The following is a 72089-nucleotide window of genomic DNA, read 5'->3' as shown; positions in this document are numbered from 1 at the left end:
CCTTCTTATGCAGTGTAATTGAATGATCCAAGAGTCTCATTCTATAAAACAAAGCTTTTAGATCACATCCGTATGGTGAAACTAAAGAAAAAAAAAACCATGAAAATCTCGGTTTATACTCCAATTCACATATTTTCAGTTAACATATATATATATATATATATATATATATATATATATATATATATATATATATATATATATATATATATATATATATATTACGTATCTTTAACTATTTTAGTCCTTTTTATAAAACATACTTACATGTGTTTTTTGTTTAATCTACCCATATAAGTAGTAGGTTTCATAGTTTGTTTTTATTGATCTAATGACCAAATGTTACATATGACAGTATCGATATGTTTACCATATTTTATTTACTACTCATTCAATCATTTTAAATATAACATATTATCACATTACCAAGATGATGAAAAATGGGCAGCTCATAATTCATGAACATAAAGATCATTTAAAAATAGCCCAAAACATCAAGTCGGAACCAAATTTCTTCACACGAAACTGGTCAATAGAGCTTGCTAAACATGACCTAAAAGTTTCTTTTTTTTTAACATGACCCAAAAGTTAGCTCATATAAATGTATGTAAATCAAGATCTTATCACTATAATCTATGATAGCTTGCTATATATATATATATATATATATATATATATATATATATATATATATATATATATATATATATATATATAGAGAGAGAGAGAGAGAGAGAGAGAGAGAGAGAGAGAGGAATGCTCCTGTTGGCGAGAAAACGACCTAATGGAAAAGTATGTGTGTGTGCTTTTTTCTTTTTTTATGCCTTTTTTATTTATTTAATAATACCACTATGGACAATATTTTTATTTAAATAATTAAGATATTTCTAAATTAACATGTGTGTAAAATAATGAATTAAATAAGTCACAATCTTAGCAAGTTCCTTGTATGAACTCCTTTGTCTCCCGGTGGGACCTCCATCATCCTATATCCCTTTACCTGAGATCTAACCGTCCTGATATTGCCACGTGTCTTTCATCTCTAACACGGCGAGTCCAGCATTGACTTGACTGACCTCTCCCCCCTTTTTTTCTTCACACGTTCCGGGTAAGATACCCCCTCTAGTCATCTCGCACGTGCACAACTTCTCGGTCTGATATAGAAAAGATCTCTACCGTCGATCATTCTTTCCGTGGACCCACTAGATGAATCTCGACCGTTGTGTGCACGATTGCAATTTTGCAAAGTCCTTTCATTGTAATTCCGCCACCTGTTTGCATAAATTCCCATTTGGAATTCAGGCTTCCTCGGGACGTCCGACGGCTCACCGGAATCTGATGCCGGCGACGATGGGTCTTAATCCTCCGGCTGACGCCTTGCTGGCGCTCTTGGTCCTCTCTCTTGCCTGCCGAACGATCGCCTCCGAGCCTCTGTCTTCGCCGGAATCCGGCGCACTGCGGTCGCTGAGGGACCAGTTTGGACTCCATCGCTTCTGGGGACCGCCACAGAGCCCGTGCGAGTGGTCCGGAGTCACGTGCGAGTCCGTCGCCGGTCGGATTCCGGAGACACTCGTCACCCGAATCGTGCTGGAATCGACGCGCCTGCGCGGCGTCATCCCGCCGGAGATCGGGAACCTGACGGAGCTGAGGGAGCTCTCCCTCCCCGGCAACGGAATCTCCGGCGGAATTCCGGCTGAAATCGGGCGGTGCGAGCGTCTCGAGGCCCTCGACCTCCGGGGGAACGACCTCTCCGGCGAGGTCCCGCCGGAGCTGTCGTCTCTCCGGCGACTACGGACCCTCGACCTCTCGTCCAACCGGTTCTCCGGCGGGGTCGCGTTCCTTGAGAGCCTGTCCAACCTCGAGCTCCTCTCCATCGCCGCCAATCGCTTCTCCGGCAAGATCCCGCCGCAATTGAGGTCCTTCCCCAGACTCTGGCGGGTCGATTTCTCCGGCAACGACCTCGACGGTGAGGTACCACCTTCTCAATCCCAATCCTTCGGCGAAAAATCACACTTTTCCGGCGATCCCAGATTCCGAAGGGATTTACTTCCGAAGAGGTTAGTATTCGCCGAGAACTCCACGAATTCGACTGCCCATTTCAACGGATCGAGCCATAACTCGAACACTTCGAGCAGTACTAACGCCACCGCTTTATCTCCCTCCCCTTCTCCTGCTTCACAACCCCACAAGACCGCTAAGCACGAGCACAACCGCAAATTCTGGATTTTGGGGATCATCATCGGGCTGATCGCGGGAGTTGTCGGCGGAATTTTCATCTCCGTCGTCGCTCGCGTCATCCAGAAGTGTATCCGGGGGTGGAAGAAGCCGTCGGGGACCATAATCTACAGTCCCCTCATCAAGAAACCAGAGCATTTTGCCTTTCTTGAAACAGAGGAAGGGGTTTCCTCTTTGGAGATCATCGGAAGGGGTGGGTGCGGGGAGGTGTACAGAGCCGAATTGCCAGGCATCCCTGGAAAACTGTTCGCGATCAAGAAGATACACCATCCGGCGACGGATCCAGCGAATCTCACGGAGGAAGACACAAAGAACCTGGACAAGAAGATGAGGCAGGTCAAGTCGGAACTGGACACGGTGGCGCACATCCGGCACCGGAATCTGCTCCCCTTGCTGGCCTCCGTTGCCCGCACAGACTGCCATTACCTCATCTACGAGTACATGAAGAACGGGAGCTTGCAGAACGCGCTGACAGAGGCGACGGAGGGCAGAAGGGAGCTGGGGTGGTTGGACAGGCACCGGATCGCCATGGGAATCGCCTCCGGGCTGCAGTACCTCCACTTCCACAGCAACCCCAAGATCATCCACCGGGACTTGAAGCCCGCCAACATCCTCCTGGACGACAACCTGGAGCCGAGGATCGCTGATTTCGGCCTCGCCAAGTCGATGCAGGACGTGAGCACCCACGCGACCACGTCCAACATCGCCGGGACGGTAGGGTACATCGCTCCCGAGTACCACCAGACGTTCAAGTTCACGGACAAGTGTGACATTTACAGCTTCGGAGTCGTCCTGGCTGTGTTGGTCACCGGCAAGCATCCGTCCGACGAGTTCTTTCAGAACACCAACGAGATGAGCATGGTGAAGTGGCTGAGGAACCTGATGTCCTCCTCCGAGAAGAAGCAGAACCAAGCCTTCGATCCCAAGCTTGCCGAAGACAGTGCGTTCCAGGAACAGATGCTGCTGGTCCTCAAGATTGCTTGCTTCTGCACGTTTGATAACCCCAAGGAAAGACCCAACAGTAAGGATGTGTGCAAGATGCTGGCTCAGATTAGGCACTGAATTGAGTCGCCTACCGATTGTGGACTGTAGTGTCCCTTGATTCTCGTTTACTGATGACGATAGAACATGTAATAATAAAGAACCAAGGGAATATTTACTAGCAAGGTGTTTTGGAAGCCCTTTCACCCATGTACTAGAAACCATAAGTTTTCATGTTTTTTTATTTTCATTTTTCTTCGTTAATCAAACCCCATGGACATCGATATGATCTCTATAAATTTCTTTCTTAGTGACATGCACATATTTTTTTTTTTTTTTAGTATCTTCAAATATAAATAGCTCACAATTAGGGGTGTCAATGGGTTTGGTTTATCCGAACCCGACCCAAACAAAATCCTATAGGGTCAGGATATGGTGATAAATAAGATGACCCGATTAAGACTTTGGTCCAGACCCAAAGGTCCAATTAATACATGGACCCAGGTATAGTTTGTGAAATTTTATGACCCAACCCGAGTTTTGATTAAGACCCACAAATTTTCAATGTAAAAATGATAAAAAAAAAATATGTTTTTACCATGTATCGGATTACGATTGTGAATATCATTCGAAATGTGTGAACTTCTTTTAAATATATACTCCCGACATACGTCTACAAATATAGTATAACATTTGCAAATCATGTTTGCGAATTTCACCCAAAATGTGTGAACCTCTTTTAAATAAACACTCCTGATAAACGTTCATAAATACAATGTGACCTTCACAAATTATTTGTGTGAATGTTCTAAGAATGTGCGAACCTCTTTTAAATAAATACTCCATATGTATGTTCACAAATACAACATGACCTTCATAAATAATTTGTGTGAATGTCTCAAAAGTAGCGAACCTTTTTTAACTATATTTCACGAAATGCGTTCATAAATACAGTACAATCATCGTAAAAAAAAAAATTGTGAATGTTACCCAAACTGTAAAAACCTCCGTAACTAAAATATAACTAGGATGTGAATGTCCCAACCTTTGCATGTGGATGTCATCATACATTTGTGAACGTCCTCTAACGTTCACATGATGATTAGCAAACATCCTCTTTAAGGCCCAACCAGTAGTCAGGCTCGCTCTACAAAATATGGTTCAGTTCTTACTCATATCGAGGTGGGTATCCGATTGCCCATTGAGTGCCTGACCCGATGTACCTAGCTAAGAAGGACATTGGTGCATGCCTCAGCATATTTTCATGTGAAAAATTCTAAAGAAGTTAGTTTTCATAGGTAAATGATACTACATTTTGTAGCAATTTACTTTTATTGAAGTAAAAAAAGAATTCTATAGATTAACTCTCAACACTGGAAGAATGACTTATATCCAACCACCAGATTAATGCTTTGATTAAGTCAAAGAAGTATGTGAAAGTTGGTCCATACACTGTGTAAATGTGCCATCTCTCATCATAGTTCTCATGCCTGTCCGATTATCTACATGTGACAGCTTATGTTGGAAAATTATTATTTGGCTGCTTGATTGGACTGTAAAATATCCAACCACCTAAGGGCTGGTAATAGAACCCAATGAACCGAACAGAGAGTGTTCAAGCTTGGCTTGTTTTTTTGTGTCGAGCATAGCCGAGCTTGATTTCAATTGTTGGGGTCGTTGATTACAAACTCTTCCTCGACATGGTCATTGTTGTCATAATTGTCGAGGTCGTTGGGATTTCTGTCAAGACCAAGTGAGAATTTGGTGAGGAATCTTATTCGAGTAATGCTTGTTTTCTCGCTTTTCTCCAATGTTTTATGGGGTTTCAGTTTAATTGAGGAAGGTGAGAGTGATTGGAAAGAGTTGAATCGATATGGGGAATTGGGTTGTTTCTTCTTGTTGTCAATTCAGTGACTAAATCAACTTTGTGTTCTAGTAACAATTTTTGTAATTTAGCAGAAGAATTGGGTATTGCGATTTACCCAGCATTTTTCTTTATCAGTTTGCGTATTTCACAGTTGTTTAGGGGTTTTGTATTTTTAGGAGATTTTTTTCAAGTATGATTTATTATTTTTCAAGTTTTTGATAAAATTTGAGCTCTGGATATTACTACTATATTGTAGTATGTGTATTTTTTTCTATTAGCCACTTTTATTGGCACACTTTTCTAGTGCACCAGTAAAACTTATTTTACTGGCGTTAATGTAGCTTCAGTAAAGGTATTTTTACTGGCGCTAAAATACCACAAGTAAAGGTCTTTTTTCTAGCGCTAAAATAGTACAAAAAAAGTTTTTTCTGGTATGTATTATTGATGACAATTTTACTGGCGAAATAAATGACACTAAGTTAGTGCTAGTGAAAGTCTTTGTTGACACAAACTTTTATTGGCGCTAATTTAGTGCCACCAGTAAAGGTTTAATTCTTGTAGTAGTAAGTTTCAGACCATTTATCTCTATCTACATGTATTTTTTACTTAATCTAAATGCGTAGATATGATCTCTATACTTTATTTGGTAGAAAACATGTATTGGTTTAAATATTTTTTATGTTTATATATGTCTTTAGCATATGAAAAAATAAAGGTTCATATTACACCAAAAACTTGTTAACTGTGTATTTTGGAAGAGGAGGCCAACAAGTGGAGAAAATTACAAAATTAGTGAATACACAGACCAGACATAAAGGAGCTAAGAACATTCTACAGTGAAAATCAGGTGACTCCTCCACTAGATCTACTTGGAAGATCCATAGAAAGAAGGGCACTCTGTTCAATTTGCATAAATATATATGGCATGATGATCACATACCGCATGCAGCACTCCCCCTTAGATTTGCAAGCAACTACAAGCTTTTGACTCTTGACCGCCTTAAAAGATCAGAGATATCTATGGCCAACCCACTAAATTTCACGACCACAAAGCAGTCTAGTTCTTCCATCGTTGGGTGAGTTGTCTTTATGTAGAATTTAGTTCTTGAATCTCTTGGTTATTGTTAAATTATTTTTTTTTGTTCTGTCTTCATTGATTGAGCACCATGGTTGTTTGTGATTTTCACGTTTTATCGAATATCCTTTGTTTTTCAATGCTTTCTTGTGGAACCTGAGTCTTTTTATCAGTTTGGTGGAACAAGTTTTAGTGTGATTCTATAGGTGCTTCTTTGATTAAGAGGTACTGGGATAGATACTTTGTTTTGATGAATTTGTAGGAGTTGGGTGTATAATTTTTCAGTTAGACACAATCTCACAATAATTGTGAGTTTCACATGCATAATGATAGAGGGGTGACTTTTGACATGGGCATATATGTATTAACCGGTCCATAACAATGATGCTTCATAATTTCGTTGTCAATTAATGTATTCTTCAGAACATGTAAGCTTTGAGTTTGTATGTATCATCATATAAAAATTAACGTTCTATACTTGGGGGCATTGCTCATGCTCCAACTGAATTTAGTGAGTTTAAATGGTATTAATTTCCTTTTACTGGTCAAATATTTATAAATCTTAGATGAGATATATATTGTTCAAGTGCATGATTTGACTTCTTGCTTATAAAAAAGTGCATTGTCTATTGAGTATGAACATTCTATTTTAGGCAAATATCAAGTGCATGACTTGAGTCTGCATATTGGTGTATGAATTTTCTATCTTAGGAAAATTTCAGGTTGAAGGTGATTTTGTGATGTTATCTCTGTTGATCAACATGAGTTTTTCTTATATAATAGGGCTATTTGTACGAGTCCCATGTGTTTGATATAAAAAAGGGGAAAATATAGACTGGGATGCTTATGGATAGTGACTGTTATGAAAATGTACATGCAAATTATTACACTATCAGATGAAGAACATGTCAAAAAACATTGTCCAAATGTGGGGGAGAAAAATTGGGTGCTTCAAAAATATATTTCACGTGTCATTAGAGCATACACCTAGCAATGGAATGAATTTTGATAGAGAGTTCAATGCATATATCCAAAACTTAGTTTATACTTTAATATCTAATTTGCAAAATTACATCAATGAGCTACTAAAGCGATGAATTTTGTGGTGTACATCATTACACTTTATATATATTATTGAAATTTGTTATGCAAATTAATTAAACTTTGTATGTTATTGAATTTTGTTACGTACATTAATTGAACTTTGTTATGTCATGTATAAATTAATAAATGTGTGTGTAAATGAATTGTGTATATAAAAAGAAATGAAGTTGTTTGATTCTTGTTTTTTTTAGAATGATGAATTATGTATATAATAGGGGATGAAGTTGTTTGATTCTTGTTTTTTTTTTTTTTTGATATATGTTGTTTATGTAACAAGTGATTACTTTTTTTCAGTCACTTCAATTGTGTATAATGTGTATATAATAGAGAATGAACATGTGTTTGCAATTGGTGACTTTCGGACAAAAAAAAATCACAAGGTACGTGTAAATTTCCGTTCATTCTTTGTAAATCAAAAAAAGAATTTCGCAAGGTGTGTAATAATTTTCTTGTGAAATTCCTTTCTGATTTAGAAAGAATGAACGGAAATTCACATGTACCTTGTGAAAATCTTTTTTTATTTAAAAAGAATGAACACAAATTTGTACGTACCTTATGAAATTTTTTCTTGATGTAAAAGTCACTTAAAGCATACTATTAACAATGCACATAACCTTTCTTGAGTACGGATGAAATACAAGAAACTCAACCATGATTGGGTCATAATGTCGTTCATTGCATGGATGAATGGCATCAGATTAACCTCTAAAAGTAATCCATTAGAAGTACCCTTGACCTGAACGTGCACATGGCTGGCAAGGCAATAAATTCAAAATAAAGTTACCTTAACCAACTACAAAAACACCAAAAAGAGAGTTATTGGCCCATTGCATCATTATATACACAATTTATTTTCATAAACAAATCAACTACCTCTTACAAATAGGTAAATATATAGTAAATAATCTGCATAGTCATCTGAATTCATAGTAAAAAAATTGCATAGTCATCAACATAAATTTAAAATTTTATGTGCAATTTTTATATCCAGAGTTAATACATAATACACTGTCCACATTCATAATCTAAAATCTATATAGTCATCCACGATGTTTTTATTATATACATAACCATTAGCAACCAATACTCATGATTGCCCATAGCTTCCCATCCAGCACCTCATTGTCTGGTACTGTCTCTATATCCTCAAGTGCAAGGGCATCCTTCGACTTGGACTCTTCATCAATTTTTATTGCTACATGCTCAACCCTATTTTTCTTTCACTCCTCATGAACAATCTTTCTTTCATGTTTATAGACAATATTTATCAATCTATGCCTAGTTGCAGTTACATTAGACTGAAAAAGGTCACTCAATAAATGTGCGATAAATATCACAGGAAAATAAAAAGTATATTATCAGCAACATGGTGTACCTGTGTGAATTTTAATGGTTCATGTAATCCTAAGTACTTGTGGGCTAGTGTAAAAAATTTAGCAGCTAATTTGTTAGAAATGTATACAACTGCTTGTATGAGTGTAGATTTTTATGTTGCAGATCGTTGAGGCTGTATGTTTGGTAGACAAGATCTAACAACCAGTTTTTTTATGTTAGAGCAAGATCCATCTCTATTGGAATGACAAACCTATTGTACGTGTCAAGACAAGTCTCATGAAATACCATGTATCCATCAATTCCTTGGATCCTGATCAGCTCATTCTGCCTTTTTATTTTCTTCTTTATGATGACAAGTCTTTTTGTATATTTTTTCTCTTATTTGGTGTCATCTCGTAATAAAAAAACATAATTCCTATGATAACAACAGGAAACTAAATAATATACATGAAAAAAAATTGAGAAAACTCACATGCAATGTTCTACACACTAAAACCCCGCCAAAAAACTGATTATACTGGAAAATATACATGCAAAAATAAGCCAGTCGAGAGACATAACTGACACATACAACCAATTAAAAAAAGAGGTTTTACCAAAATTCATAAGAAAACCTAGTCGTCAGTTATTTTACTGAAAAAAAAAAACTCGATTGAGGGACGTCGATGAAGTCATGTCCAATGGTTTTTACCGAAATTTGCGGTTTTGACATCGTCGATGAACCACTGCCGATGAACTGCAGAATATGAGGGGTTTTCACAAAGTCATTGGTCATTGGAATATTCACCTAAATGTTGTCAGAAGGTCGCCAATATGATTGGAGACTACAAGAAATGTACGGTTGCAAAAATAAAGAATTTGGATCCAAAATGGGTTATATGGGATGAAATTTAGTAAGAAAAAGGAATTTCGCAATACATGCAATGCGAATAAGAAATTTCACAATATCTAACTTTCACAAGGTTTTTGTAATTTCCCAATACTTCATGTGATACTCTTTCAGAATTTTGCAAGGTAAGGACTTCTGTAATACTTAAAGGATTTTCGCAACGTGCGTTAGGAGTTTCACAAGTGTTTTGAAAATTTGCATTCTTTTCTGGAATATCGTAACCTCGTATGCGATTTTGTTAACGACTTTTGTGGGACCATCAATTTTTAACGTCGTGATGTGCAAAAATCAGAAATTCGCATCCGTGAGTGGTAAAAGCGTCCATAAAAATTTGGAAACGTGCGAAATTGTTCATTTGGCGAATTTGATAAATTGCAGGGCATTTTTTGAAACATGTTATTTTTGTCGTAAAGTATGATCATTTTCCATTTTATTCTTAGAATTAATCTTTCTGCGAATATTCTATTTGTCAAAAAATATAAAACATTATAAAATTAAAAAATTCTGACAAGATTTTAGCTGCCAATATTTGTCATTTTAAATGTTTTGTCATGATGAGTGAAGCATTTAGGAAGCATACAAGGAATGAAGTAAGAAGCGATAAATTAAACAAGTATAATGTGACAAAATAAAAAATACATATAACATGTATTTTTTACTAAAGTATATCGTCTAAATATTTTTTTCCCCCAAAAAAACCAATATTATAGGTTTAATGATAAAAAAATATTTTAAAAAAAAATAGCAATTCTTCTAACATGAAAATTATCCATAGGAGTTTTCAAATTTCAATAAAATTATGACTTTATATTGAAAGACGCCAATTGCCCATCAAAAAATCCGATGGTTCTGAAGTAAGTTTATTGGGAAGCAAGCTTTCACATTTTCATGGAAACTTGTGCATGTGTAGAGACATCTGTTGTCACATCTATTAGGGTTGGGAAACGAGAAGAACTAGCGGAACAAGGGTTGTTCATGCTTGGCTCGTTTACAGCAAGCCACTGCTCACCTCAGCTTGTATGGCTTGTGCGAGCCAAGTAGAGCTCGTACAAATCCAAGCCAAGTCAGGAGCTGGCTCATAAAATAAAAATCATTTTTTTATAAAGTCTATAGTGAAAATTCAAACCCTAACCTCTTGGTAGCCTGCATACCCAACTAAACCAATTCAGCGTCTATTTATTTTTTAACGTATCACACAAAAATCCTATACAAGCTCATCTAGACAAACTGAGCAGAGATGAACACTCATTGTATCATGCGTGCACAACTCGGTTACAAAATACAAGCAATTTGTGGCCCATTTTGCCGAGCCAACTTGACGATCATGAACGAGCTTCAGACGAGCCGAATCAAGCCAACCACGAGCTGTTCGGTTCATTTATCAGCCTATATATATAGTAATGGGTCGGTGCTAAACCAATTTGGTACTAAACCGCATGCTAAATAAGTTTTTCAGCCTTTTTATTTTATTTTTAAATTCTGACAATATAGATGTGATCTATATACTTGATTTTATAGGGATTAGCTCTTGCAACGTTTGATTCCAACACATGGGTAGGTTTTTTTAAAGTTCGAAAAATTAACTGTCCAAAATCTTTATAAATTTTTTAGGCTCTAAACATTATATTTTTCATCGAAAACACACCCGATGTGGATTCTTAGTACATCAACCATGCCCAACACATTTATGGGCCAGAACCACATGAAAAGCGTTAGAGAACCCCAAAAACACACATTTCGCACACAGTTTAGTACCAAATTGGTTTAGCACGAACTCATTTTCGTGTGTGTGTGTGTAATGGGTCTGTGTTAAACCCATTTGGTGCTAAATAGGTTTTTCGGGCTTTTTCATTTTATTTTTAAATTCTAACTGTCCAGATGTGATATATGTACTTGATTTTACAGAGATCAACTTTTGAAGTGTTTGATTCCAACACATGGGAGGGTTTTTGTAAAGTTTGAAAAATTAACGATCCAAAATCTTTGTAAATTTTTTAGGATCATCAAAAACACATGATCCAGGTGTGGATTCTTAGTAAATTGACCATGCCCAACACATTTATAGGGCCGAAACCGCGAAAAAAGCACGGGAGAAGCTCAAAACCTAATTTAGCAACAAATGGTTTTACCTTAATTCAAATTTATTAAATTCGACCATCCTAATCATGCCATGTTCCATTGACGATCATTTTCAGCTTTAACACGGCAGCGAGTCAAGCACGTCGTAGCATTGTCTGAGTCAATCTCTCACCCACTCTTTTTCAACGCGTTTCTGACATCCCAGCAAGTCTTGATCTGGTATTGAACTGATATGCATGTTAACTTAATGCATTTCACTCTTTATTGAATTGTGCATACATAAATTTGAAAGATTAGTTTACCTTAACTGTGTAAATACATAATAATTGCATTATTGTATAGATTTTATAGTAGAGACTAATCGAAAGTATGCATAGAGTGACATGAATATTATTGCATATGAACCCTGAATATGGTTGCATGTTTGCATTTGCACGATTAATAAGAGAGTTAATTAAAAAATCAAAATAAAATTAATTCCCTTATGGCTTATTGAGAGAGTATGTATGTTACTGATGGTTCTGTGGGTATATTATTTTATCACGAAAGGTTGCTTTGATCCCCATCTATAGAGCTAGTAATTGGGAAAACTACCACGGTTTATCTGTGGTGTGGTAGGTAAGACTCATAAGAAAAATCAGATATATCGAGTTACAGGAGGTTGAAAACTCTATAAAAATTATATTTTCTTCTCCGGAGTAGTTACAGTTAGGGTGTCACGCAAGTTAATAAGAAACAATTGCTTGAAAATATAAACCTGAGTCGTACCTCCATACTGGGAGTATTTGTATTGCACCCACAGACAGATATTGACAAGTAAAAAAAGAATGTGAATTGCATGTAGATAGAATATTGAATGTATCATATAAACAAGAAAACAATAATTGAAGATAAGAACTTACTCATACATGAAGGAATCACCTCATTAAATGGTAAGTTCATGCATCTTGTATATGTTCATGCATTCCTAAAATGTGTTCATACATGTGCATGATTTCTTGCATTGTTGCAAATCTTAGTATGAATGAATGTGCATTAGATTAGCTTGCTATTTTATTGCTGTCATGATTTTATGTTTATTGTCTATTAAGATATGTGTTACATGATTGATATAAGAGGTTGCTCTTTAATGTATTCTGATATCATGCATTTATTGCAAGTATGTTATTTTCTATCAGGCTTTCACGAGTCTGGCCCATTTTATGGGATTTTAGGTAGATTATGATATGCAATTGTGGATCTAATATGGAATGCTTAGGTGGCATCAGGAGCCAGTCTTTTTTTTGTAGATAGTTTCGAAAAAATAATTATTGTTATCAAAATACTTTGATATGTATTTTAAATTATTGAAACTGAATTAAATCTTAATATTAACATTTTAATTTAATTATGATAATTGATTGTATTGTAACCCACCTAGAATGTTTATCCTAAAGAAAAATATTATTTTCACTATTTAAAAAAAAATCTAAAATTTTAGGGTTAAAATTTTGGGGCATTACAATCAGTCTGACCCCAACCTGTTGCACCTATATAGGTGCACTAGCTACTGTGCACCGCTAAACACAACAAGATGGGTGTCGATCAGACACTGGCCTATTGCGATTAGTAGGTCGCATCGCCCAGCTGTACACCCTAAGGGAAGTCGGCAGACCCCAGCCGATTGTGCCCTGTTCAGGGTGCAGTGCAAAATAGCATTGCCCAACAGGGTGTGACACACCCTAATCAAGGTTGACACGCCCTAGTCATGGCCGATCAAACTGACCATACGAGTCTGGTCTGACCGACAGTACCCCAAGGACACTTGGGAAGACGGATTGGGGTCAGACAGACCCATGCACGTTCACAATCACCTCCATACACATCTCAAGCACACATTTTTTTTCATCATGAAAGAAATTAACTAAGCATTATCAATCCATGCGTAACTATATATTTTTTAGCAACTAAAAAAAACCTTACCGAAGCATGCATGGTGCATACTAATGATCAAAACAATGTATGCACTACATGGATCAAAAATCATACACACACACACACACACACACACACACACATATATATATACTTTTTTTATTCCAACTGTGGAATGACATCTTTAAGCATGAAGATCTAAACATAAACTCATTGTTTAAACATGAAATACTAATCCGTGACACATGGTACATAAATCTAGCATCTATTGTATTATATATATATATATATATATATATATATATATATATATATATATATATATATATATATGTATATATATATATATATATTCGAAACTCATTTAAATCAACATCGAATCATGAAATATGAGCATACACCTTATATGCTAACTCATATATATATATTTTATAATTTTGGGTTTCTTTCTTTTATATAACTCATCTACACACATATTAGTGTGGTTTGATCGCATATGATATGCCATCAAACTCACCATTTAAGGTTGATCGATACGCATCATGATCATACATGATGGTTGATTACTCACGCATGATGGCCAATGACCCTACCTCGCAAGTTGGTTGGATTGAAAAAGATCGAAAACAGTTTTGGTTGAAGCTTCGGATGTGTGCACCCTCCTACGAACAAACATAACTCTGTCAATGGAGTCCCTACACCTCAACCATGTGGAGGTATGGGAGAGAGAAGATAAGTGAGAGAGAGAGAGACAATATCGATAGAGGGAGAGAGAGATTGAGATAGGGAGAGATATTGAAAGAGAGAGGGATTGGAGTGTGAGGCACCCTACTATGTAGGGCCTCACACGAAATGGGAAGGAGAGATGGACACACTCTTTTTCCTTTCTGGTGCTCCTCCTAAGGCAAGTGTTTTAAAACCTTGATTCTTTCTATTTCTTTTTCTTATCTTACCTTTTTTGGGGTCTTACTTCCATAGAGAGAAAAGCGGGGGGGGGGGGTCCTCCCCTCGTCATTTATATGGGAATCCCAAAAAGGAGAAACCCAATTCCTTTAGGTAAGAGGGGCCCACCAGGGGCGACCCTCACATGCCTTATTCTTTCGATTTAGTTTCCTTTGTGTCTTAGGTTTGTGTTTAGGTAAGTTATTAACCCCATTTTTAGTTTTAAGAAATATATTTAATAAATTTTTTATTTAAAATTTGGATAAATTTTATCATGGTAGGTGGGCCCACAAGGGGGGGCAAGCCACCCTGTCTACTATAATTAATTTAATTATTATAAAATTCAAAAATTCTAATTAAAATCCTAATCTAGATTTTTTTTTTATTCCGGATTCAGATTGGATCTAATTCTATTGGATTAGATATCAATCCATATTCAATTCCAAAATTATTTTGGATCTATTCGAGATCCAGATCCAAATACCATATCTAAATTAATTTAATTGAATACAAATCTAAATTAAATTAAATTCTAATTTTATCTTTGAATTCTAATTTCTCATGGAATTCAACTTCAACTTTAAATTCATTGAAACCTTTAAACTCATTCAAATTTATATTTTGAATTCCCATTTGCTTCGAACTGTATTTAATATAAACTAAAATCCAAAAATTATAACAAAAATCTCTTTTATAGATTTAAATATTTTTAAAAAATTTACAGGTCTTACATCATTCCTCCCTTAAAGGAATTTTGTCTCCAAATTTTAGTATAAGATTATTCGAATAAATGGGGATACTTCTGCCGCATAACAGCTTTTGGTTTACATGTGCACTCTTCGATGTCATGGTGTTGCCATCGTACCTTGATTAGAGGAATGGTCTTGGTTCTCAACACCTGCCCCTTCCTATCCAGAATCGCTATTGGCCTCTTCTTCATAGTCAGATCCTCTCGTATATCCACAGAATGACACTATATTATATGGGAGGAGTTGTGTACGTACTTTCGCAACATAGACATGTGAATGACGTGTATCTGCGAATACTAGGTAGGTAGTGCTACTCTGTATGTCATATCACCAATACGTTCGAGTACCAAGAACGATCTGACATATTTGGGACTCAACTTTCCTTTATTTCCAAACCGAAAGACATTTTTGGTAGGAGATATTTTGACGAAGATGAAATCTCCTACTACAAAAGTGAGTTCCTTATGTCGTTGGTCCGCGTAACTCTTATGTCGACTTTGGGTTGTATGCAGTCTGTCTCTAATTATTTGCACATGTTGCGCATAGTGTTGCAGTACCATTGGTGAATCGGGGTTCAGCATGGTCATCCATATAGAGTTTCATAGGGTGTCATTTCAATATTCGAATGGTAACTGTTGTTCTATGCGGATTCAGTCAGTGCTGCATGTGTATTCCAATCACCCTTCCAGACAAGAAGGAAAGCTCACAGCATATCCTCGAGCATCTGTATTGTCCTCTCCAACTGTCCATCTGTCTGAAAATGAAAAACAGTATTGAACTTCAACTTCGTACCTATAGATTTCTGCAGTTATCCCTAAAATTGCGATGTGAAGTGAAGAACTCAGCTCGATATGATCGAGAATGGTACCCCATGCCATAGTGACAAACATTTTTATGAGCAAAATCTTGTTTTTCAAAAAATTGTGAGAAATAAAAAAAAATCTAATATTTTTTGGCAAAATCTCGGCAATTAAAAAATAAAAAAAAAATTACAAGAAAATATTAATAAAATTTATTTAAAAATAAAAATACATAGTTTTTTCATGATAAATAGCCATTTGAAACGTAAATATCATGTTTAAATCATGGTATTTATGTTTTTTCATAAATCTCGCGATATTTTGAAAATATAGCAAGAAATTGTTGTTTTAAACTTGTAGGCAATTTCTCACGTGATTTTCATAAATCTCGCGATATTTGTCACTATACCCCCCATGCAGTCATACAATCTCCCTAATATATATAGTTCTATGAGACTTTCTAGAGGTTGATTGACCTGAATAGGTAGAAAATATGCCGATTTGGTGAGTCTATCGACGATCACCCAAATTGTGTTATGTTAACTTTTAAATTAAACAAATATAGTATGAACAAAAATACATATAACTTGTATTTTTACTAAAATATATCTTTTAAATCTTTTCCAAAAAACTACTCAACATTATAGGTTTTATGATAAAAAAAAACAAATCTTCTAACGTGAAAATTATCTCTAGGTCTTTTCAAATTTCAATAAAATTATGACTTTATATTGAAAGAAGGGAATTGTCCATCAAAGAAGCATGAAAAGAAGTCGGTGCTTAATTCCAAAGCAAGTTTATTGGGAAGAAAGCTTTCAAAGTTTCATGGAAACTTATAAGAAGCATTTCTTGTCACATCTATTAGGACTGGTAAACGACCCGAACAAGGGTTGTTCAGGAGGCTTGGCTCATTTACCTCGAGCCACTGCTCACCTCAGCTTGTATGGCCTGTGAGAGCCAAGCAGAGCTCGTACAAGCCAAGTAAAATAAAAATTCATTTTTTTATAAGGTCTATAGTGAAAATTGAAACCCTAACTAAACCAATTCAACTTCCATTTTGTTTTTTTAACATATAAGCTCATCTAAACAAATAGAGCAGAGACGAACAACATCCATTGTATCATGCATGCTCAGCTCGATTACACAATACAATCAGTTTATATGGCCCATTTTGCCGAGCCAACTTGGCGATCATGAACGAGCTTTAGGCGAGCCGAATCAAGGTGAGCCATGAGCTGTTGGGTTTATTTACCCGTCTATATATACCTTAATTCAAATTTATTAAATCCGACCATCCTGATCTTGTCACGTTCCATTGAGGATCATTTAACACGGCAGCGAGTCAATCACGTCGTAGCATTGATTCTGAGTCAACCCTCTGACCCACTTACAGCGCGTTTCTGACTCAGTCCAACCAGTATCTTCACTCGCACGCACAACTTTCCGGTCTGATATAGGAAAGATCTGAGCCGTCCACGATTCTTTTTGTGGGATCCACCAAATCAATCTCCGACCATTTGTCCACACATGTCAAACCTCTTCGCAGGTGTAACTACCTCTTCCATGTAATTCCACCACCTGTTTGCGTAAATTTCACACAGAACTCTCGCTCTCTCGATGGCGAAGTTTCTCGCCAAAGACCTTATGAAAAAGTGGAACCCACCATTTAAAACGAACGGGTCAGCACCCTCTCTCTCTCTCTCTCTCTCTGCATTATTAGGCTATAAATTCTCCTTGGATGAGCCTCCCCAACCACGTTGAAAATGGCATCCTCCTCACAAGCCGTGGGCTGCCTTCTCCTCATCCTCGGCATCTCAAGCACTCTCGTTTCAATCTCAAATGCTGGAAGCGTTGCTGTATACTGGGGCCAGGATGGGCGAGAAGGAAGCCTTGCCGATACGTGCGCAAGCGGCAAATACGCCTTTGTCATACTCGCATTCCTCACCACCTTCGGCAACGGGCAGACCCCGGTGCTCAACCTGGCCGGTCACTGCGAGCCTTCGTCGGGCAGCTGCACCAGCTTGAGCAACGACATCAGCTCTTGCCAACAGAAGAAAATAAAGGTGTTCCTCTCCTTAGGCGGAGGAGTTGGTGATTACGGACTCTCCTCATCAGATGACGCGCAACAAGTCGCAAACTATCTATGGAACAACTTCCTCGGTGGAAGCTCTGACTCGCGCCCGCTGGGAAGCGCAGCGCTCGACGGCATCGACTTCGACATGGAACATGGTCCTAGCAAATATGAAGACCTAGCCAGGGCCCTGACCGGGTTCGGCACAAAGGTGTACCTGAGTGCAGCTCCTCAGTGCCCCTACCCTGATCACTCCCTCGAAACTGCACTCGGGATGGGCTTGTTTGACTATGTGTGGGTGCAGTTCTATAACAATGCCCAATGTGAGTACTCCAATGGGGATGCTACCAAACTGGGGGATGCTTGGAACACATGGGCCTCACATGTTGGGGCAGCATCAGTGTTTTTGGGGCTCCCTGCGTCCCAAGATGCAGCATCAAGTGGGTTCATCCCCACTGATGCCCTCATCAATACGGTGCTTCCTATAGTGAAGGGCTCTTCATCGTATGGAGGGATAATGCTGTGGAACAAGGGTTTTGATGATCAATCTGGTTACAGCACCACCGTTGGAGGCTCCGTGTAAAAGCCCATTTTTTTTTTTTTTGGCATTTGAAATTATGCTTTTAAGCTGTCTGTTAACTCTGTTTGTGGGCAATGGCACCTAGCTATTTTCCTATGGTAATTAAATAAAAACGGTTTAAAAGCATAATTTTCTTTTTTGTCCACATCTCTCTCTCTCTCTCTCTCTCTCTCTCTCTCATATTAGATCTGTGGAGATCTTCAAAAATTTCTATTTGGGTAGTGGCATTGCTGAAATTTTGACGAAAATGATTTGATGGAAGCCAAGGGGCCTGTTTGTTTCGGGTGATTTTCATGGGAAAGTGCCACGCTGGTTTTAGTGGGACTCAGCGTTTCCCACCTCCTTCCTCATTAGCACTTAATTAAAAATCACTTTACACGTGAAAGAATTTTAATGAGAAAGCTATGTTGGAGTAAATCATGTCCTTTCCCCATGAAATGGTGTTCCCTTCCGGATTCTTTAGAAAATCAATCCCTTCCCCCATAAATTGGCGTTTCCTTCCATTGAAAGAAACAAACAGGCCCTAAGGCCCCCTGTGATTGCAAGTTAAACCTTTGAACGAAGAAAAAAATTCTTTTAAAACAGGTGGGGCCCATCATTTCTGCATGTTTGCTCCACATCATAAAAATTGTATCCTGAATTTTTTTTTCTTCCAATTATTTCTCCAACATAAAAAAAATGGCCTAAAAGAAAGGGATATAAAAGAGTTTAATGTTAATTAATATAGGTTTTTCTTTTTTTAAAGTCAAGCTGACGTTGGGCAGACCCCACCGATTATTATTCAGCATACCACTAGGTTTTGAACCTGCAACGACCCACCACAAGGAGACGAACACTGACAGCTCCTGCCAACCATGTTGATCCCCCTTTTATTAATGTTAGTACAGTTCTTAGAACAAGGTAAAAGGACAGACCATGGTTACCAACCTAGGTTGCCGGAGTGGCAAGGGGCTCGGGGAGAAGGTGCTGACCCATTCGTCTCAGGTTCGACCGCAGTCCCCATGTCTTTAACTGGTGGGCTCTATAGAGGCTTGAGTGTCGGTGACCCCAGCCAAGGTTTATCTCACAAGGGGCGGGCCCATTAAATGACTTGACTCTTAGCAAGGGTTTTCGATCATATATAAATTAATAAATAAATAAAAAGTGGGTGCGAGAATATTCACAGAATATGAAATGAGTAATTTCAAGTAGGGTGAAATGATAGCAACACTAGGAATTGGAATGAATAATCACACAATAAACTATTTGTGATCATATCCTTTCTGTGAAAGGAAACCAGTATATGGGTTGAGGTAGTATACGCGCCTAACGCATGGCAAATTTGTGTTTAGCCACCTCAGTTTGCATATATTTAAGATAGAGGTCTAACCTTTTAAAAATTACCAGAATGGATTTTGTTTTTTGTTCACCTAACTCTAGCTAACTCTTAAAAAGTGACAAATTTAGCCCTTTTTCTTAATAGAAGTCATTTCTGTAGCTATGCTGAAAAAGGTAAATGAGCAATTTTAGAGAGAAAAAGCAACTCGGGCAGTCATTGGAGCAATTCCTTAAAAGGTTAGGCTGTTATCTTAAAATATTTAAAACCTGATGTGGTTAAATAGTAAATTTGCCATATGTTAGGCATGTACATGTAAATTACCATATGGATTGAGAGAGAATTAGTAGATGTGAATTCTCTTATTAATGTTAATATTAAAGAGAGTAATATAATCCCAACAATCTAATGCAGAAATTTGTAATCATTGATTCACTGTTGCTACTTGCTGCCTTGATTTCATTCTACTCCTTTCTTTTCTTACTTCCTAAATTGACTTTGATGTCAGGGCAGCTGTAATCTTTCACTATTAATTGACAATCATACGATCTATAACCGTTTTGTAACGAAGTTGTCTATTGGTTACGGTTAGATCATCATGTTGTTGCAATCAAGGAAAAAACTGCCATTGATGTCCCATCGCTTTCACCTGATAATTCTGGCAAAGCATGGGGGAGGTGGACTACCCAGGGTTTGCTTTGGATAGCGGATCGGGCGCAACCATATTTCACTCTTTGAGAATAACACCTTTGATTTATAATTCAATTTTGAAACCTTTTTTTTTATTCAAGGCCTTATCGATGGCATTGCTCCAACCGGACTAAGTTTTAAGAAGTCATGCTCAAACGCTAACGTTTAATAACCCTGTATAATCAAGTTCGAGAATGAGACATCAAAAGACAATAACTCTTATCAAGAAAACAAAAAAAATGTGAAAAACATGAAATCAAGAATGCTAGAGATATCACATCAAATCATCAACTAATTAAATAAAATTTCATAAATTTAAAAATCATTATTCACTTTTAATTAAATTAAAATATTTATAATAGACTGAGTTTGAAACCAACAAGTCAATCTCATAGTCTAGTGTCAAAACCCCCATAATATCCCAAAACAAAACTTTGTCACAGTCTAGTCATCAAAGTACGAAAAGGAACTAATTTGTCATGCCTCATTACCTAAAATGTTAAAATTACAGGAGGTGAGAACAACATCCTCATGTATGAAAAAATCACACAAACAGTGTACAAACTAAGATATCATCAATAATTTCAGTGATTTAATATATCAAATATAACATGCATTAATCAGAACTAAATACAATTGTAACAATTAACACATGTACATTTAAAGAATGGCATTTACATAGCATTCAACAATTATCATATTTATATTACCTTTTATGCAAGAACAATTAATCAATGCATGAACTTACCAAAATCATTAAATATCTCTTTAATGCATAAGTAACTTTTATCTTTCTCAATATCTTTTCTTTCTTGAATGATGTATGCAATGCTCTATCTACAAGAACACAAAATTGTTACTCTATCACAATTACCTGTAGGTATTACACAGTCTTAACCGAAGAAGAAGACAATGACCCATGGTGTATATTTTAACAATCTGTGACTAATTGACCTGGTCTTGCATGATTTCTCGGGTCCTGGAGTAAGGTGATCCAATGTTTAGAAAGACCCACACCCTTCAACCTGATATATCAGTATTTATTCAGCTGAAATATACATATATCACTCCGCGACTGCAGTGGTAGCCTAGTCACCTCTCTCTATGGTTGAGGAAAGCAACCTTCCATACTATCAACAAACCCTAGAAGCCAAAAGTACTTTTTGCAATCTCTTTGTAAGATATGAGAGAATTTAATGCACATTTCACTTTTTATTCAATTAATTCTCTTGCCAATCATGCATTATTATATTTAACCACTCACTAGGTTATTGACGACCAATTCGAACACAGGCAAAGCCACCATTCGGGCTTAAGCATGCATAAGTTTAATTAGACCTCATTCATTTGTTAATTCAGTCCAATTGAATTCTCATAAATGCAATCCACATGCATTTTCATGCTCAAATAAGTCAAACAACAATTTCTAAATCATGCAATAAACATAGCATCAACACGTAAGTCATATTGTGTATACATTACAACATTTATTCAACTATACATTCAGTGCATATAAGCATATCATCATGTTTCACATATATCATGTTATACTGAATGTAGGCATATTATAATATCATGCAAGCATATTATCACATCATGCAAGCATATTAACATATCATGCAGTATAATTTAGCATTGTAACTGAAATTACAATATAACAAATCAAAATATGATCACATGCCCATATAGCCTTATTACGTCCACACATTGTACACTAACAGATTATGTGTCCATCTAGTTTAGCTCAAGAATCAAGTCATGTCCAATTAGTACACTTTTGGACCTATGACATGCACTCAAACACTAGTTCCAAATTCAGAACTGCATAGACAGAATTTCTCAGTTAGTAGAAATTCTATCGTAACCTGTATATAATGAGTTTAAATCTAAATATTTTATTGTAAATACACATACGTGTTAACTATCTACAAGCGAAAACCTAAACCCAAACTCATTCTAGATCAGAGAATAAAAATTCTGTAAGTGAAAGTTATTTTTTGTTAACAGAATAATTTTATCTTGTTCGATCTTTCTAAAGTAATATCAACAAACAAATTTACAGAATGAAATAAATTCTGAAAATTTTACTTTAATTAACTTAGTGTGACTAACATAAGCTTAAAAAAATCATATTTAAACTCCTTTCTGGCAGAAAATTAAAAATCATGCACTACAGTCTGTTTTGTTCTTGGACAGACTATGTTTCAGAGATTTCAGGTTATGAACTAATTTTTCATGATTTTTAATTTTCAATTCATAATAACTCAGTGCACAAGAGTTTTGTTTGTGTAATATATAAACTTACATAAAAATACTGGTCATAAATCTTAAACAGTTTGGAAGCAATAAAATTTACAAAAATGTGCAGCCTACATAATTTATGTCAGAACTTAAATTTTGTACTAACTTGGAAGGTCGTATCTCCCAACATGAAACTCAAATGAGCTCAATTTTTTTTATTGCTTCCATATATCTTGAACAACTCTCTAAATTTTGAGAATTTTTGGGTTCACCATTTTGGAGAACCATAATTTTCTTTAAGACTAGTGGAAATAAAAATAACAAGACAATATGCATTTTCAAGAAGCACATAAAAAACTTTATAATTTTCATAAAGAAAACAACAAGAACATGCATCCAACTGTTTTGGATTCATCATAAACACATTATATGCATGCATATAAACATCTAAACATGTTGTAAACATAGAGATGACATATGTATCATAAATCAAAATAAAACATAAGATCTAACAGTTTTACATAAAAAAACACACTTTTTTCCCAAAAACGATTTTCAAAATAGATTTCAGATTTATGAAAACCACTAACGACATTTATAATCCATAAAAAGCATATTCAATCAAGGCATATATGTTTTTATCATGCTAAATACACCAAAGAATATCATATTCGAGTTTGGAATAATCCAAAATCTAAAATCGTATATTTACATGGTACCATTTTGCATAGTTTCGTAAAAAATGATATAAAACCCTAACATAGATTCAATCCATGATTTTAAATCATGATTTATATTCACATGAATCAATCCTAGATTTGAACTTATTTGTATAGATTTTTTATATTTTTTTCGCAAAAATCCAAGTTTTACGGCTTCTCACGTTCAAAATAATTTCTCAAAAATCGCACATGAACAAACAAAGACTACAAATCTAAAAAAACAACTGATTTAAATTCAAACTCAAATATAAAACTAAGGTTAAATCTCAAAATATAATAGAATATAGCTAGGGTACTCACCTATTATGGATTAATCACTGGATTTTGGCCTCTATGAACGCACCACCACTAGTTTTCTCTTCCCAATGTGAGGGGTAAATGAAAGGAAGAAGAAAGAAGGGAGAGAGAGAGAGAGAAAAAAAAAAGTGAGGTAGTAGGGGAATACAGGAGAGAGAGAAATAGAAACTCCAACAGAGGAAGGCATGTGATGTAAAGAAGGTAGAGGGCCCCCTTAAATAATTTCCTCCCTTGGTTTTCCTATTGAATAAGGAAACCTCTACTTAAAGTTGTCTTTTATTTTGTTAGAGATATATGTTATGAACCCTCTCTAATTCCTATCTTAATAGGACTCCAAAACAATTTAGGAATTCATTATCCCATTAGCTAATAAATAAAATAAAAAAATAATTAGCTAATTTGACCTTTAGCTTATTAGAATTATTTTTTTTCCATTCCTTACTTTAAAAGAGAGGGGAGGTAGGGACGTCCCACCCCCTTTTAGATTTCCTTGGCATAAATAGAGTCCATCCCACATTGGAAACCTTAATCCAATAGGGCCCACATAGAGGGGCATCCCACCCTTAAGATCCAACTTACTTAATTGTATCAAACTTCCTACAAATTGAGATCCAATTAAATTCACATTCAATCCAAATCCAAATTAAATTGTAATTTAAATTTAAATTCACATTTAATTAAAATTTAATTTAAAATTAAATCCACAATGAAATTCAAATTAAAGTGATGTTTAAATTCAATTCTAATTAAACATAAATTCAAGACATAAAATTTTATCTTTATTTATTTAATAATTACTAAAAATTTGCAGGTATTACATTGAGTGTGCCCAATGGCAGAGCCAAGAATCTAAGCTAGGGTGAGCACAAATAAACACTGAACGACCAAAGGTGGGAGGTCAAAAGTAGAGCAATAGAGATGCAGAGGATTTTGGAGAGAGAGAGAGAAGAGAGAGAGAGGCAAAACATGTCTTTACTTTATATTGGGTTGGGCATAGGTGGTGCCCACCCTAACCTAGTTGGCCATATGACGTCTAGTACGGTGGGCACTTGCCCACCATGGCCCCAATGTCGCTCCACGCACCTGATATGTCCATCTTTTATTGGGCCCTGCAACTGACAGGTTGTGTCCCAAAGATGAGCGAGTCAAGTGAAAGGTGTAAAGTCAGAAAGATCATGATTAACACACACAAATCATACACAAAGAGTAAAGAAGGATTAACATAGTTCGGATAGTGTAGCCTACGTCCACAAAAAATATTTTCTCTCTACTTTCTTATTTTTTTCTCTTGCATGGAGTCTCACCTTACGTACATATATTAAGCTTTACATGTAAAGGAACTCACATATGGTAGGTAACAATAGTTACCAACATTTACAATATTGGTGAATATAAGGCCATCTTTGCTCATATGGAAACATGAGATCTCTTGCTCCATAAAACACCCTTGATGATGTACTACTTATTATCTCCTTATCTAATTTCTTTTCTCTTTTATTAACCATGATTGATGTGTTGCCATCTTGCTGAAACTTTCTCAATTGAAAATCCACATGTGGCTTACCTTTCCCAATATTGCCATGCTGATCAGAGTTACTGTATAACCTCTCATTGTACCCTTGTTAACAACCATTATCTTCAACATCATCAACCTTCCTATCATGGCCAAGATTAGGTTCAACCTTCCTTGCATGGGTGATAGATTCAACACCTTCCTTAGCAGCGCCTTCTTCATTCTGCAAGCCAATCATCTTCTCTTGGAGAGTAAGCTTGTCTCTTAGCATATAGCACATGGGCCCTCTAATGGCTTTAGTGAAGATATAAACTTTATATATGTTTTCTTTTTTGTAATTTTTTCCTAACAAAATGATAATCAATCTCGATATACTTTGTTTTGTCATGAAAGACAAGATTAGCAGCAAGGTAGGTTGACCCAAGATTATCACAACATAGTGTTGGGCTATGATTTGGGGTTATGCCCAATTCCATAAGAAGAATTTTCAACCACATTAATTCAAATATTGCTACAACTAAGGCTTTGTATTATGCTTTGTGTTGGATCTGGCCACAGTATGTTAGCGCCATAATATGATGTTAGGCCCTAATCGAGTAAGGTACCAACTGGTGGATTTTCTATCATCAATAGAGATGATAGTGGACTGGAGGGAAATGGGCCCCGCCCCATTTGGATCGGAGATAGAGGACATGAAATGGGGATGAAGGTTAAAATCAAAACTTGTGTAGGGATGGACTTACACTTCCCTCGTACTGCCCTGTCCCCCTCTTCCATCCCCGCCTTGCCCCGCCCCGTCTCTGTCCCTAATCCTTCTTTAGAGATGGCAGTGGACCAAGGGGAAATGGGGCATTGCCCCGCCTCGCACCATTTGAACCATGGATGGAGGACACAAAACAAGGATGGAGGTTAAAATCAAAACCCTGTGCGGGGATGGAGGCGGGCATGGAGGGTAGGATTTTGAGACGGGGCAGGGGTGGAGACCTTGTCCCCCGCCCTGGTCCATTGCCATCCCTAATCGTCAAGGTGGGCTCAATTTGTATCAGAAAAGGCAGACAAATCTAGAAAATTGAATTTAACAAATTTTAGACCATAATTGATTGTGCCTTTTATGTATCGAAGAATTCGCTTGACATTGTGCCAATGATCCTAAGTTGGTTCCTGCATGAACTGATAGACTTTATTTACAGAGAATGCAACATCAGGTCTAGTGAGAGTAACATATTGAAGAGAACCTACCACACTTCGATAGTGAGTAGCATCGAGCATGGAATGACCATCAAATTTAAAAAGAATGACATTGGGAGCAGTAGGTATAAACATAGGTTTGGACTATCATATGGGTCTTAAGCAAAGAGATCATAGATGTATTTCCCTTGAGACAATTTGATTCCATTTGCAACTTTATTTACTTTAATGCCTAAGAAGAAAGGCAACTCACCAAGATCTTTTATAGAGAATTCACAACCAAAATTAGCAAAGAGATTTTGGACTTCTCTTTGAGAGTTCCAAATGACTATGATATCGTCTATATACACAAGTACATATATCACCAATTTTTTGGCATGTGACGCAATGAAACCAAGTCGAATCAAATAATTTTGGAGTCATTCAAACTAGGCTGGCAAAGCTCGTTATAGCCCATAGAGGGTTGGACAGTTTGCATATATGATAAGGAAACTCTTTGTTCTCAAATCCAGGAGGCTAAGTCATATACACTTTTTTCTTAAGAAATCCATGCAAAAAAGCATTATTGACATCTAAATGAAAAATTTTCCTCCCTTGAAGTAGACAAAATAACACAAATTGTGGTGGGCTTAATCATAGGATTGAAGGTTTCAAAATAGTTGACCCCCTCTTGTTGATTGTACCCTTTGCCTACTAGTCTGGTCTTGTATCAAGCAATCCTACCATCAACATGACGTTTTATACAAAATATCCGCATGCTCCGAATGATATTGAGATCATTGTTGGGAGGGACTAACACCCAAGTCTGGTTTTTGTATTGGGCCTCAATCTCTTCTCTCATGGCTTGGACCTACTTAGGGTCTAAGAAGGCTTGCTTGAGGTTACAGGGTTCTTTTTTTTTTCTTAGGTGAGTTCACTAAGGAGAGCAGAAGGAATGATGTGAATGCTGGCAAAAAAAGACTTAGGTTTTATAGTTCAGTCTCAAGACCTAGTGATCATGGTATGGGTCTGAATGGGAAACTGAATGGAGAGATCTACAACAAGGTTTGTACTATCAGTTTTGTTTAGGGGATTTTGGTAAGATGGTTCGAGATCTGAAGAGGATTCATCAAATTTGGCATCAATAAATGGTTCAGCAGCCTCACATATGCAACATTAGGTTCATGAAGACCAGTTTCAGCATAAGGATCAAATTGATTTTGCGATGCTTGAAACTGATTTTCAGACACAAACTTAATGTTGAAAGTCACCAGAGGAAATGGATGCAGTATGCAGTAAAAAAGAAACACTAGGCTTTGGTGGGCAACAGGAAGCCATTTTGAGAGTCCTGATTGAGTAGCCAAGCATTCATCTCTTTATAAGTCGTGGGCTCACTAGTTCTCGCATACAAAAAATTCAACTCATCAAAGATGACACGATGAGATATAAAAACCTTTTTTAAAAATGGATCATAACAAATAAATCCCTTGTGGCAATTTTCATACCCAATAAACACTCATGACCTAGTCTTGAAAAAAAAAATTAACTATTAAGGTTAAAAAAGAGTGTTATAGAAATCTAAGTAAGAGTCGTGATAATGAGAATTTGAAGAAGTATTTGATAGCAAAGAAGGAAGCAAAAAAAGTAGTTCGGAACGCGAGGGATAAGGTATATAAGGAGGTTAGATGTATCAAAGATGAAACGCAAAGGGTTTTAGTCAAAGATGAGGAGATTAAGGAGAGATGGAAAGATTATTTTGATAAGCTATTTAATGATAGTCATGCTCAAGATCTTGGAGACTTGTCCATTCCTTTTCATGAAATGAATCGTGACTTAATGCGCAAGATTCAAAAGAAAGAAATTGCAGAGGCTTTGAAGAAAATGAAATCAAGAAGGACAGTTGGCCCAGATGGTATACCTATCGAGGCTTGGAAATGCTTGGGAGAGAAAGGTTTAGAATGGTTGACAAATCTTTTTAACAAGATTTGAATAAGGGTGATATACAAGATTGCACAAACTATCGTGGTATAAAACTCATGAGTCATACTATGAAACTTTGGGAGAGGGTGATTGAGTCTAGGTTGAGGAAGATTGTCATGATATCGGAGAACCAATTTGGTTTTATGCCTGGAAGATCAACTATGGAAGCTATACATCTTCTTAGACAACTTATTGAGAGAAATAGAGAGAGGAACAAAGATTTGCATATGGTTTTTATTGATTTGGAGAAGGCATACGATAGAGTACCTAGGAACGTTCTCTGGTGGACAATGATGAAGAAAGATGTTTCTCTCAAGTACATTAGTATAATTAAGGATATGTATGAAGGAGTGGTAACCAATGTCCGCATTTGTGGAGGGGTGACAACCAATTTTCCTATAACGGTTGGGTTACATCAAGGATCTGCTTTAAGCCCTTTCCTATTTGTTATAGTGATGTATGAGCTTGCGAGATCAAATCAAGAAAATGTGTCGTGGTGTATGTTGTTTGCTGATGATATTATTTTGATTGATGAGTCTAGAGCTGGGGTTAATGCTAAGTTAGAATTATGGAGACAGACATTGAAAGCAAGAGGTTTTAAGTTGAGTAAGAGTAAGACAGAATACATGGAATGTCGGTTTAGTAAGCAACGAAGTAGTGATGGGAGTGTAGTGAAGCTTGGTGAGCAAGAAATACCGGTGGATGATTGTTTCAAATATTTGGGATCTATCATTCAAAAGTATGGAGAAATTGATGGAGATGTAAATCATAGGATAAAGGTTGGGTGGATGAAATGGAAAAGTGCAACTGGAGTATTGTGCGATCGTAGAATGCCATTGGGGTTGAAGGGAAAGTTTTATAGGACGACTATTAGTCCCGCTTTACTATATGGTACGGAATGTTGGGCTGCCAAGAGACATCATATTCAAAAAATGAGTGTAGCTGAGATGCGTATGCTGAGATGGATGTGTGAAAATACAATAAAAGATAAGATTCGGAACGAGGAGATACGTAAGAAGGTAGGCGGTGCACCCATTGAAAATAAGATGAGAGAGAATCGTTTACGGTGGTTTGGACATATTCGGCAAAGGCCTAATGATGCTTCAGTTAGAAGGATTGAGAAATGGGAAAATATAATAGTTAAAAGAGGTCGGGGTAGGCCTAGGAAGACATGGATGGAGGTGATAGGAAAGGATATGAATGCTTTGAACCTCACCGATGACATGGCATTGAATAGAAATGATTGGAGGAGAAGGATTCATGTGGAAGACCCAGAATGATTTTCTTTTTTGGTTCATACCGCCGACCCCAATTGTTTTGGGATGAAGGCGTTGTTGTTGTTGTTGTTGTTGTTGTTGTTGTTGTTGTTGTTGTTGTTGTTGTAGTATATGGGACAAGATGCTGATAGCATGTGCACCTATTGTGGGGTTCTTTTGAAGATCAACTCAAATAAAGACTTATTTTTAAGGATAGAGCTTGGTAACTTGTTGATAATGTGAACTATCACTCAAAAAGCATCAGCCCAAAAAATCATTTTGATGAAAGCAAACACCATTAGACTCATACCGATCCCATCAACACTGTTTTGTTGAGGTGTGTGACATGAAAGGCATCTTTTAATTGTATGATTTGCCAAAAAATATGGAAAACTTTTACTTGGAAACTCACCTCCCCGTCATTGTGAAAAATCTTAATCTTATGCTCAAGTTGCTTTTCAACCGTGTTTGAAGTTTTCAACACATTTAAGTTTCAAATTTTCTGGTTAAATAAAATAACCAAGAAAATCAAGAATAGTCATCCACTAAAGAAGATAACATCTGAATCCTTGCGGCCGAACAAATCAGCATGAATCAATTCAAGAGATTGAGAGGCACAAAATTCAGCGAATTCAAATCGTAGAAAATGCATCTCAGCTATCAAACACAGAACAAAAAATAGCTAATTTGCACTTCTCAAGAGCCAAAATTTATTTTTCTCAAGAGTTTTGAAAAGCATATTTTTGGATGGCCAAGACCACAATGACATATATCGGTTGTCAGTTCCTTCACTTTGGTTGAGAGATGAGCCTCTTTCCTATTGCTACCAATATTTTGAGAAGTTTCTGCCAAAAGAAAATGGTTCCTATCTGTGAATCCTTAACCGTGAACCCATGAGAAGCAAACTCAAAAATATAGTCGATATCATGGATGAACTTGGCCACAAATAGAAGGTTATTTTTAGTGTTAGGGGCATGCAATACATTGTTTAACATGAAAGAATTTAAGTTAAAGTTGAGAATGAAGTTAAGTATTAGAAATAAGCAGATGGACCTGTTCTCGATGGTGATAGTTGTTTTCTTGATAATCTTTCTTTTCAACCAAACCTTGATCAGTCACCACATGATTTGTTGCTTCAGGGTAGTTTAGTTTTTGTGTGACCATAGCACTAACGTGCTATAGAAGCAAATGCCTTAGGTATGTCATAGCACTAACATGCAGTGCAGTTTTTGCGACCATAAAATTGATGTCACACAACCCTGACCTTGGCTAGATCCAACTTTTTGGGCTTGAAAATTCCTTCCAAACCTTTACCTCATACCCCACAGCCCCGAAAATTATTTCCACGTCCTCAACCTCTTTGGGAGAAGAAAGAGGTTGAGTTAGCTTATATTTGATGAGGATATTTTGGCAGCAACATTTCCATCCTTTCTCTTGAGTAAGAAAGATATCAAACACATAAACAAAAGATGGTAACATCGACTGGTAGGCAAAAATAGTTGTAATAAAGCCTTCAAAATCAACTTAAAGATCACTAAGCATGTAGATGGCTGATGGGCTCGCTCATACCATGTAAAGTAAAAAAAAACCATGAAGAAGGATGGATTAACATGGTTTGGCTAGTGTAACCTATGTCCACAAAAAAATGTTCTCACTGTTTCCTCTAGTCTTTCTTATTTTTCTCTTACACATTCTCCTTGGTGTCTCACCTTACGTACACATATTCAGCTTTAGATGTGAAGGGACTCACATAAGGTTAGTAACTATAGTTACCAATATTTACAATATTGGTGAATGTAAGACCACCTCTAATCATACGAAAACCTAAGCCCTCTTGCTGCATAAAACACTCTTAATGATGTACCTCTTATTCTCTTCTCATCTAATTTCCTTTCTCTTTTCTTAACCATGATTGACTGCAAAAATTGGAACTTTATCAATTGAACCTTCTCATGTGGCTTACCTTTTCCAATATTATCATGCTCATCGGAGTTACAATATAACCCTTTATTATTGTCTTGTTGTGAACAACCACTATCTTCAACTTTCCTATCGTAGCCAAATCACGTGTCAGACACCCAGTCAAGGTTCGACTGCCACACACGCAATTTCCCTTGCATAAACTGATGCTCAGCATAGGCTTTGGGGGCAAGGGTCCTAACCACAGTTTAAAAAATCAAGGAAAGAGAGTTGTCATCTATCTGTATTATTCATCTTAATATGACAATCAATGTTGCACCTTCGGGCGACTTGAAAACTTCCTTAGCAAGGCCTTCCTCATTAGCAACACTTTTCTTAACAAAAGGTACACTCAAAAGTGTAAAATACGACGGAACCTGATCCACCCTCTTTACTTTGTAGAGAGCTAGGATTGTTAACTGACAAGGGTGATTGTCTTGGAATCCCATATCCAAATGGATCACTGGTTCGGGATCAAATCATTGCAATTACCCGAGCCCTGCAGAACACACAAATTGAGTGGGTGATAAATGGTAGCTTCCAAAAGGTACATCAAAATTAAGACTTTTCAAAACAATAAAAAGGTGCAACAAGTTGCTCAAATAAATAAGCCCCAAAGAGGGTGGGTTGGCATTGCGGAGTGGGGTCCTTAACCGATAGACAGGAAGTCCTCATGGTGTCACCCCCTCTTGTACAAACCAACAACCAGCATAGGCACCAGGGTCGAGGGTCCTAGACAGCAGTAAGTATGGCAGGCTGAGCCAAGGCCCATTCCACTAGAAATGGTTTCTTAGTGTGGGATGTGGTTTCTTAGAGTTATAGATGGAAATAAAAAAGTTGCTCGAATTAATAAAAATATCTTATCACTTTTATTTTATTTTGTTACTCTGAAACAAAAAAATGCTCCAAGGTCAGAGACCTAGCAGCAGTGGTGGCTCGACTTCAGCCTCTGTCCATGTCAGCGTAAAACTCAGAGGGCTTACCACTTGACCCAGGGAGTTGCCAAGCTTTGACTAAAGCGGGGGTGATGCCCATGGGATTTGAGCCTAGACTGCCCGTCAAACAGTCTAGGCCCCATCCCACTAAGCCAAAACCCTTGGTCTCTGATCACACTACTCTTGGGAACAAAAACTGCTGAAAAAACAACTAGGGAAAAAAAATATTAAGTGCTTGCTCATGAAATCACGGGGAACATTTAATTTAAAACCAATAATGTAGTGTAAAGCAATTATTTCGAGGATAGGCCTCTAAACCAGGAGACAGGTAACTTGATGCCTAAGTAGAGGAAGAAACAAGATGTTTAAGACTGAAATTCTTATTATACGATTAAAAATAAAATTGCAATTTGAGAAAGAATTTTCAACAATTAAAAACCAGAGTCGATCTTTGATATTGAAAATAATAAAAAAATGGAGTAAAATAGCAGTTCAAATTGGAATGGGCAACCAATATTAACTGTAACAGGGCATATCAAAACGGCAAAGCTCCTCAATTCAATCTGCTCAGAAAATGATGTATTTTCTCATAGACTCGCGTCTCCAAAGTCTGACATGTGAATGGAAATATCATAACTCATCACAGCAGATGCCCACAGTGAATAGAAAGGCTGAACACACAGCAAAAAAGGGTTTTGTTCAAAATCATAGGAAATCAAAACCAAAGGGTTTTTGGAAGCTCTCATATTATTCTTCATTTATCAGCAAAGATTTGAGAAATCTCAGAATAGCGTATATAGCCGATACTGGCTTCCAATCATTGAGCCACCATGGTTATGATACAAAACGTATTTGAACACAAGACCAAATAAATATTTAAAATAACAAAGAAGAGCACTAATCAGACCAAAAAATAAAAAAACACATGAAAAAACAAAAAGAAAACAAAAGGGAAAATAAGCAAAAGAATCCGTTTGTGGGATCAGAGATTGGAGAAAAAGTATCAGTCACGGGTGGATCAGAAACACGGACCAAAATAAGGATGTCATCATCTCCTAACGGATCCATTCGTGTTATTGAAAAGAGAAAGGGCATTTAAAAAAACAGAATAAAGGAAAAAAAGGAACAATAAGAAGAATTGTGTAGCAATAAAAAAAATCAAAAGCCAGAAACACTAGAACAAAAAATGAATGAAACGAAGAGAAAAGCTGCCATCAGAGACTTAAATACAAAGAAAATCAGGTTTGATCATATTGTTGCAGTATTTTCCTCATCACTTGACAAATTCTCTTCTATGCTCTTCTAGGGAATTTCAGAGAGGGAGAGAGAGAGAGAGAGAGGTTGAAGGAAGGAAGAAGATGGGGGAGAAAGAGGAGTGAGGTTACCCAAAACCTAAACAGATGTGAGCTGAGAGGAGAGTCGGGTGGGGTACCCCCTCCCTGACTCCTAGATTTTGATCCCCCCAATCCCCGACACTGCTGCCAGTAACACCACAAATTTGTCATGAGGAATGCTGTGTTCCAGCATCCAGCACATCGTGCGTTTGATTGTACACGCATCCCACAGAGACAATCAAACGCTCCTCAGTACTCAAGCTCTATGCGGGTTGGGAGCAATGTTGTTGCCAAAAAACTGCATTAGGAATGGAGTTGGCAGTTCCCACACCATATCATTAAAATGAGGATGTTGTCCGCAATTCCGTCGTCAACACCGCATTTTAGCAAAACCATATTTTGAAATCACAAGGAAATGGCGTGTCCATCTCAATGCAACCACGCTCTCAAACAGAGCCTAAAATGCAATAGACATTTCCAAATGCCAATGTCATCCATGAAAACCAGATTGTTCTTATTTGACAAACCAATTTTGATAGATGACATTGATGATTCATTGTGGTGCATCGAGTACAAAGTGAATCCAATGATCCCAAGGATGATAATTTGATCAGGCCTAGACCAAAGAACCAAACCTGTGGGTTTATGAACTCCTCCAATCAGTTTGTAACTAACTCCATGTCAAATCTGAGGCATAGAATGGGCATTTGAAATCTTGATCAGCAGCTTTCCTGGCCCAACTCCTTTCAACTGAAATTTTTAAGCATTATACATTACCTAATTGTCGCGGCCTCTTCAAAGGAGGTTGTTAGGTTGATACAACCAAATTCCAAGCTATTAAAATCAAATGGCAACTCGTATCCTAGAGCATGTCGCTATGGATTGTTAAGGGATGGGGCAAGCAGAAGGAATGGCTAGCTGGCCAATTTGGATTAGTCATGCATTCAACCAATAAATATCCAACATTGCACCCAAAAGAAATGCAACACTGTAGTTAGCAAAAACATATGAATTACAAAGTAGAAAGAAAGTTCAGATGGTAGTAGTACTAACAATATACCATCATAGTTTCACCCTCAGAAAAATATCAAAGTCTTGTCGACAAACTCATTTGTGAGCATCTTATTCAGCACACTATGAACAGTTTATTGCGAACCGATAGTGGCACTCTAGCTCAATTAATTTTCTTCATTACGCTTTTTAACAATAATAAAACTACCATTAAGTATCCAAACAGACAGATTACATGATTGTACCAGGAGACAGGTAACGTGATGCTATAGAATCGCAACAAGTTGTTTAACAGTGGCATTGTTATAGGGAATTGCTATATGCTTCTCTGCATGAGCCAACCAACTAGCGTAAGACAAGGAAGCTCAAAATGAAATGGGTAAGAGAAGCAACAGATTGAAATAAATCAGAAAACTTCAAAAAGCAAATGAAAGCAATCAAGCCTTAATGACTACAAGGGTGTAGCCATTTTTCACAGAATTGAATGGTCTGCATTGCGAATTCAAAACGAATTTGATTTATGCTTTTGTTGACACATCCATTGGTATCAACCAAAGAATGCAACGCCTCACAAAAGCAATAAAATGGAAGAGAAAAAAATAAACATATTGATAATCATTAAAATAACATCAATAACAAGAGAATATTGAGACTCTGACCCTAAGAAAGTGGGGATTCTTAGGATCCGAAAAGAATGGTGTAACAAGCCATACATCGTTCTTAAAGGCGTCCAGGCCTTCAGCTCTCACGCGTTCTGAAGCGGCGGATCTCCATCAGAATCAAACAGGGGATCAAAGGGAAAGAAAGGAGATAGAGAGAGGGGGGGAGAGGTTTATCGTGAGAGACAGGAACGAGGAGGGGTTCTCTCACCTTGGGCTTTTACGATCCATACAAGTTTGAAGACGGCGTTGATCATTTCCAGATCCCATTTGGGAAAAAGAACAAAGGGTGAGAGAGAGAGAGAGAGATGTTGGGTTGAGGGCTTACGGGATCAAAGGGGCTTTCCGCCATGGGAGAGGAGAGGGGGATGAGATGAGAGAGAGGCAGAGAGAGTCTGCTTCGAGTGGCCGCTGCTGCCACCGCCTATGCCCTGTGGCTCCTTCCTGTAAGTCGGTATATATAAAGGCTACGAAGGAGAGGAGGTGGGGTGACAAAACCCTAGCGGAAGTGGGTGACTCAAAACCCTAATAAGCCATCTCGTTAGGCAAAGGAAGCCGGTTTGAAAGCAAGAAATTTTTTCATAGGAAAAAAAGAAATTGGCTATGAAAAGTTTTGATATAATAATTTTTCTAAGATACTTTGAAAGTGAGAAAGTTGTAGAAAAAGTGACAAAGTAGAAAAACAGTATATTTTTTTATAGGCAAGCTCGGTTTAGGCAGTTACACTTCATACCTTTGGGTGTTGAACTTGCAACGTCTCAACACATGGTGATCCGACAGCGCCTACCAAACAATCGAAGCCCCGTTGGTAAACCCGTATAGTTTTTCAATCATTCCAAACGAGAGACCTTTTTTAAAAAGTACATTTTTTTATAAGAAACATTCCTCAAAAACTCAAAAAGAGTGGAATAATGTTTTTTACCAAAAGAAAAAGGTGATTTACACTCCTCACCCGCTATCTCACCACCACCACCACCCATCTTCCAAAAAATCACCCTTCACACGTTGAATTTTCACCATCCATCTCACCACCATCACTATCACACATCTCCCAGCAAACCATGTTAGAGAAACTCCACTACCACCATTCATCTCACCACCACCCATCGTAACCACCTACTTGGTAACCGCTCTCTCTAACATTCATCACCATCCACCTCTCGAAAAAACTACATCGAGAAGCTCCACTACCACCACCCCATGATGTTTTCCACCATCACCCACCTCCCAAAAAACGGCATCCAAAAGCTCCACACCACCAGCCCATGATGTTTTTCAGCATCACCCACCTCTTGAAAAACTGTGTCAGAGAAGCTCCACCAACACCACCCTCCTCTCTTCATTGATTTTTTATTTTATTTTTCTCATGCTACCCAAACAAGTGAAATTTTTTATTTTAGAAAAAATATCATATCAAAACGTCTCATACATAAAATTTCATTTTCCTAAGAGAGTTTTTCATGCTTTTAAACATGCCCTAAATGTAAAATTTGTACTTGTTTGTGTAGCATGAGAAAAATAAAATAAAAATATTTGAAAAATAAGAGAGACGATGAAGGGGGTGGTGGTGGCTGAGCAGCTTCTCCACCACGGTTGTCGAAAGAGAAAAACCAAAATTATGTTGGTCCAAAATTCGACTGCCTCCCAATATAGGTCCCTTGCTTTAATCTGATCATGTTGATCCAAAATCTTGGAATGGTTCTTAAAGATAAGAGTATTATAAGTTCTATATACTCTGTCCTCTCACCAAAATACCCACCACCCAATTCCCATTTACACCATTGTTCTTGTCGTTACCATTTTCGTGCTTACCACCACCACCATTTTCAATCCTATCATTCTTCTCCTCTTCTCTCTTCTTTCCTTATGATGAGTTTGTAGAAGGCATGTTTGATGTTTTATATGGCTTTTCATAACTTTTGAGGAAATTCATAAATATTAAAATATGACCTTAGTTATCTCCATGAATTATCGTTATGTTATTGCATGCAACTATGATTTGTATAAGATTTTATCAAGGTTTTACTAGTTTTAGTTGCAAGACAAGCTTATTTAAACAGTTATATAAGTTGTGTCAATTTCGATACTTAAAAACAACCTCAAAATTTTGGATGCATTGCCTTTAATGTGTCACAAAATAGTTTAGGGGTATAAGTCTAAGTGAGTTGAGATAGTGTAATGTATCTTATTCCTTTTTTCGCACAGTACGCCTCTTGAATCCAAGAACTTCAAGAGATAGACCTACTCACGGTGCCTATAGAGAAATCACTTGAGGACCTGGCATAGACCATGGAACATGCACTACATATGCTTATAGTAGACCCGACACGGTGTAACACCCCCAAAATCTAACCTTTAAAACTTTCATGTTTTTAAGAATTTCAATATTTTTTTGTCGTATTGTTATATAAATATAGTGTAACTTCATTAAAGTAATTAGTCAACAAGATTATCAATGCATACATTTCAACAGTACAAAATTTTAGAAACATCACATGAGCGAAAGTAGGGATGGTAGTGGACCGGGGGAAAGCGGGGCCCCGCCTCGCCCCATTTGGACCGGGGATGAAGGGCATGAAACGAGGATGAAGGCGAGGATGAAGGTTAAAATCCATCCCTGTGCGGGGATGGACTTACGCTTTCCTCTGCTCTGCCCCATCCCCGTCATGATCCCCGCCTTAACCCGCCCCGCCCCATTCCATCCCCAATCTTTCTAAAGGATGGCAATAGACCGAGGGGAAACTGGGCCCCATCCTGCCTCATCCCTGTTCGGACCTGGGATGGAGGACATGAAACGGGGATGGAGGCGGGGGTGGAGGTTCAAATTTTGAGACGGGGCGGGGGTGGAGACCTTGTCCCCCGCCCCGGTCCATTGTCATCCCTAAGCGTAAGTGCGGGTGTATTATTATGTTATTAGCATTAGGTCTAGGGCAGAACCATCCATAAACAAAAAACCTGATTGAATTTTATTATATAAAGGAAGTCGTAATGAAAGTAAAGTCTTTTAATGTGAAAATAAATTTTCTCAAAAAGGTTAAGACCTTAAGTAGAGTTACAGAGGGATAACAAAGAAATGTAATCATATGGAATGATTTTCAAACTATATACATAATCAAAGAACTAACATTCACCATGTTCTATCATTCCAAAATATCAATGTTTAACGGTCTTTATAAGTCATTTAAAAAAATAGGAAACAAAAACTAAAGTCCCAAAGAATGGTAATGGTTAATAGTGAAGCCCTCGATGATGCAACTTGACCAATACATCATGTCAATCATCAAAAATGATAAATATTGTTGGTCATTAAATTCAATTTGCCTTGTAGAAAACACTAATACTCAACTTGAAGAAAATATATCAAGCATTCTCAAGTAATGACATGATGCATCATTCATCATTCAACACGTGATGGTGATGTAGAGCATCTGGATCATCAATGCAGTAAAGATGAGTTGGATCAAAATCCAACTCACTAAACCAGATCTGAGATACAATACCTCACAGATCCAATGACATGCAAGACTATCTGAATCCAATTGGATCTTTAAGAATCAAAATCCGTTTTGATTATCATATTTCAATTTCTGATAATTTTGTTTTTACCTTCTCAAAAATTGTAATTTTTATTTTCGATTCCATTTTGTCAAATTGAGGAATCAGATTAAATATTTATTCTTGTTTTATTATTTTTTTAGGTATTGGATTGTACGGATCTGAATAGTTCTAGTGCTCTGTAGGATCTTTTTGTGGCACTAGAGGGTGTATGGGGTTGCAGGGTAATTTTCTTTTTTTGTCTAAGTAATATTTTCTAAACTCTTTTTTTACTGATCCAGATCTTAGAAATGATTTGGATCTGGCCCAAGATCCAAAGAATTTCTTTAAGACCCAGTTGGTGCCATTTGTGGGAGGACAATTATAGTTTTCTTTTTTAATCCAGCATTGACTTTGAAAGTCAATATGGTTGTTGGGAGGGTTGTTAATGCTCTAGCCTTAAATAGCCAACTCTTGGCCTTGGGAGGGCACCAACTTAGGGAAGGGCTCTCTCTCTCTCTCTCTCTCTCTCTCTCTCTCTCTCTCTCTCTCTCTCTCTCTCTCTCTCTCTCTCTCTCTCTCTCTTTATGAGGCCCCTTTCCAAGGGTTTAAGAGTACAAGAGAGGGTCATCCAACAGGGGGGCTTTTGTTATTTTGAAAAAAAAATCTGGGAAGAATGAGTGTAAAGAGGAAAGAAGGGAGGTCAATTTTCTTGGAAGAACTATAGTCGTGTGATGGAGTTCGATCTTTGAGGCTGTCATGAGGAGCCTTAGTGGGCTGAGAACCTAATTCTTGTGATTCCATCCAGTTGTTGTCGTGGACCTTGGTGTTTTGTTGTTGAACCGTGTGGTGTTGTTGTTGCAGTGTGCTTCCATTCGTTGGCTGCAAACGAGATACACATTTCCATATCTTGTTATCACTTCGTGTTTTGCATGGTTGATATCATTGATTGTTGGAAACCATTGTTGAAGATTGTGGATTTAGTTTCAAGTTACTATTGTTGCTGTTTATGTGATTCTATCTTTTCAAAACTTGGGTTGTGTGGATTTGCATCTAATATTGAATTTACTTTCTTCTAAAGATAAAAATCGGATTTACTTGTGTTGGGTGTTCATGTGTGTTCTTGCATTTGGGATTGTCAGACACTATCTCGGTATTTGAATCATATCTCTCTAGATACTAGTTTGATTTAGGCGTTCTTAAGATCGTTGTTAAGCTAAGATCCACCTCTACAACTTTTATGTTTACCATTTTGCCTGAATCTACTTCACAACATGGCTAAAATTCTTGGCGAATTATGTTGCCTGAATGTGACCAAAGTCCTACTATGTTATTTGTATCTCTAATAATGTTTTGTTTTTTAATTATTTCTCCAAAATGGTTGAACAAAAAATTGTGAGACTTAGCTTGTTGGAAATCTAACATCTGGCTCTATATTTTTCATGTTTAGCATTTTTCCTAAATAGGTTTCGTTGGGCATCTAAAATTCCTGGAAAGTTATCCTAATTTCTGTGATCGAAGTCAATTCTGTTATTTATAAATTCCTGATAAGGTTCCATATTTGAATCATATCTTGCTCATTACTTATTTGTTTGGTGATCTGATTGATGATTTAGAAAGTTGACATTTGAAGAAACAATTTTCATGTTGTGATAATTAGTTGAATCAATCGTTTGAATTCTTCAATTTTGAGTTTGTTTCTGCATGCTAAAATTTTCTACACTGGAATTCGAACACTTAGTTGTGAAAGTATCTCAATGTATTTTACTCATATCTAATTGAATATATATTTAAAAATTACAAACTTTGACTTTCTAAAAAGACAAAATAATTATTCACAACTTTTTTGTTCTAAGTTTTTCCAAACTCAAACGCCAGAGGGGTTGAAAATCCTTTCAAAGTTGTTGGACTGGTCACCAGTCTGTTCCAGTTGTCTTGTTCATCTGTCCCAGATATTCTATCGTAAGTCAATAATCACAAATCTAAATCATGTGTTTTTGGATTCATTAGAAAGGTATGCTCGTTGCACAACTTTTTCATGTTTACCTTTTCTGTCGAAACAGAGTCCTCAGGCATCGAATCACAGAGTGTTTGAGTTTTATTCAAACTCATCTGTTAATACTTAAGGCTTCCGTGTGTGGAGATCCATTTGGATCATGGATTGTGGATAGGCATCATCACCAGATCCGCCATCAGATGGTCAAGGGAAAAACATTTCATAATTCATTCATTCATTCAAGCATTCATGCTTTGTACACACAATAGGCATTTTGTCACTAGTATAACATTCCACATAGGTATATTTCAGCATAAACAACTTTAACATACATCATTAACGCATATTTTATAAACACTCGAGACATAAAAGTCAAAGCATCATTCATATGCATTCATTCATTTGCATAATTGAGAAAATAGGTCAATATCATGACAAACACAACGTAAATCACATGCACATGTATCTCAATACATTTCTGCAACATCATTGCCATAATTCATTAGATCACTTACTTGACCATTCCAGCATGCTTTGCATGCATATGCATATCAATGCAATTAGTTGTATCCATGCAAAATAAACAAGTCAATTATATGACCAATTCAATATATTACTTTGATTCACATGCATGCTCATATGCAATGACACTTAAAAATATAAGCGAACCACATGCTTATATTATACTAATCATACATCTGGCAAAAATATTTCTAAATATCAAATGCATTATTTAGTTTGATTAAAAACAAAAACTCATGAGGTAATGTGGGTGTTCACACCCATATACAATTGTTCAGGATGTTCATTATTCTATGTATTTTATATGATTCCAAAGGCCTATTAGGCACAGTCCCCCGCATTCAACACAAGGTGATAACATACTCTTGGCTGGGAGAAGAAGCTATAGCTATTGTATCCTTTTATGGTCGAACATAGATACATTGTCGGCGACAAACAAATCGATGTAGGATACAAGCAATCCTACCTTGGGAATTAGATGTAACTAGGGAAAATGAGAAAACCCAATATGCCAAGGGGTTCCTCCACAAAATCGATGGTGGTATGACTGCCACCTCCAAACATCTCTAATTGTAGTGTCCACCAATTTCGGCAGCCTCCAAGCTCCTAACGGCCTAATAAAGACCGGCAAGTATTTCAAAACAAGTGAGAGAGAAAGAACTAGAGAGGTGAGGTGTTGTTTTGGTGGCTCTTCCGCCAAAATTGCAAAAAAGGGGTCAGTTGGCCCTCTAGGGCATCCTTTAATTCCAACAACTTTCCCAAGGATGAGGATGGGAGAGGGTGGGTAAGTTTTCATTAAAAATGAACCCAAGAAAGAAGAAGATAAGGGATTTGGGGGTTTTCGGTTTTCTCAAAGAGGGAGAGAGAAGAAGAGATGGGTGTAACGTGATAAGGGAGAAGGGGTCTCATGGCTGGGATTATGAAAGGTAGGGGAGAAAGGGTCTCATGACTAGGGCTATGAAAGGTAAGGGAGAAGAAAATGAGGGAGAAGGAGAGAATGGCATCAAGAGAAAGGGGGGTCTCACGGCCTTAGGGAAGAGAAAAAGAGAGATAAGGGTGGTTGTGGCATGAATGGGAAAGAGAAGGGGAGGAGTCAGTCGGGCTGGGTGAAATGAGAGAAGAACGAGAAAAGTGAGGTGGGTGTTCTAAAGTGTGTGCCCCACTCACCACTCTTTCTCCTAAAATGCACCAACCGTAAAATAGGTTTCCAATGTGGGTCAGTTCTCACTCCAAGCTGAGTGGGAACCAAACCGAATCACACCCCAAACTAAAAAAAATGGAATTACTAAAATAGGCCACAAAAAATAATAACATAAAAAAATAAAAACTCAAGTAACCCTCACATAAACAAATCAAAATAAGGGTTAAATAAAATTAAAATCTCAATGTTAAATTGGTCGACCCATTGGGTCCAAACCCATTTGAACACAAAAGAATTTCATTTTATACTTAATAATTCTGAAAATTTTGCTAAAAAAAAATTAAATTGCAACCCATTTTAATCATAACAAACCATGAAATTTAACTAATTAAACCATGCCACTATGCTCAACATAGAAAAAATGCTCATTTTATAAAAAATATAAACTTTTAAAAATTTTATAGGTCTTACACATTGTCTTTCTGCTAATTAGGCAATTTGATATGCGCAGCGGCCAATAACCTTACTGAGAGACAATGGTTAATAATCACACTCATTAGAAGCCTTCGAGATAAAATTGATAATGTGAACTTTGGTCTTAAACAATCAACATATCTTATATTAGTACCATATGTCTATGTATTTGCTAAACAAAGTTTTTATGATGCTCTTAATGGTAACTAGAATGAGTGCATTATATTAAGAATACACATCTAGTATGTCTTTTAATGTAGTCTTAGTTAGTATACTAGTAAATATGAATATATTGAGTAAAAGTCGTGATGTGCCAAACAAGTTTTTTGTAAACATTGTTTTTTGGGACATGTTTGTAATTTTTGTGTTTGTTAATTTTATTTTTGGTATTTCTAAAATCTCTAAAACTTTAGTAATATTTTAATTAAAAATATTACTTAATAATAAGTGGCCTTGTCAATTAGGAAAGTGTGGTTGGATGTTGACATCAACTTGACGGTACACTTTTGAACATATGACATACACTGAAACACTAGTTTCAAAGTTGAAACTGTATAGATAGAATTTCTCAGTCACTAGGACTTTTGTCATAACCCGTATATAATGAGTTTAAATCTAGGATTTTTATTGTAGATACAAATACATGTTAGTTGTCTACAAGCAAAAACTTAAATTTAAACTCATTTTGGATCAGAGAATAAAATTCTACAAGTGAAACTTATTTTCTGTTTACAGAATAATTATGCTTGGTTTTATCATTTTGAAGTAATATCAACCAACGAGTTTATAGAATGAAATAAATTTTGAAAATTTTACAAAAATGTGCAGCTTACATAGAATTTTTGTCATGACAAACATTTTGTAGGTCGTATCTTTCAACCCCAAACTCAAATGAGCCCAATTTTTTTTTTTTGAGATTGCTTTCGTATGTCTGAAACATCCTTCTAAAATTTAAAATTTTTTGGGTTCACTGTTTTGAAGAACTATAATTTTTTTAAGACTAGTCAAAATAAAAATAACAACACAACATGAATTTTTAAGAAGCACATAAAGAAATTTTCATAAACAAAACACCAAAAATGTAAAACCCGCAAAATTTCGATAATTATCAAACTAAGTAAAAGATAAAATCCTTTGAAATAAATACGATAAAATGATATAGAGTCGATTCAAATGAATCTTGAAATCCAAACTGGATCAAATGGACCCAATATTTGGATTTGGATACGATGTATGGATTCAGATCCTGGATAGATCCGAAATCCAATTAGAATCCAATTGAATCTTAATGGACCCAAAGTTTTGTCAAATTGCAATCAAGATCCAAAGATAGTTAAATCGCAATCAGTTCCAAAAATGCAGTAAGTACGAATTTGGAACTCCCAAGAGAACGATGTCGTAATTGAACGAGAGGACCATGAAAAAAAAACCATACTTTAAGGTTAATGAGTCAAGAGGCAAGACATGAAAGGACATCTTAGGTTTGAGACCCCTGTCCACGGTAAAAGCGTAAGAAAAACGTTTATGATTTAGACGGAGCGTCATAAGTGGATAAGAGAAATTAAGTTGCAAGAAAGAACATCTAAAGAGGAGTTAGCGCATTGGTCAAGACAATGGGCTCTTACAGAGTGGAGGTTATAGGTTCAAATCCCTTAGGTAACATAACGCTTTTTATGTAGAAAACATTTTTGGTTGGTAATATAGTTCAGCCACAACGATATTAAATACATTAATGTTGCAAGTTATTGCAACAAAAAAGATCGTGGTACACTGGTGGGAAACGTGTCCTTATGGTGGAGACCTGAGTTTGATTCCCCCTATACTCCAACAAAGAGGGTTATTTTTATAAAAATAAAATATATTTTTATATTTTTGGAATTTGAAATTAGAGAGGACGTTACCCATTCCCATTTAAGACGGTTTTAAATGTGGAATGGGGTGGCACACGAAGTGGACTGGGCGTTTTTTCCAAAGGGGAAAGCCCCAACCAAATTTAATAATATTTTTAATCAATAATGAACTTGGGAGGGGGGGAAAGAACGTTTGGGAAAATCCTTTAATCAGGAAGGTGAAGAGGCAGCATCAAGAATGGAAGATGGCCTGCCGTTTTGGGCAGACTGTAATGAAAAAAAAAATGGTAGTTGGTGAGACTTTACAAAATTCGACCTTCTGTAGATCAATCTTTCTATCCCTTCACATTTTCCATTATCAACCAAGGTTTCTCCATTTTCGTTCTAACCTCACCTCCATTAGCTCTGAGGAAAACCTTGCAAGGGATCATTCGACGCACGTGAGGAGTAGAAGCAAGTTAACCTCCGAACTATGGTCTTCAACGAGTCGTTCCTCCACCATTAGAGATGAGAACCAGGTTGTTTCTGTCACTACGAGAGAAAAAAAAATGTGAGAGGTCGAACAAAGCTCAAATACAGATTTTTCTATCTTCACAAGGTAAGGAGGATCGTATCTTTGTGCATGTGTTTTGTGCCATGTAGTACCTGTATGCTGCAGCACCCCCCCCCCTTTCATATATATATATATATATATATATATATATATATATATATATATATATATATATATATATATATATATATTATGACATATATCTTCAGTTGTGGGTCTTAATCATGGCTGATGAGAGCTTGTTTTAAACCGTGCGTATGGGTGTACTTGAATTTATCAATTTATTATATATAGATTTTAAATAAGTATATGTAGATCCATACACTAAGATGAATGTGTAGATCTATGGGGATCGGGGATCACGATATTCCAAAAATCTGGAATGGTTTATATAAGAAGTTGATATAAATGCCCCATTCAAGTTTGCGCAAGAATAGCATGGTAGGTACGATAAAGCGTGATATGGACAGAATCATGAGAAGGGTTATGGCCAGTAGTTGCAGCATTCAAGATTGCACACATGATTTGTTAACCCTATAAAATCGTTAATTTCGTAAGAAATCAAAATGGTATGATTTAAATTTGTTTCAGCATATATGTTTTCTTGGAGTTGATACATTGTCAATGTTAATTATGCAAATTAGTAGATCTACAGTAAGTATTATTCCTTGTAAATAATATAAGGTCTTGACAACAAATGTCGGTTGTTTGAATTTATGTTGACTAAGGAACCATATATTTTTTTTTTTGACTGAGCGTCAAGTGGTCCCTGGAAAATTGGATATCAAGTTAAAGTTATGCTTATGCATCCCATGTATTATGGATTAACTTACAATCTCACCATAACGTTCAATCGGTTATATTTTTCCCATTTGATATTATGTTAAGATTAGTCAACTCTCGTTAGATTATGTGCAGGATTCCTTTGTAAAAACAATGGTATGGCCTGGTGGGGTATTGATGACATCAACCAAAAAGGAAAAGAACGCAAGAGCCATATGGTGCAACATAGGCCTTAATTCATCTTCCTAAATTCATTTTTTTTCACCTGTAGCTATGCATGCATAAAGATACCCACCAAGGTTTTAATCTTTGCATATCCAAGAAACAAGATATCTATGCCAACAAACCTTAGGAGATATAACCAAATGAAGCTAAATGCAACTTTCAACAAATATCCAATATGCTAGTAACATGAATTTCAAAACTGTTAAGAGTCTATGTCGTCATCATCCTACCATGGTGAAAAGCTCGTAGAATTTTCTGTAATTAGCTGCCAGGTATGCCACCGTGTGGTGGGACACGTTGTAGGTTAAAACCTCAGCAGTACTAACTGGTAGGCGTCAACCTACTGCCCTGCTTGCCCTGTACTAAGGCGACCAACATGGTGCACAATTCCATTGGTAGTCAAATTTCATGGCTACAATGGCTGCAAGGTCGTCACTGACATGTCGCAACCCACTTGTTGGCCACACACTATGGTGGCTGAAAGCCACTGTGCACAACAGAATATTTCGCATTCTATTGTGCCCCGTCGTAAGGGTCACATTGACTCCACCCGTTGCTTGGTGTAGTCTTCACAGATGCAGTTGCAAGGCTTCCAGAAATCTGCCTAAGCACAGTTGTGGCTGCAGCGCATTGTAGCATGTCAATGACTCACCGAGTCCCGACTATAGTCTCAAGAGTATACAACAATATATATATATATATATATATGTGTGTGTGTGTGTGTGTGTGTGTGTGTTCAAACCTTTTTAGAGACAAGGGTTGGCACGATTTTTGAATGTCAAATGCTTGAATCCGCAAAACCTCAATTTTATACATAACCTGTTTACATGATGTGTTAGTTGGTGAATTTTTTTGCGATTGTGCAGATCAGTCTACACAATCTACATGCACACCATTAAATCAGTCAAAATAAATAAGTAAATTCTAGATTTCAAATAGTTGCAGCAAGTGCGACTCCACTATGAACGAGAACCTGTCATGGAACTCATGATAGTCATATTGCAATATATATGAAACCACTATGAGCAAACAAGTGTCATTGAAAATATGGTTGTCACATGGCAGTATATGCCAATCTATTACATATATGAATATGCCCATGAAGTCATGATTATCAAATTGACGTTTATAAAGATATGCAATGAATACAAACCGACTATCTAATTTATGACGATCATATTGCAAAATTTACTATGAACCAAAAGCTGCCATAAGATTAGCTTATTAAATATGTGTTACATTTGAGATTCATTATTTTGCACATGCTTAGAGTAGGCCTGAAATGCACTCATGCACACATACATCGGTTAGAGCAAAAGCTCACTTTAGTGCACAGGTTTAAAAGCATGTTGATTTTAGTATATGCTTATGAAAGTAATGTATGTATCGATGAATGTGGCAAATCAATAAGGTATCCATGACGTATTCATGTGGCACATGGTGTTATATGATGTTGACATATGTGTGTAGCGACCAATGTTTCAATGCTTGAATCGCTTGTTGCTAAATGCATATGTTCGTTATAATTGCACAAATAAGAGAAAAACTATAAAGGCACGATAGTACAACTTGAAACTCAGTATGTCAAATATTTTTGGTGTCATATGGGCATATATGATGCTTAGGGAATTGCATATAATTGAATCATGATTGCACGTAAATATGATGACATGTTTCAGTGCTAGTTGATCTATGTTTGTTCTGCAAAGGTTTGCATAATAAAGGACATTTTTCATGCCATGATCTTGTCAAAGCTCAAAAATGAGCTTGTGGTCTTGCGTGACCAATGTAGTGCCATACGAGTACTTATGAAAGGTCATACTTGAGACATGTCTTATAAGGGCATGGTCAGTGGGGGTACAAAACGTATACCCGAGTTCAGAAATAAAACTTTAAAATGCTTAAGTATAAGTATTCGCTCATAGTTGAGCCAAAATTGTGAGAAATTATGGTGGATGCCTATGAGGCATTCGATGGGTAATGTGCATACACAGATATCACCCCGAGTGTGGGTTGGGATTTTGGAAATCCTCTGTGGTGCAATGACTTGCACATAAGAATAAATAAAAAGGAAAATATGTACACATCAAATAAATGTGGGATTCTGAGTATACCTGAAAGATGGTATATGTTACCAGTTTCTCGGGATACTGGGTATACCTGAAAAGGTATATGTTACTGGTTTCCCAGGGCTCTGGGTACACCTGAAAGACGGTGTATGTTACTGGACCCATGGTCTACCTTGAAGAGGGTAGATGGTACAAGCTCCGTGGGACAATTTTTGTTTTGGTGAGAGCGAGGCGTCTCACCCGGTCCCCAGTCCTCGGAGTTAGGGGGTCAGGACTACCAATTTGTCCTAGGTGGTAGATCTAAGTCTTCTGCAGAAGTACAGGGTGCATCCTAATTCTAGTTCTAGCCATTGGGGAGTAATCTCTCGGTCGTGAACCGTCCCCTTTGGATATCCGTACGGCTAGTCATACGGGTTATAAAATAATAAACCCCCGTGTGGTCTCGGTCCGCTACGATGTTGAATGCCTGTGCGTACCCACAGGGTAATTAACAAGATGAAACATAAAGTTAGTGCATTAAGAAAGATCTTTAAGTAGTTGCATACTGCTTGATGTTGAAATTGTTGGAGTAAGTTGTGACTCTTGTAGAGCATGATTCAAATTAGTTTTTCGTTACATGGAAATTGTGATAACTTATGAATGATGTGTTGAACGTTGATGTTTGTGCTTTATACACACTTTACATTAATTGCTTTAGTTAAGTCAGTTGTACATCCTCATTAGTTCCAAAGTTGTTATTGCTTATATAAATATGCTTCATGCATATGATGTATCGTGCTTTGACGTTGATGGAATATATCATGAAATACTTGACTTTGGTGACCTGTACATTTATCACGTGTTAAATGGTTATTAGTTCTATCTAAACATGTTGCACATATACTTGTACACGTGACACTGTGCACATTCATATGGATATTATGCTTCTTACTCAGACGTGGTAGTCTGACCCTTTCTGAATTAATATTTTTCAGGAAAAGGAATGACGAGCAATTGCGGTTGTCGCTGGGACAGTGCCATGTGACCATATCTTCTTCTGATGTCTTGAGGAATATGACTTGTAATAAATCATTAATTGTAAATGATAACTTGTAGTATTTCAATGCAAGAATTTATTTTACTTAAATGCCTTGAGTCTGTGCTATTACTTGTAACCCGCCCAAATAATTTGACGAAGAATTTAATAAAGCTTTTTCGATGTTGTTTAGAAAAAGAAAATTTATACCAAAATTTTCAAGTTAAATATTTGGGGCGTTACAAAAAACATGCATCCAACGATTTTTTATTCATCATAAACACATTATATACATGTATATAAACATCTAAACATATTTCAACAAATGTATCATGAACCAAAATCAAACATAAAATATGACATTTTTATATAAGAAAACATGTTCTTTTGCAAAAATGATTTTCAAAAAATATTTCGGATTTAGGAAAACCTCCAACGAGATTTTTAAATCATAAAAATCATATTCAATCAAGGCATATATGTTTTCATCATGCTAAATACACTAAAAAATACCATATTCGAGTTTGGGATAATCTGAAATCTCAAATCGTATATTTAGAGGGTACCATTTTGCATAATTTCGTAAAAAAATGATGTAAAACTCATACATAGATTCAATCCATGGGTTTAAACCATGATCTTGAATCAAGATCTGGATTCACATGAATCAATCCTAGGTTTGAACCTATTTATACATTTTTCATACCTTTTTTGCAGAAATCTAATTTCTAAAAAATCGCATACAATTAAACAAAGGCTACAATTATAAAAAACAATCGATCTAAATTCAAACTCAAATATGAAACTAAGGTTGAATCTCAAAATATAATAGAATATAACTAGGGTACTCACCTATTATGGATTAATCACAAAATTTTGGTCTCTACGAACACACCATAATTGGTTTTCTCTTTCCAACAAGAAGGGTGTGTGGAAAGAAGACGAAAGAAGGGACAGAGAGATAGAGGTAGTGGGGGAATAGGGGAGAGAGAGAAATAGAAACTCCGACAAAGGAGGGCATGTGATGGAAAGAAGGTAGAGGGCCTCCTTAAATAATTTTCTACCTTGGTTTTCCTATTGAATTAGGAAACATCTACCTAAAGTTGTCTTTTATTTTGTTAGAGATATATTTTATGAACCTTTTCTAATTCCTATCTTAATAGGACTCCAAAACAATTTGGAAATTCATTATTCCATTAGCTAATAAATAAAATAAAAATAATTAGCTTATTAGAATTCTTTTTTTTTGTACCTACTTTAAATGAGAAGGGAGGTGGGGACGTTCCACCCCCTTTTGGATTTCCTTGGACTAAATAGAGTCCATCCTATATTGGAAACCTTAATCTAATATGGCCCATATAGAGGGGCATCCCACCCTTAGGATCCAACTTACTTAATTGGATCAAACTTCCTCAAAATTGAGATCTAATCCAATTCAAATTAAATTCACATTCAATTCAAATCCAAATTAAATTGCAACTTAAATTCAAATATATATTTAATTAAAATCCAATTTAAAAGTAAATTCATAATGAAATTCAAATTAAAGTGATATGCAAATTCAATTCTAATTAAACACAAATTCAAGACATAAAATTTTATCTTTATTTATTTAATAATTACTATAAATTTGAAGTCTGCCCAGTGGCAAAGACAAGAATCTAAGATAGGGTGGTTATTTATTTTCTCTCTACTCTCTTTCTTATTTTTTAACTTACATGTTCTCCATCGAGTCTCACCTTACATACATATATTAAGCTTTACATGTAAAGGGACTCACATAAAGCAGGTAACAATAGTTACCAATATTTACAATATTGGTGAAGGTAAGACCATCCCTCTCATATGGAAACATGAGATCTGTAGCTACATCTCTCATAAGGTACTACTTATTCTCTCCTTGTCTAATTTCCTTTCTTTTTTCTTAACCATGATTGACGTGTTGCCATCTTGTTTGAACTTTCTCAATTGAATATCCACATGTAGCTTACCATTCCCAATATTGTCATGTTGATCAAAGTTACTATATAACCTCTCATTCTTGCCTTGTTATGAAAGTATCTTCAACCTTCCTATCGTGGCTAAGATCATGTTTAACCTTCCTTGCATGTATTGGTGGCAATCGGGTCCGGTTGGCGGGTTGGCGTGTCAGCATACCTCAACCCGAACCCGACCCGTTTATTAAACGGGTCGGCTGTGGCAAACACTAACCCGACCATTTAATAAACGGGTAACCCGACATGATCCGCCGAGTTGGCGGGTCAGGTTGGCAGGCGGGTTGGCGGGTTGACCCGCCCGCCTAACCCGTTTATTAAACGGGTCAGCCGGGTTGGCATACCCCCAACCCAAACCCGAACCGTTTAATAAACGGGTTAGGCGGGTAGACCCGTTTATTAAACGGGTTGGCTTAAGCCCAACCCAAACCCGCCTAAGAGTCGGGTTGGCGAGTCGTGTCAGGTTTTGCCACCCCTACTTGCATGAGTGATAGATTCAACACCTTTCTTAGCAATGCCTTCGTCCTTAGCAACACTTTCCTTAACACGACCCCACAAGCCAATCACTATTTCTTGGAGATTGAGTTTGTCTCTTACTATAGAACACCTGGGCCCTGGAATGACTTTAGTGAAGATATTTGTAGGTTGATCCTCAGAAGACATAAACTTTATATCTATTTTCTTTTTGGCAACTTTTTTGCTACCAAAATGATAATCAATCTTGATATGCTTGGTTTTGGTAGCCCCAAGATTATCACACCATAGTGTTGTGCTATTAATTGGGGTTATGCCCAATTCAATAAGACTTTTCGACCACATTAATTCAGATATTGCTCAGACTAAGGCTTTTTATTCTACTTTTAAGTTGGATCTAACGATAGTATGTTGTTTGTTGGAGCTCCATAATATGATGTTAGGCCCTAATCAAGTAAAGTATCCACTGGTGAGTTTTCTATCATCAAGGGACCCAGCTCAATCAATATCAAAAAATGCAGCCTGAGTTGGTTCCTATATGAACTGATAGGCTTTATTTACAGAGAACGCAATATCAGGTCTCGTGAGAGTACCATATTGAAGAGAACCTACCATACTTTGATAGTGAGTAGCATCAAGCATGGGATCACCATCAAATTTAGTATGTGTGACCATAGGTTTGGACTCTATCATATGACTCTTAAGCAAGAGATCATAGATGTATTTATTTTGAGACAATACGATTCCATCTGCAACTTTATTTACTTCAATGCCTAAAAATAAATGCAACTCGCCAAGATCTTTTTATAGAGAATTCACAACCAAAATTACCAATGAAAATTTGGACTTTTATTTTACAGCTCCCAGTGACCATGATATCGTCCTCATACACAAGAACATACATCACGAGTTTTTTTTTATCTCTTGATTAAGAGAGATGAGTCGGCCTAAGACTCAACAAAACTAAGTCAAATCAAATAAATTTGGAGTCATGCAAACTAAGCTGGCAGAGCTTGTTTTAGCGCATAGAGAGCTTTGGAGAGTTTGCATATATGATGACGAAACTCTTTGTTCTCAAATCCAAGAGGTTGAGGTATACACTCTTCTTCCTTTAGAAATCATGCAAAAAAAAATTATTATTAACATCTAATTGACAAAATTTTCGCCCTTGACCAATAGCAATAGACAGAACAACACAAATTGTGGTGGGCTTAACCACATGACTTAAGGTTCTAAAATAATCGACCCCCCCCTTTTGTTGATTGTACCATTTGGCTATTAGTTTGGCCTTGTATTGACCAATCCTACAATAAGAAAGACGTCTTATCCCAAATATCCAATTGCTGCCAACAATTTTGAGGTCATTTTTGGGAGTCGGTAACATCCAAGTCTAATTTTTGTACATGGCCTCTGTCTCTTCTCTCTTGGCTTGAACACACTTAGGGTTTTAGAAGACTTGCTTGAGGTTACAGGGTTCTTTTTCTTCTTGTGTGAGTTCACTAAGGAGACCATAAGGAATGGAGTGAATCCAGGCAAAAAAAGACTTAGGTTTCCTAGTTCCATCTAGAGACCTAGTGAACAAATTGATTTTACGATGCCTGAAACTAATTTTCAAACTCACAAACTTTATGTTGAAAATCAACAAAGGAAATCGAAGCAACATGTGGTATAAAAGAAACCATAAACTAGATGGGCAACAAGAAGCCATTTTTGGAGTCTTGATTGAGTAATCAAGCATTCACCTCCTAAACATCATTAGCTAAATAGTTCCCGCATAAAAAAAATTCAGCTTATCAAAGATGACACGACGAGATATAAAAACCTTTTGTAAAAATGGATCAGAACAAATAAATCCCTTATAGCAATTTCTTTATCCAATAAACACACATGGCCTAATCTTTGAAAGCAATTTTGTTTGATTATATGGGACAAGAAGATAACATGTGCAACCAAATAACTTGAAATAATCATAATATGGAGTTCTTCATAAGATCAACTCAAATAAAGATATATTTTTAAGGTTTGCGCTTGGTAATCTATTGATAATGTAAACTGTCACTCGAAAAGCATCATCCCAAAAAAACATTTTCATGAAAGCAAAGACCTTTAGACTCGTACCGATTTCAACATGACTATTCTTTATTTGAACAACATTGTTTTACTGTGTGTGAAAACATGAAAGCCATATTTTAATTCTATGATTTGACAAAAAAAATTCATTGATGATGTACCTCTTATTCTATCTTCATCTAATTTCTTTTCTTTTTTTCTTAATCATAATTATCGTGCAAAAATTTTGTTGAAACTTTCTCAATTGAACATCTACATTTTGTTTACCTTTCCCAATATTGCTCATCAGGGTACATATATAACATCTCATTGTTGTCTTGTTGTAAACAACCAATATCTTCAACATTCCTATCGTGGCCAAGATCACATTTAACCTTGGTTGCATTGGGGATACATTCAACACCTTCAGTAGCACAAGGTAATATCCTTAACAACACTTTCCTTAACAAAAGGTGCACTCAAAGTGTACAATGTGATTGCACCTGATCCACCCTCATTCCTTTGTAGAGAGGTAGGATCGTTAAAGGTTCCTCATCATAAAAAAATTACAAGATTGTACAACTTATTCTTGACCAGTCAATGATACCCCCAATCCAACATGTTCTTTTCATCAAGGGCCTGATTGCTTCACACCTAGGGATGAATACGGGAAGGATATGGGTCAAGTCATGGTTGACCTCACACTAGATCTGATCGTTGAAGAATGGGTCAAATCTCATATTAAGATCTGAAATGGATCTCGTATATAGTTTATGTCTCAGTTAAGAGATTAATGGATATGGCTAGATTCGGACAACATATGGCTATCAGATTTTTGAGCTAGACACGAGAAGCTGGTAAGCGGTACAGCCTTTTGTTGTTGATTGGATTTGGATCTGCATTACATCGACACCTTAGGATTGGACTCTGGCTCATACAAGTTGCTCGTTTTTATTGGGTATTGTTCTCTGTCTAGTTGGAGGGTTATCTCTCGAGGATGGTTCTTTGTATTCTGTGGATTAGCTCCCTTTACGAAGATTGACATAATTTGAAATTTAGATTAATTGATGAAGTCAAGGATCCGGAGAAGGATCCCAACAAAAAAGAACAACAAAAAGAAGAAAAAGAAGGTTGATTGTCTTGGAATCCCATATCCAATTGGATCACTGGTTCGGGATCAAATCATTGCAATAAACCGAGCCTGCAGAAAATACATTCCGTAAGTGATAACTGGTAGTTTCCAAAAGGTGCCCTCTTGCACAAACAAACACCCAGCATAGGCACCAGGGTCGAGGGTCCTAGACAACAGTAGGTATGGCAGGCTGAGCCGAGGCCCACTCTAGAATTGGTTTCTTAGTGTGGGATGTGGTTTATTCAGGTTATAGATGGAAATAAAACAGTTGATCCAATTAATAAAAATTTCTTAGCAAACTTTTCTTTTATTTTTTTTAATCTGAAAAAAAAATGCCCTAGGGAGTTGCCAAGCTTTGACTTACGCAGGGGGGTGATGACCATGGGATTTGAGCCTAGACTACCCGTCAAACAGTCTAGGCCCCATCCCACAAAGCCAAAACCTTTGGTCTCTGATCACACAATTCTTGGGAACAAAAATTACTGAAAAAAAAATAATAATAAAATGCTTGCTCATGAAATCAGTGAACATTTAATTTAAAACCAATAATGTAAAGCAATTGTTTCGAGGACAGGCCTCTAAACAGGGAGACAGGTAACTTGATGCTAAAGTAGCTGAAGAAACATGCTGTTTAAAACTGGCATTCTTATTAAACGATCAAAAATAAAATTGCAATTTGAGAAAGAATTTTAAACATTAATAGACCAGAGTCAATCTTTGATATTGAAAATAAAAAAAATGGAGCAAAATAGCAGTTCAAATTGGAATGGGCAACCAAATATTAACTGTAACAGGGGATCAAAACGGCAAAGCTCTTGAATTCAATCTGCTCAGAAAATGATATGTTTTTTTCTCATAGACTTCGTCTCCAAAGTCTGACATGTGAAAGGAAATATCATAACTCAATCACAGCAGATGCAAACAGACACTAGGCAGGATGAACACAGGGCCAAAAAGGGTTTTGTTCAAAATCATCAGAAATCAAAACCAAAGGGTTTTTGGAAGCTCTCATATTATTCTTCATTTATCAGCAGACATTTGAGAAATCTCAGAATAGCGTATATAGCCGATATTGGCTTCGAATCATTGAGCCACCATGGTTATGATACAAAACGTATTTGCACACAAGACCAAATAAATATTTAAAAATAACAAAGAAGGGCACTAATTAGACCAAAAAAATAAAAGCTACATGAAAACAAATGGGAAAATAAACAAAAGAATCCGTTCGTGGGATCAGAGATTGGAGAAAAAGTATCAGTCACGGTTGGATCAGAAACACGGACCAAAATAAGGATGTCATCATCTCCCAACGGATCCATTCGTGCCATTGAAAAGAGAGAGGATTTAAAAAAAAAAGAATAAAGAAAAAAGGAGGAATAAGAAGAATTGTGTAACAATAAAAAAACTCAAAACCCAAAAACTCTAAGAACAAAAAATGAGACACGTAGAAGAGAAATGATGCCATCAGAGACTTAAACACGAAGAGAATCAGGTTTGATCATATTGTTGCAGTATTTTCCTCATCACTTGACAGATTCTCTTCTATGCTCTTCTAGGGAATTTCAGAGAGAGGGAAGAAGATGGGGGAGAAAGGAGTGAGGTATCCCCCTCCCTCCCTGACTCCTAGATTTTCATCCCCCCAACACTGTCGCCAGTAACACCACAAATTTGTCCTGAGGAATGCTGTGTTCCAGCATCAAACACATCATGCAATTGAGTGTACACGCATCTCACGGACACAAAATCAAACGCTCCACAAGGCATTGTTTGGGAGCCTTGAATTGGAGGTGTCTGGTGGATACCCTGAGTACTCAAGCCCTATGCTGTTTGGGAGAATGTTGTTGCCAAAAAACTGCATTAGGAATGGAGTTGGCAGTTCCCACACCATATCATTAAAATGAGGATGTTGTCCGCAATTCCGTCAACACCGCATTTTAGCAAAACCATATTTTGAAATCACAAGGAAATGGCGTGTCCATCTCAATGCCTCCCAAACAGAGCCTAAAATGCAATCGACATTTCCAAATGTCAATGTCATCCATGAAAACCAGATTGGTCTTCCTTATTTGACAACCCAATTTTGATAGATTACATTGATGATTTATTGTGGTGCATCCAGCACAAAGTTATAACTGTTTAGTTATACACTGTCCCAAGCCCGGATAAAGGAGGAGGGTTGCGGTAGGCCTGTGACAGCCAGCATAAAAACTATCATATCTTATGAAAATGAACCAATATGAGAATTTCGTTGGGGCGTTCCCTACTGAGCGACGCGTTGTACTCTCTAGGCCCGGAGGCAGTGATAAATGGGCAAGGGTTGCTAGGTCGTCGCCCAGAAGCGACGCGTCACACCGGCGCCCGGGTGTGGTGTCAAATAGGCAAGGGTTCCCTCACTTTGTTGGACGGGTGGGGGTAAAGAAGTTAGTCCAAGACCATAAAATTAGGTTAGCCACTTGGAACATAGGGTCCTTAACTGATAAGTTGGTAGAGTTAGTAGATGTTATGTGTAGGAGAAAGATTGATATTTTATGTCTTCAAGAGACCAAATGGGTAGGTGAGAAAGCTAAAGTGATAGAACCTTGGGGATATAAGATTTGGTATACAGGAATAAATAGAAAAAGGAATGGAGTAGGGATTGTTATGAGTCGTCAGTTTACAGATAATGTAGTTGAGGTCCGTAGGAAGGGTGATAGAATTTTACTTATTAAATTAGTATTAGGTACGGATATTATTAATATTATTAGTGTTTATGCACCTCAAGTAGGTTTAAATGATTTCATTAAGCATCAATTTTGGGAAGATTTAGATGGAGTAGTACAAGGGATATCTTATGGAGAAAAGCTTTTCATCGGCGGTGACCTTAATGGACATGTAGGCATTAGTAGGGATGGATTTGAGAGTATCCATAGAGGCTATGGTATAGGAGAAAGAAATGAAAGTGGAGAAAGGATTTTAGATTTTTGTTTGTCCTATGATATGATCTTAGCAAACACTTGGTTTAGGAAGAGAGAGTCTCACTTAGTAACATTTAAAAGTGGAGTTAATACGAGTCAGATAGATTTTTTCCTACTTAGAAAGAGAGATAGGGGTTGTTGCATCGATTGTAAGGTTATACCGGGAGAAAGTGTAGCTACACAACATAGAGTCTTAATTTTAGATCTTAGAATTAGACAATGCCGCAAAAGAGATAGACATAGGATAGATCCTAGAATTAAGTGGTGGGCACTGAAAGGAGCTAAACAAGGAATGTTTGTAGAGCAGGTAGTTAAAGAAGTTGATTGGTGTCTCGAAGAGGATTCAGAATCAATGTGGAATAAGATAGCAGGTGGCATGAGAAAAGTGGCTAAGGAGGTATTGGGTGAGTCTAAAGGCGGTGCACCACTAGGTAAGGATACATCATGGTGGAACGAGGATGTCAAATTAGCTATTAAGGTTAAAAGAGAGTGTTATAGAAATCTAAGTAAGAGTCTTGATAATGAGAATTTGAAGAAGTATATGATAGCAAAGAAGGAAGCTAAAAAAGTTGTTCAAAACGCGAGGGCTAAGGTATATAAGGAGGTTTATGACAAGTTGGATACCAAAGAAGGCGAGAAGGATATTTATATGCTTGCAAAGATGAGAGATAGGAAATCGAAGGATTTGGGTATGGTTAGATGTATCAAAGATGAAACGCAAAGGATTTTAGTCAAAGATGAGGAGATTAAGGAGAGATGGAAAGATTATTTTGATAAGCTTTTTAATGATAGTCATGCTCAAGATCTTGGAGACTTCTCCATTCCTTTTCATGAGATAAATCGTGACTTCATGCACAAGATTCAAAAGAAAGAAATTGCAGAGGCTTTGAAGAAAATGAAATCAAGAAGGGCAGTTGGCCCAGATGGTATACCTATCGAGGCTTGGAAATGCTTGGGAGAGAAAGGTTTAGAATGGTTGACAAATCTTTTTAACTTGATCTGGCGAACAAATAAGATGCCTAATGAGTGGAGGAAGAGTACTTTGGTGCCTTTATATAAGAATAAGGGTGATATACAAGATTGCACAAACTATCGTGGTATAAAACTCATGAGTCATACTATGAAACTTTGGGAGAGGGTGATTGAGTCTAGGTTGAGGAAGGTTGTCATGATATCGGAGAATCAGTTTGGTTTTATGCCTGGAAGATCAACTATGGAAGCTATACATCTTCTTAGACAACTTATTGAAAGATATAGAGAGAGGAACAAAGATTTGCATATGGTTTTTATTGATTTAGAGAAGGCTTACGATAGAGTACCTAGGGACGTTCTCTGGTGGACAATGATGAAGAAAGGTGTTTCTCTCAAGTACATTAGTATAATTAAAGATATGTATGAAGGAGTAGTAACCAATGTCCGCACTTGTGGAGGGGTGACAACCAATTTTCCGATAACGGTTGGGTTAGATCAAGGATCTGCTTTAAGCCCTTTCCTATTTGCGATAGTGATGGATGAGCTTACGAGATCAATTCAAGAAAATGTACCGTGGTGTATGTTGTTTGCTGATGATATTGTTTTGATTGATGAGTCTAGAGCTGGGGTTAATGCTAAGTTAGAATTATGGAGACAGACATTGGAAGCAAGAGGTTTTAAGTTGAGTAAGAGTAAGACAGAATACATGGAATGTCGGTTTAGTAAGCAACGAAGTAGTGATGGGAGTGTAGTGAAGCTTGGTGAGCAAGAAATACTGGTGGATGATTGTTTCAAATATTTGGGATCTATCATTCAAAAGTATGGAGAAATTGATGAAGATGTAAATCATAGGATAAAGGTTGGGTGGATGAAATGGAAAAGTGCAACTGGAGTATTGTGCGATCGTAGAATGCCATTGGGGTTGAAGGGAAAGTTTTATAGGACGACTATTAGTCCTGCTTTACTATATGGTACGGAATGTTGGGCTGCCAAGAGACATCATATTCAAAAAATGAGTGTAGCTGAGATGCGTATGCTGAGATGGATGTGTGAAAATACAATAAAGGATAAGATTCGGAACGAGGAGATACGTAAGAAGGTAGGTGTTGCACCCATTGAAAATAAGATGTGAGAGAATCGTTTACGATGGTTTGGACATATTCGGCGAAGGACTAATGATGCTCCAGTTAGAAGGTTGGAGAAATGGGAAAATATATTAGTTAAAAGAGGTCGGGGTAGGCCTAGGAAGACTTGGATGGAGATGATAGGAAAGGATATGAATGCTTTGAACCTCACCAAGAACATGGCATTGGATAGAAATGATTGGAGGAAAAGGATTCATGTGGAAGACCGAAAATGAATTTCTTTTTTGGTTCATATCGCTGACCCCAAATGTTTTGGGATGAAGGCGTAGTTGTTGTTTGTTGTTTGTATCCAGCACAAAGTGAATCCAATGATCCCAAGGATGATAATTTGGTCGGGCCTAGACCAAAGAACCAAACCTGTGGGTTTATGAACTCATCCAATCAGTTTGTAACCAACTCCATGTCAAATCTGAGGCATAGAATGGGCATTTGAAATCTTGATCAGCAGCTTTCCTGGCCCAACTCCTTTCAACAGAAATTTTTAAGCATTATACATTACCTAATTGTAGAGGCCTCTTCAAAGGAGGTTGTTAGGCTGATACAACCAAATTCCAAGCTATTAAAATCAAATGGCAACTCGTATCCTAAAGCATGTCGCCATGGATTGGTAGCGGATGGGGCAAGGAGAAGGATTGGCTAGATGGCCAAATTGGATTAGTCATGCATTCAACCAATAAATATCCAACATTGCACCCAAAAGAAATGCAACACTGTAGTTAGCGAAAACATACGAATTACAAAGTAGAAAGAAAGTTCAGATGGTAGTGGTACTAACAATATACCATCATAGTTTCACGCTCAGAAAAATATAAGCACATATCAAAGTCCTGTCGACAAACTCATTTGTGGGCATGTTATTCAACACACTATGAACAGTTTATTGCGAACTGATAGTGGCACTCTAGCTCAATTAATTTTCTTCATTACCATTTTTAACAATAATAAAACTACCATTAAGTATCAAAACAGATAGATTACATGATTGTACCAGGAGACAGGTAACGTGATGCTACAGAATCGCAACAAGTTGTTTAACAGTGGCATTCTTATATGGAATTGGTATATGCTTCTCTGCATGAACCAACCTACTAGCGTAAGCCAAGGAAGCTCAAAATGAAATGGGTAAGAGAAGCAACAGATTGAAATAAATCAGAAAACTTCAAAAAGCAAATGAAAGCAATCAAACCTTAATGACTAAAAGGGTGTAGCCATTTTTCACAAAATTGAATGGTCTGCATTGCAAATTCAAAACGAATTTGATTTATGCTTTTGTTGACACATCCATTGGTATCAACCAAAGAATGCAACGCCTCACAAAAGCAATAAAATGGATGAGAAAATACAAACATATTGATAATCATTAAAATAACAACAATGTCAAGAGAAAAATGGAGACTCTGACCCTAAGATGGAAAACTCTGAGTCAAAGAGAAGATGTAACATACAGAGCAAAGAAGGATGGATTAACATGGTTTGGCTAGTGTAACCTATGTCCACAAAAAAATGTTCTCACTGTTTCCTTTAATCTTTCTTATTTTTCTCTTACACATTCTCCTTGGTATCTCACCTTACGTACACATATCAAGCTTTAGATGTAAAGGGGCTCACATAAGGTGAGTAACAATACAATATTGGTGAATGTAAGACCATCTCTAATCATATGAAAACCTGAGCTCTCTTGCTGCATAAAACACTCTTAATGATACCTCATATTCTCTTCTCATCTAATTTCCTTACTCTTTTCTCAACCATGATTGACTGCAAAAATTGAAACTTTATAAATTGAACAGCCTCATGTGGCTTACCTTTTCCAATATTATCATGCTCATCGAAGTTACTATATAACCCTTCATTATTGTCTTGTTGTGAACAACCACTATCTTCAATCTTCCTATCGTAGCAAAAATCACGTTTAACCTTCCTTCCATGATTGATAGATTCAACACCTTCCTTAGCAAGGCCTTCCTCCTTAGCAACACTTTTCTTAACAAAAGATACACCCAAAAGTGTAAAATATGATGGAACCAGAACCACCCTCTTTACTTTGTAGGGAGGTAGGATCGTTTACTGACAAGGGTGATAGCCTTGGAATCCCATATCCAAATGGATCACTGGTTCAGTATCAAATTATTGCAATTACCCGAGCCCAGCAGAACACACAAATTGAGTGGGTGATAAATGGTAGCTTCCAAAAGGTACATCAAAATTAAGACTTTTCAAAACAATAAAAAGGTGCAACAAGTTGCTGAAATAAATAAGACTCAAAGGGGGTTGGCACAGCGGAGTGGGGGCCTTCACCGATAGACAGGAAGTCCTCATGGGTGTCACCCCTCTTGTACAAACCAACAACCAGCATAGGCACCAGGGTCGAACCTAGACTGCAGTAGGTATGGAAGGCTGAGCCAAGGCCCACTCCACTAGAAATGGTTTCTTAGTGTGAGATGTGCTTTCTTCGAGTTATAGATGGAAATAAAAAAGTTGCTCAAATTAATAAAAATATCTTATCACTTTTATTTTATTTTTTACTCTGAAACAAAAAATGCGCCAGGGTCAGAGACCTAGCAGCACTGGTGGCTCGCCTACGGCCTCTGTCCATGTCAGTGTAAAACTCAGAGGGGTTACCCCTCGACCCAGGGAGTTGCCAAGCTTTGACTTTCGCAGGGGGTGATGCCCATGGGATTTGAGCCTAGAATGCCCATCAAACAGTCTAGGCCCCATCCCACTAAGCCAAACCCTTGGTCTCTCATCACACTATTATTGGGAACAAAAACTGCTGCAAAACCAACTAGAGAAAAAAATATGAAGTGCTTGATCATGAAATCACGGGGAACATTTAATTTAAAACCAATAATGTAATGTAAAGCAATTATTTCGAGGATAGGCCTCTAAAAAAGGAGACAGGTAACTTGATGCCAAAGTAGATGCAGAAACATGCTGTTTAAAACTGGCATTCTTATTAAACGATCAAAAATAAAATAGAAATTTGAGAAAGAATTTTCAAAAATAATAAACCAGAGTGAATCTTTGACATTGAAAATAAAAAAAATGGAGCAAAATAGCAGTTCCAATTGGAATGGGCAACCGATATTAACTGTAACAGGGCATCAAAACGACACAGCTCTTCAATTCAATCTGCTCAGAAAATGATATGTTTTCTCATAGACTTGCGTCTCCAAAGTCTGACATGTGAATGGAAATATCACAACTCAATCACAGCAGATGCAAATAGACACTAGGCAGGATGAACACAGCCAAAAAAGGGTTTTGTTCAAAATCATAAGAAATCAAAACCAAAGGGTTTTTGGAAGCTCTCATATTATTCTTCATTTATCAGCAGAGAATTGAGAAATCTCAGAATAGCGTATATAGCCGATATTGGCTTCGAATCATTGAGCCACCATGGTTATGATACAAAACGTATTTGCACACAAGACCAAATAAATATTTAAAAATAACAAAGAAGAGCACTAATTAGACCAAAAAAATAAAAGCTACATGAAAACAAAAGGCAAAATAAACAAAAGAATCCGTTTGTGGGATCAGAGATTGGAGAAAAAGTATCAGTCACGGTTGGATCAGAAACACGGACCAAAATAAGGATGTCATCATCTCCCAACGGATCCATTCATGCCATTGAAAAGAGAGGATTTAAAAAAAAAAGAATAAAGAAAAAAAGGAGCAATAAGAAGAATTGTGTAACAATAAAAAAACTCAAAACCCAAAAACTCTAAGAACAAAAAATGAGACACGTAGAAGAGAAAAGATGCCATGAGAGACTTAAATACGAAGAGAATCAGGTTTGATCATATTGTTGCAGTATTTTCCTCATCACTTGACAGATTCTCTTCTATGCCCTTCTAGAGAATTTCAGAAAGACGGAAGAAGATGGGGGAGAAAGAGGAATGAGGTTACCCAAATCCCAAGCAGATGTAAGCTGAGAGGAGAGTTGGGTGGGTATCCCCCTCCCTCCCTGACTCCTAGATTTTCATCCCCCCAATCCCCGACACTAACACCACAAATTTGTCCTGAGGAATGCTGTGTTCCAGCATCCCGCACGTCGTGAATTTGATTGTACATGCATCCCAAGGACACAATCAAACGCTCCCCAAGACATTGTTTGGGATCCTTGCACTCAAGCTCTATGCTGTTTGGGAGCAATGTTGTTGCCAAAAAACTGCATTAGGAATGGAGTTGGCAGTTCCCACACCATATCATTAAAATGAGGATGTTGTCCACAATTCCGTCGTCAACACCGCATTTTAGCAAAACCATATTTTGAAATCACAAGGAAATGGTGTGTCCATCTCAATGCCTCCCAAACAGAGCCTAAAATGCAATCGACATTTCCAAATGTCAATGTCATCCATGAAAACCAGATTGGTCTTCCTTATTTGACAAACCAATTTTGATAGATTACATTGATGATTTATTGTGGTGCATCCAGCACAAAGTGAATCCAATGATCCCAAGGATGATAATTTGGTGGGGCCTAGACCAAAGAACCAAACCTGTGGGTTTATGAACTCATCCAATCAGTTTGTAACTAACCCCATGTCAAATCTGAGGCATAGAATGGGCATTTGAAATCTTGATCAGCAGCTTTCCTGGCCCAACTCCTTTCAACAGAAATTTTTAAGCATTATACATTACCTAATTGTAGAGGCCTCTTCAAAGGAGGTTGTTAGGCTGATACAACCAAATTCCAAGCTATTAAAATCAAATGGCAACTCGTATCCTAAAGCATGTCGCCATGGATTGGTAGCGGATGGGGCAAGGAGAAGGATTGGCTAGATGGCCAAATTGGATTAGTCATGCATTCAACCAATAAATATCCAACATTGCACCCAAAAGAAATGCAACACTGTAGTTAGCGAAAACATACGAATTACAAAGTAGAAAGAAAGTTCAGATGGTAGTGGTACTAACAATATACCATCATAGTTTCACGCTCAGAAAAATATAAGCACATATCAAAGTCCTGTCGACAAACTCATTTGTGGGCATGTTATTCAACACACTATGAACAGTTTATTGCGAACTGATAGTGGCACTCTAGCTCAATTAATTTTCTTCATTACCATTTTTAACAATAATAAAACTACCATTAAGTATCCAAACAGATAGATTACATGATTGTACCAGGAGACAGGTAACGTGATGCTACAGAATCGCAACAAGTTGTTTAACAGTGGCATTCTTATAGGGAATTGTTATATGCTTCTCTGCATGAACCAACCTACTAGCGTAAGCCAAGGAAGCTCAAAATGAAATGGGTAAGAGAAGCAACAGATTGAAATAAATCAGAAAACTTCAAAAAGCAAATGAAAGCAATAAAACCTTAATGACTAAAAGGGTGTAGCCATTTTTCACAAAATTGAATGGTCTGCATTGCAAATTCAAAACGAATTTGATTTATGCTTTTGTTGACACATCCATTGGTATCAACCAAAGAATGCAACGCCTCACAAAAGCAATAAAATGGATGAGAAAATACAAACATATTGATAATCATTAAAATAACAACAATGTCAAGAGAAAAATGGAGACTCTGACCCTAAGATGGAAAACTCTGAGCCAAAGAGAAGATATAAAATGTAAACCTAAACCGTTTAGCCAGAGAGATTCTCAAGATATAAAATGGCAAAGAAATTCATAGATTTCAGGAAAGTATGAACTTGGATTGAATTGTGCTGTGAAAATTATTTGTGTCAAGCATGAAGAATTAAAACTATTACCCAAAAATCTAGGCTCAGATTTTTGTAGCTCCATCGATCTCTAAAAAGCGAGATTCGTCTCAGAAATCCAACAGCAGTTGAGGCGGAATCCTTTCCAAGTGAGTCGCTTCGGCTTCTTCGGCACCTTCAACTTCAGCAATAATAGCAGCACGCTGTACAGCCTCTGTGCAACAAAACCTACTTTCAAAATTTCGCAACATGAACGACTTCAAGCATATTTCAGTTAACAATGAGAAACAGCAATCAAGAAATAGAGCTTGGTCGGAACTACATACCGGCAACGAACGTTATAAGAAGCTCACAGCTCAACTTCAGAGAGTTTGAATTCGCTGCATCCACAAGTCGAAAATAGAGAAAAAGAAGAAGAATAGATGCTCATCAGAATGCGGTCTATGACGCCCAAATACGATATATACACAACCAATGCAGCACAAATTGCAGGAGATCAAACTGAACCTCTGAGAAGCAAGGATAGCACACCTGTGGCCGGTCAGATCCTCTTCGTAGACGTCGCGCCTGCGGCCTTCAAAGGGAGAAGCGTTCCATGTTTCAGTAGAAAGTGGGGATTCTTAGGATCCGAAAAGAATGGTGTAACAAGCCATACATCGTTCTTAAAGGCGTCCAGGCCTTCAGCTCTCACGCGTTCTGAAGCGGCGGATCTCCATCAGAATCAAACAGGGGATCAAAGGGAAAGAAAGGAGATAGAGAGAGAGGGGGAGAGGGTTATCGTGAGAGAGAGGAACGAGGAGGGGTTCTCTCACCTTGGGCTTTTACGATCCATACAAGTTTGAAGACGGCGTTGATCATTTCCAGATCCCATTTGGGAAAAAGAACAAAGGGTGAGAGAGAGAGAGAGATGTTGGGTTGAGGGCTTACGGGATCAAAGGGGCTTTCCGCCATGGGAGATGAGAGAGAGGCAGAGAGAGTCTGCTTCGAGTGGCCGCTGCTGCCACCGCCTATGCCCTGTGGCTCCTTCCTGTAAGTCGGTATATATAAAGGCTACGAAGGAGAGGAGGTGGGGTGACAAAACCCTAGCGGAAGTGGATGACTCAAAACCCTAATAAGCCATCTCGTTATGCAAAGGAAGCCGGTTTGAAAGCAAGAAATTTTTTTATAAGAAAATAAATTTTTGGTTATAAAAAAGTTTTGATATAATAATTTTTCTAGATACCTTGAAAGTGAGAAAGTTGTAGAAAAAGTGACAAAGTAGAAAAACCTTATATTTTTTTATAGCCAAGCTGGGCTTAAGCAGTTACACAACATACCATTGGGTTTTTAACTTGCAACGTCTCAACACATGGTAACGTGAACCAACAGCTCCTACCCACAATCGAAGCCACGTTGGTAAAACCGTATAACTTTCAACCATTCCAAAACGAGAGACCTTTATTAAAAAGTATCTTTTTTTATAAGAAACATTCCTCCAAAAGAGTAAAATAATGTTTTCTACCAAAAAAAAATACCCAAACTGTCTCACCACCCATCTTTCAAAAAATTACCCTCCCCACTATGATTTTTCAACATCCATCTCACCACTAAACCATGTTAGAGAAACCATCTCCCAAAAACCATGTCAGAGAAACTCAACTACCATCATTCATCTCACCACCACCCACTCTTACAACCCTCTCCACCATTCATCGCCACCCACCTCCCAAAAAATGGCATCAAGAAGCTCCACCACCACTATCTCATGATGTTTTTCACCATCACCCACCACCCGAAAAACTGTTTTAGAGAAGCTCCACCAACACGATCCTCCTCTCTTTATTGATTTTTTGTTTTATTTTTCTCATGCTACCCAAACAAGTGAAAAAAAAATTATTTTTTAAAAAATATCATATCAAAACTTTTCATACACAAAATTTTCTTTTCCTACGAGAGTTTTTCTTGCTTCTAAACATGCCCTAAATGTAAAATTTCTACTTGTTTGTGTAGCATTAGCAAAATAAAATAAAAATATTTGAAAAATGAAAGATATACCAACGGGGGGAGGGGGGGTGGCGGTGGTGGTGAACAGGGGCGTAGCTAGGATTCATGTGAGGGGGGGGGGGGGGGGCAATCAGGGGTGTAGGAAAAAAATTTATTTATGCGATAGTTGGGGGTTCGGGGGCAGCGCCCCGAATTTTTTTTTTTTTAGATAAAATAAAAAATGGCTACAATTATTAATAAAAATCTATTTCATATGGACAAATCAAACTATTTGCTGCAGTCAGGGCTGGGATTTTAAAAAAAAAAATTAACTGTTTCGGGAGGCAGGACTGGGCTACAGCCCAGTCCTGCCCCCCTAGCTACGCCCTTGGTGGTGAAAGATATAATTTCTACTTGCTTGATCATGTTGATCCAAAATCTTGGAACAATTCTCAAAGATAGGAGTATCACAAGTTCTATTTTCTCCATCCTTTCACTAAAATACCTACCACCCAATTCCCCATTTACACCATTGTTCTTGTCATTACCATTTCCGTGCTTACCACCTTCACTATTTCCAATCATATCATTTTTCTCCTCATCTCTCTCCATTATGTAGAGGGTTTATTTTTTTATGACGAGTTTGTAGAGGGCATGTTGGATATTTTATATGGCCTTTCATAACTTTTGATGAAATTCATGAATATTAAAATATGACCTTAGTTATTTTCATGAATTATTATTATGTTATTGCATGCACCTATGATTTGTACAAGATTTTATCATGGTTTTACTAGTTTTAGTTGCAGAACGAGCTTATCTAAATACTTATATAAGTTGTGTCAATTTGGATACTAAAAAAAACAACCTCAAATTTTTTGATGCATTGCCTTTAATGTCTCACAAAATAGTTTAGGGGTATAAGCCTAAGTGAGTTGAAATGATGTAGTGTATCTTATTCCTTTTTCCCACGGTACGGTCTCTTGAATCCAAGGCTTTCAAGAAATAAACCTACTCATGGTGTCAATAAAGAAATCACTCAAGGACCTGGCATAGACCATGGAGCATGCACTACACATGCTTATAGTAGACCCGACATTGTGTAACGCACCCCAAAATCCAACCTTTAAAACTTTCATGTTTTTAAGAATTTCTAAAAATTTTTTGTCGTATTGTTATATAAATAAAATGTAACCGCATGAGTGTAAGCACAGGAGTATTATTATGCTATTAGCATTAAGTCCAATAAGAAACCACCCATAAACAAAAAAACTAATTGAATTTTATTATATAAGAGAAGTCGTAACTAAAGTTAAGTCTTTAATGTGAAAATGAATTTTCTCAAAATGGTTAAGACCATGAGTAGAGTCAGAGAAGGACAACAAAGAAATGTAATCATATGAGATGATTTTCAAACTATATACATAATCAAAGAGCTAACATTCATCATGTTCTATCATTCCAAAATATCAAAGTTTATCAGTCTTTATAAGTCATTTTAAAAACAGAAAACAAAAACTAAGGTTCTCAAAGAATCATAATGGTTAACAATGAAGCCCTCAATGATGCAACTCGACCAATACATCATGTCAATGATCAAGAATGCTAAATATTGTTGGCCATTAGATTCAACTTGCCCAGTAAGAAATACTAATACTAAACTTGAAGAAAATATATCAAGCATTTACAAGTAATAACATGATGCATCATTCATCATTCAACAAGTGATGGTCAAGGAAAAAATATTTCACAATTCATTCATTTAAGCATTCATGCTTCATACACACAATAGGCATTCTATCACTAGTATGTCATTCCACATAGGTATATTTCAGCATAAACAACTTTAACATACATCATTAAGCATATTTCATATGCACTCAAGACATACAAGTCAAAGCATCATTCATATACATTCATTCATTTACATAATTGAGAAAATAGGTCAATCTCATGACCAACACCATTCATTCATTTACATAATTGAGAAAATAGGTCAATCTAATGACCAACACAATGTAAATCACATGCACATGTATCTCAATACATTTCAGCCACATCACTGACATAATTCATCATATCACTCACTTGACCATTCCATCATGCTTTACATGCACATGCATATCAATGCAATTAGTCATATCCTTGGCAAAATAAATAGGTCAATTACGTGACCAATTCAATATATTGCTTTGATTTGCATGTTTATATGCAATGACATTTAAAAATATAAGAGAACCACATGGCTATATTATACTAATCATGCATATGGCAAAAGTGTTTCTAAATATCTAATGCATCATTTATCTTGATTAAAAACAAAAACTCATTAGGTAATGTGGGTGTTCACACCCAATACAACCATTCAGGATGTTCATTATTCTATGTATTTTATTTTGTTCAAAAAGCCTACTGGGTAAAGTCCCCTGCATTCAACACAAGGTGATAACATACCCTTGTCTAAGAGAAGAATTTATAGTTGTTGTATCCTTTCATGGCCGAACCTAGATACATCATCGACGATAAACAGATCAGTATACATACCTATACTCTGCAAAGATAACAACACTACCAACAAATATACAATGATAGTCCAGTCCCCTAACCTACATGGGATTGGGAAAAAGGCGCATCTAACTCTCTAAAACAATACAGTCCCACGAGGCTTGTACCACCCACCTCTCTAAGTGGATTGGGTTAGTCGTCAAAAACAACTCTCAAAAATATACCAACTGAACCCTATGTAGGTTGTCAAAACAACTTCTCAAAATATACCAACCATACTCAGGCCGACCTTCAAAATAACTCCTTGCGAGGATACCGATCAAACCTTAGTGGTTTACAGGTACAACTCTCATTTTTAGAAAAGTACCACCACTCCAATTAGGCTATCATTATTATTAAACTATAGGTCATCATTCACAATTATCACAGAAGCCCTGACTCTCTTAGTCATCTCCCATAGACCAAATTGTCTCACAATACACTATGTTATTCATTCATGCATAGATAACCACATTCATTGAGCATTCATGCCTTATCCACAAACATGCACCATATAATTTTATTATTTTAGGCATGTAAAAAAATCATTTCAACAACATGCTCATATCACACATAGCATGTACCTGCAAGGCATCTCCTACAATTATTTATGCTAAGCATGTTTCATGTTCTCAAACATATTATTCATAGCATGTACCAACATATAAAAGAAATCATACACATCACACATGACATTCATAACATACTTTGAATATATCACAATCTTATATATGGTATGCTTCAATCATTCATGCATCTCATGGTTTCAAACATATTACAATCCTATTTGTGATATGTTTTAATCATTCATGGACATCATGAGTTCAACACATAACACATGTTTTTAGTACGCATCATTCAATTCATCATAATCAACCCATGAAACACATGATACATTGCTTAAGTGTACCTGTAAAGCCACATGGTACATCAAGAAATCAAGCTAACAGGGAAAACAATATCTGGACGTGTTTGTGTCAAATACATCAATCTCCCAACTATGTTTCTGCACAATTTATCATCAACTTTAGTAGTGTCATCATTCATTGTCAACTTTTCATTAACATTCATAGGTATAGAGGAGGTCTTACAATTCAACATATTAAATTTTTCAAGCATATCTAATGCATATTTTCCTTGAAAAATGAAAATACCATCGTATGCCTGTTGAACTTGAAGACCAAGAAAATAGTGTAATAATCCCAAATCAGTCATATCAAATTCATGCATCATACTTTCTTCAAATTCTTTGATAAGAGCACCAAAAGATCATGTGTAGATGATGTCATCCATATAAACACATGCTATGAGAAT

General features: G+C 36.9%; 2 protein-coding genes, 1 long non-coding RNA gene and 12 other non-coding genes across 19 annotated transcripts; 2 read left to right on the top strand and 13 right to left on the bottom strand.

The window, feature by feature from the left end:
• Nucleotides 1–935: 935 nt before the first annotated feature.
• On the top strand, nucleotides 936–3530 carry LOC149833186 (uncharacterized). Its single transcript, XM_090014965.1, has one exon. The coding sequence runs from the start codon at nucleotides 1207–1209 to the stop codon at nucleotides 3295–3297; it is 2091 nt and encodes a 696-aa protein (XP_089871091.1). The 5' UTR covers nucleotides 936–1206; the 3' UTR covers nucleotides 3298–3530.
• A 14203-nt stretch (nucleotides 3531–17733) lies between these two features.
• LOC149833185 (hevamine-A-like) lies at nucleotides 17734–18742 on the top strand. Its single transcript, XM_090012737.1, has one exon. The coding sequence runs from the start codon at nucleotides 17734–17736 to the stop codon at nucleotides 18622–18624; it is 891 nt and encodes a 296-aa protein (XP_089868863.1). The 3' UTR covers nucleotides 18625–18742.
• Nucleotides 18743–21046: 2304 nt separating this feature from the next.
• Nucleotides 21047–67261, bottom strand: LOC149833172 (uncharacterized). Of its 5 annotated transcripts, none has more exons than XR_016433405.1 (4): nucleotides 66801–67261; nucleotides 66596–66649; nucleotides 66321–66497; nucleotides 21047–21117 (listed from the first exon to the last, which is right to left on the bottom strand). It is a non-coding gene; the product is annotated as an uncharacterized LOC149833172 (long non-coding RNA). The 5 variants fall into 5 exon arrangements; XR_016433404.1 differs by lacking the exon at nucleotides 21047–21117 and adding an exon at nucleotides 31985–32260; XR_016433403.1 differs by lacking the exon at nucleotides 21047–21117 and having other exon boundaries at nucleotides 66421–66483; nucleotides 66801–66965; nucleotides 67082–67261.
• On the bottom strand, nucleotides 33257–33348 carry LOC149833184 (small nucleolar RNA R64/Z200 family). Its single transcript, XR_016433496.1, has one exon. It is a non-coding gene; the product is annotated as a small nucleolar RNA R64/Z200 family (small nucleolar RNA).
• LOC149833183 (small nucleolar RNA U54) lies at nucleotides 33434–33523 on the bottom strand. The gene has a single exon (XR_016433470.1). It is a non-coding gene; the product is annotated as a small nucleolar RNA U54 (small nucleolar RNA).
• On the bottom strand, nucleotides 33675–33753 carry LOC149833182 (small nucleolar RNA SNORD18). The gene has a single exon (XR_016433518.1). It is a non-coding gene; the product is annotated as a small nucleolar RNA SNORD18 (small nucleolar RNA).
• Nucleotides 33906–33979, bottom strand: LOC149833181 (small nucleolar RNA Z199). The gene has a single exon (XR_016433473.1). It is a non-coding gene; the product is annotated as a small nucleolar RNA Z199 (small nucleolar RNA).
• On the bottom strand, nucleotides 56335–56429 carry LOC149833180 (small nucleolar RNA R64/Z200 family). The gene has a single exon (XR_016433497.1). It is a non-coding gene; the product is annotated as a small nucleolar RNA R64/Z200 family (small nucleolar RNA).
• On the bottom strand, nucleotides 56515–56604 carry LOC149833179 (small nucleolar RNA U54). Its single transcript, XR_016433471.1, has one exon. It is a non-coding gene; the product is annotated as a small nucleolar RNA U54 (small nucleolar RNA).
• On the bottom strand, nucleotides 56744–56822 carry LOC149833178 (small nucleolar RNA SNORD18). Its single transcript, XR_016433517.1, has one exon. It is a non-coding gene; the product is annotated as a small nucleolar RNA SNORD18 (small nucleolar RNA).
• On the bottom strand, nucleotides 56974–57047 carry LOC149833177 (small nucleolar RNA Z199). Its single transcript, XR_016433474.1, has one exon. It is a non-coding gene; the product is annotated as a small nucleolar RNA Z199 (small nucleolar RNA).
• On the bottom strand, nucleotides 63715–63807 carry LOC149833176 (small nucleolar RNA R64/Z200 family). The gene has a single exon (XR_016433498.1). It is a non-coding gene; the product is annotated as a small nucleolar RNA R64/Z200 family (small nucleolar RNA).
• LOC149833175 (small nucleolar RNA U54) lies at nucleotides 63892–63981 on the bottom strand. Its single transcript, XR_016433472.1, has one exon. It is a non-coding gene; the product is annotated as a small nucleolar RNA U54 (small nucleolar RNA).
• On the bottom strand, nucleotides 64121–64199 carry LOC149833174 (small nucleolar RNA SNORD18). The gene has a single exon (XR_016433516.1). It is a non-coding gene; the product is annotated as a small nucleolar RNA SNORD18 (small nucleolar RNA).
• Nucleotides 64350–64423, bottom strand: LOC149833173 (small nucleolar RNA Z199). Its single transcript, XR_016433475.1, has one exon. It is a non-coding gene; the product is annotated as a small nucleolar RNA Z199 (small nucleolar RNA).
• Nucleotides 67262–72089: the final 4828 nt, after the last annotated feature.

This window comes from Nuphar pumila, chromosome 7, assembly GCF_984573655.1.
Source record: "Nuphar pumila chromosome 7, dmNupPumi1.hap1.1, whole genome shotgun sequence".
Lineage (NCBI taxonomy): Eukaryota > Viridiplantae > Streptophyta > Magnoliopsida > Nymphaeales > Nymphaeaceae > Nuphar > Nuphar pumila.
Note: the sequence above shows the minus strand (reverse complement) of the source record. Positions and strands in the feature narration are given on the sequence as shown.

Coding starts and splice junctions, on each gene's coding strand:
- LOC149833186 (XM_090014965.1), top strand. CDS start 1,207: ATGAATCTCGACCGTTGTGTGCACGATTGCAATTTTGCAAAGTCCTTT.
- LOC149833185 (XM_090012737.1), top strand. CDS start 17,734: ATGGCATCCTCCTCACAAGCCGTGGGCTGCCTTCTCCTCATCCTCGGC.